This window comes from Colletes gigas, unplaced genomic scaffold (genome assembly GCF_013123115.1).
Source record: "Colletes gigas isolate AHSC1104 unplaced genomic scaffold, ASM1312311v1 Colletes_gigas_Sc00019, whole genome shotgun sequence".
NCBI lineage: Eukaryota > Metazoa > Arthropoda > Insecta > Hymenoptera > Colletidae > Colletes > Colletes gigas.
The window spans coordinates 2,502,457-2,574,545 of NW_025106648.1; the positions used below are offsets into that span (position 1 = coordinate 2,502,457).

Here is a 72,089-nt window from a genome sequence, read left to right on the forward strand (position 1 = left end):
AAAAAATTATTATTTCTCGTTAGTAACAGTTGGAAGGGATATACGTTTTCCTTGGTTTTTATTAATATTTTGTATTGGGTTAATTTACGTAAATAAAAAGCAAGAATACTAAGCAGAACAGAAATAATTTATGGTAACTTTAGACAGAACGACACAAATCTACTGGATATGTCTGTCTGTTATTCTGTCTGACTGTTACGTTCAGTCAATGTTGAGATAACGTATGGGTAGTTAGGCGCGAAGCAATAGAAACTAGGGGAGCAAATGAAATTCCTTCTTGTTTAAATAACTTTTTACGTCACATTCCAAATGAAGCGGACCGTATTACTTTTACTCAGATTCCCGTAATGAACAAAATAAAAATAATATTATACCGACGGTATTTTCCTACGTTGAAGAGCCATTTGCAAAAAAACGAATTTTTATCGTACAACTATAAAATGAGTTGAAAAGGAATGCGAGGTTAAAATCGACTTGTCTAGAGATTTGTATTAATTTGTTAGAAACTCTAAAATTCGAAATCCATTTGATGTAATATTTATGAGGCAGTAAAACAAAAGCTTTTTAAAGGACCATTAATTATGTTCGTCTGAGTTAGGTGTGATAAAATGTATACTTTATAAGATATATGAGCATTAGAGATGAAACCTTCCATTAAAATAAACTTCAAGAGGAAAGAATACCTACATGGAAATTTTAATGTGAAATTAAGAATACTTTATGAAGATATTTTATATCTTGATGAAGCGCCATTTTATATTAGCTTGTCGACAGCAAGAAATGTCGGATACGCTGATTCTGATGTAGATATGATAGTAATTTAAAACGAAATTAAAAAGAAAAGTTATATTATTTATGTTTTATGCATTATATATATCATTTATTATATTATTCAATTAAATATTGTACTTATGTTAAATTGCATTTTTATTCTAAACAGGAAATTCGTTTTATCTTACAATCACATATGTAACAGAATAAACAACACACGATTTTCTTTTAAACAAAAAATTTCACCGATACTTCGTATCACTTCGGATTTACGCTTCAATCGATAAAATAATCCGTCCAATAAATAAATAAAACCTGCTAACAACTAATAAACAGATATTCCGTTTAATTAATTTGAGAGAACCGAATGAATTAATTACTAACCAGCAACGTACAGATACTGAAGAAACATCGTATGATTCTGCTGGAAGTTTTTAAAAGAGATATGTAATAGTTCTAACTAAATTTTAAACATGTTTTTCTCGAAAACTTGTTTTCGCTTCATTTTGCAGTGATTGCAAAAAAACAGAGGTTCAGACTGACATGAAATTCTTTTTACATACGTAAAAAATGTTTCTTTGTGCACTGAACCTCAGTATGAACTTGTAAAAAATTCTAATTTCCAGAAAACAAAAATATAAGACAAGTTTTTTATCATAAAATCTACATTTTCTGTATTTAAAGCGTTATTTTGATAATTTTCGTTTTTGTTAAAAACTTTTTATAAATTTAGTTGGTCGTCGAATTTTATTTTTCCATAATTTTTATTAGTTTGTAAATACATGCGTACATTTACAGTCGCATTTGTTTAGTAAGATATAAAGTTAAAGTATTTCTATGTTCTTTTCAATAATCTCATTTTCGAATGTAGGCATGAAGAATAAATTAAAAGGGAAAAATGTTTTAATTATAAATAAAATACATCCAAATAGAAAATAAAATAATTTTAATTTTTAACTTTGCATCGATTCTACTAACTGTGTCAATATTCGATCATTTAATTTCCTCTAAAAAATTCATCTCTATATCTAAACATTCACTGATGTTCTCTAAAGTGACATTTTCACTATTTATTTTCTAATACTCTTCTGCCATATCGATTTGAAAAATATAGTAATATACAGCAACAAAAGGGAAAGGAGTTAGCCAACTGGTTGTTTAATCGTCCAAAGGAATATTTAAATATTTAAATAGCTTCAGTTCAAATCACGGGTTATTTCGGATATTTTGCTGTTTGGTACATTCGATTCACCTGGAGAACAGAAATCACTGCAAAATAAAAATAATTTGTATTTGTTTAAGTGCTCGCTACACAGTTGTTTGACAAGATTTTGCATTTGTATACATTTTAAGCTACCAAAGCATCGTGTAAAAGGGAGGTTATTTATACCTAAGCGTTTATTTTTTAATAAGGCCCAATGTGACTGCCTGGTCCCCTCAATATCAATCACCCTCTTGCGGGAATCCCTTGTTCGCAAGGTCTTCGCTTGCGCGTGCATCGAGATCCAAAACTCATCCCGATGCAGGGATTTCCCACCTTGTCGCGCGAACAGAGAGTAAAATAATAGAAAAGAATGGCCTGATATCCGCGTGCCAATATACCGATCATACTTAGGAGGCAAATACACGACGGAGCTCGCTGGGAATCACAATACAAGTCCGGCGGCCGTTGTACGTGGTATCGCGCGAGCACACACTCACAGGCTCGCAAAGAAGTGGACAGCCTGGCCCTGACACTCAGAAGCACCATCAGTTATACAGAGACCCCCGACTGGACCGGCACACCATCAGCTACGGTGACACCAACACCACCAGCGACGCACCATCGTCAACTATCATCGCGAACCGTAACACATGGCGACGCGACCGTACGAGGGGCCACCGATGGATGGGGATGGTTTTTTAAATCTAGCCATCAAGGATCCATCCTGGCCTGGCTGAATGCCCGCACGGCACACATCGAAAGCGATCTAACGCGGTCGCGCGCGTATTTGTCGGCCGCCCATTATCCTCGTCCAAATTCAATTACCGGTGCGGGCGTTGATTCTATTTTTGCGATCACCTGTACTCTCTGTCCTCCCGCCTTAAGCTGCCTTCGATTGTTCCACGGCTCTGCCTTAGTTTGCATTACTTTTTCATTCCGCGACCACTATTAAAACATCCCTCGATATTTTCGGGTCTTGTTACCGGTCTTCGTTCAAAGAAATATTACTGGGCCACATTTACAAAAATTTAAATGACATCGTTTACTACGCTCTCGGACACGAACTCGATTTCCAAAATCAATTCTTTTTTTCTTTTTAAAGAAAATTATAAGGAAATAGTAGAATGCAATGGAACCAAGTAATCAGGGAGTTTTAAAAATATAATATTTATCCTGTGGTAAAATATTTTCAATCAATTTTTGTCACAGATAAAAATACATTAGTTAGTATTTAGGTACATATTTTGGAAATTATAAGAAAGTAGTAGAATGTAATAGAACCAAAATCAAGGAGTTTTAAAAATATACTATTTCTTCTATGGTAAAATATTTTCAATAAATTCTTGTCCCGGATAAAAATATATTAGTTAGTATTTAGGTACGTATTTTTGAAATTATAAGGAAATAGTAAAATATAATGGAACCAAGCAATCAAAGAGTTTTAAAAATACACTATTTATCCTATGGTAAAACATTTTCAATAAATTTTTGTCCCGGATAAAAATACATTAGTTAGTATTTAGGTACATATTTTGGAAATTATAAAAAAGTAGTAGAATGTAATAGAACCAAAATCAAGGAGTTTTAAAAATATACTATTTATCCTATAGTAAAATATTTTCAATAAATTCTTGTCGCGGATAAAGATACTTTAATTGTTATTCAGATACTTTTTTTACAATATTGGTAAAAGTAACCTTACTTGCAGGAATTCGTCAGTTCAAAATGGTTCCTCTATATTACATTACATATATATTCTTTTACTATCCTATTATTTATTATTTTCCAGCTACAGTGCAATAAAGACGTGAAAAACTTTCGTGGAATGAAAATTAATATGATTTTTGGTTCAAACATTTCCTTGCATGAAACTGAGTAATTCACTTTCGTTCCGAAAATTAATTTCTCTAGCGAGTTCTGCCGTAAAAACTGGACGTTCCATTTACGAAAAATAAAGCTGAATACAGTCAACGTTTCCACGTATAAGGACACTACCACCAGTGTATATGGTTCTCGAAAGCATTCGACGCTTTACATAAACGAGAAGTATATCGAAGTGATTATTATTGAACGTAATCTGTTTCCAAAGCGGTAGCGTTAATGTCTTTAATTGCGAAACATATTTTATAATTCAATTTTAATTGAACAAATTTGAGAGTTAGTATATTGTGATACGAGGACGCGTGTACGGGCGCGCTTCGAACGCGTTTCGGGCGGTGTTAATAGATAGGGGTTGTTTCTGAAATGACACCGTTTCGAGTACGTTTTGGGGCGACCTTAATCGATTCTCTTTCTGCGAACGGAAAGTACTTTCTGGTTGAATGGACTCCCATTGTGCGAGTCCTGGCTTTCCTCTCTTTAAACTTTCTTTCTCTTTGTTCCTGATAATTGCATTCTAATTGCGATTTCACAATTCTCTTGACAAGCAAAGGAAAATTAAACGTAACAAAGTAAATCCAGCGATACGCGCTATTAAAATCATTGACGTACCGTTTTCATTCGAATCATTATTACCTTAAAATTTATACGTGTGAGTTATAAGTACCTCCGGGTCATCTCTTTTTCATTAAAAAGCTATTAATTTCGCGTCGCGTCAAACGGCACTGATAGTTAAAATTGTAATACTTTTTGTCAATGAGAATTGGAACAGCTTTATTTCGCAATTCCTAAATTACGAACATTTTCACAGACAAAATGGAGGAACATAATTAAAAATATCATAACTGCATATTACCGAATATCAAAAATTAAAAACAAATAACTGTAGAAAATGTCGCTACGACGGAGACGATTATTTCGTGTCAAAAAATCAAAACAACAAACAATCATTCGAGCCCAATCGATCAGAATTGAATTATCGGTTGTTTTATTACCCGTCGAATATCATTTCCATCGTAATTTTATATTTCTACAATTTTAATAGACTGTGGATTACATCGAACAATAGAACTTCGCGTGCTCGATGGATAAATAAATAAATTGTTTGATCGAGTTCTTTTTCTCTTTATGTTGACTTTATTCCTGAGTCAACACATCGAATATATATTTCTGATTGTAAGCACGATTGAAGAGTAAAAGTGCCATCATCTGGCGGCGCTGCGCTGCGATTCTTTTTAATCAAATACAAAGTGTATGGAAAACTAACAACGAAGAGATATAATCACGGAACGGGAGCCATGTAACGCAATCCCGTAAATTTGTCGGCTTCCTGTTATTCTCGTTGAAATTCAATTACCGATACCGGCCGTGGTGGAAGAGGTGGGATGGCTGCGGCGTTACATTTTTGTTGCAGCCTGTACACGCGAACAAAATTGTTTTGGGTGGCGTTTATTTCGTGTTTATTCGCGAAACCACGCTCAACGTTCCTCAGGCTTCACCGGCCACCCAAGAAATTTCTTTCCACGCCATCACTGGATCACTTGCTACTTCAATTCAATTTAGACAACAAAACTACATTAGAAGTATTTTTGTATTAAACTACTGTTCTTGGTCATCATTTTTTTTCTTCAATTTTATTAAAAATTGAATTCGGACATTATTATGCATCGTGTATTTTCTTTTCTTTCTTATTTATAATATTAGACTAATGTATTTGTAATATCGAATAGTAATAATTCAAGTGGCATTTATTAGTAATGTGCAGTACGAAAATTCATTTAAATATAATGTATTGCAGATTATGAACTGCATTTTTGTCTAAGAAATAAATACGATTTGCCAACACTGGATCACTTGCTACTTCAATTCAATTTAGACAACAAAACTGCATTAGAAGTATTTTTATATTAAACTACTGTTCTTGGTCATCATTTTTTTTCTTCAATTTTATTAAAAATTGGATTCGGACATTATTATGCATCGTGTATTTTCTTTTCTTTCTTATTTATAATATTAGACTAATGTATTTGTAATATCGAATAGTAATAATTCAAGTGGCATTTATTAGTAATGTGCAGTACGAAAATTCATTTAAATATAATGTATTGCAGATTATGAACTGCATTTTTGTCTAAGAAATAAATACGATTTGCCAACACTGGATCACTTGCTACTTCAATTCAATTTAGACAACAAAACTGCATTAGAAGTATTTTTATATTAAACTACTGTTCTTGGTCATCATTTTTTTTCTTCAATTTTATTAAAAATTGAATTCGGACATTATTATGCATCGTGTATTTTCTTTTCTTTCTTATTTATAATATTAGACTAATGTATTTGTAATATCGAATAGTAATAATTCAAGTGGCATTTATTAGTAATGTGGAGTACGAAAATTCATTTAAATATAATGTATTGCAGATTATGAGCTGCATTTTTGAAAAAAATATTTTTAAAAGTCTAATTAAATGTTAGAACAGTTTATATGATGTTTTACACGGTATATTGTACTGTGCGAAAATGAGAAGTTAGCTGGTCTGATAGAGTGTAGCATAATCTCCTTCCTATAAGCCTAGAAAAGTGGGTCTATAATAATGAGATTATACTATAAAGAATCAGACACATTAACTAATTTCTCATCTCTGTACGGTACACATTATTTGCAAATATGTTGTCTATTTACGTGCATAAATATCCACAGTGTATAAATTAACTGCCACATTGCAGCGCTTCATTTTATTTTATTTTTGCATACACGTATATTTTCTTTGATAGAATATTAATATAAAGAACAAATACATTTGCAACGAACACCATCGTCCCGCCATTAGGTAAATCTAACTCCATCGACTGAACAAGTATTAACGTAAATATGTTTGGTATCAACGTCGACCTGTTTAATCCTTCCTATGACTCGTTTAGACTCTTCGTCATTAGTATCATTAACTCTAATTGCTCCATGTTGCTACATTGAAACTATCGATTAACTGCTCAATCTATTTCTTGTCTTTCACTCTTCGGTTCACTGTACATATTTTTCCTACATTTCTCATGCATTCGTTCGATACATAATACATCTTTTAATCTACATTGATAAAAATAGTAATAAATAGAAATGTTCAACAGTTTTAACTGAACTCGAGCGGTCGAGGCGACTGTAAACGACTAATTCGAACGACAAAGATGGCGACGTAAATGCACACGGTAGAACCTTCCAGGAGCATTCCGACAAGTCTATAAACATGCTCCGGACATATTCTCGTTTTTCGTGGGCATATTTTCGTTCGCAACGTTTTCATTGGCCGATTTCCTTCGATATCCCGGCGTCAGGGATCGCCGACGTGTTTGCGAAAACAAAATTTTTTTTTCAGGTTAATCGAGAGCCGATCAACCGCACGGTGAATCCTCGAAAGCCCGTATTGTTTATCTCCCGATTGGTAGACGCGATTGAAATCTTTCTCTCGCGCCCCTTTTGTTCCCGGTTCTCTTTTCATTCGGAATGTTCATCCACAAGCTGTAACCGTCTCTTTAAAGCGCGAATTCATTTCGCATTGAAATCTGAGACGACGTGACTTTGATGCAATTAAGCTCGCTTCTGAAGCTGCTCAAAGCAGACCGAACCCTGCGTCCCGACGATCAAGATAGACCCTGTTTCCTTTTTGTTATTTTCTTTTCGCCGGGGGAGGGATGCTAGCTTTCGTCAACGTAATCGCGAGCTCGTTAATTGAACCGATATTTCGCGATTATTTAAAATGCACCGTAATTTCCCAGGCCTTTCGCGAAAAGTAACCTGAAATATATTTACCCGAATACTTAATATTGTATAAATGTTTCGTTCGAGAGACGATTTTAAACTTTATTTTGCAGCACTTCGAGCTAAGCATAAGAATTTTATTCAACTGAAAATTGTGGATTACTTTATTTGAAGGAGTTACTGGGATTCAAAAATAAAAAAAAATCGTTTTGAGTGAAAAATTATATAGTCACTTTTATAATGTTGTTACGTTAGGTAATGAAATTACTATGCAATGAATATTATTGCCAGAATATACCGAATTTTCAACGAGATTGTTCATACAATATACCTTATTCGATACTCATAAAAATAATAAATAATATTGATGAATACCAATAATTCATCTAATAATTTTCAAATCGATCAAATTAAATAGTGCAACAAAAACATCTGTAATTATGATAAATTCAGAACAATGCTTTAAATGACTTCCTGATTAAAATCACGTTTTTTATTGATTGATTTAATAATGTTAACAATATTTTGAATGCCCTCCTGATTGATCAGGTTTCTTATTGATTGATTTAATCTGATCGTCTGAAGATTTACACCACTTTACTGAAGAGATTGAAATATTATCTAATTCGTTTATTTTCCTTTAACATTACTTACAGACGACAGTATATGTGCTATATCCAGGGCAAGTTATTTTAATCAATCTACTTAAATATAAATGAAATATTCACGTGTTATCAATGATTTTAAAAAATGTTCCAGATAAAGAAGTAAAATATTTACGTAATATTCGTGTGACCTACTTTACAGCTGGACAAATTGAAAGTCGTGGTATCTTTCTTTTTTATAAAGTTATTAAATACGAAACGGTTTATTTAAATCGGTACGATCAGTTTCCAAGAAGATCTAAAACATGCTTTAATATTATTAACAAAATAACACCATGCTTTTTTCCTCGTCAATCACTGAATACGATTAAAATAATCTGTTTCATCGATACGCCATCGTTTTCTTATCGTTTTTGCGTCTAATAACGCAACTGCCAAGTTGATAAAAATCAAATATGTATCGCAAAATACACACAATCGTTAAGATTGAGAAATGTCGTCTTTCATCAATTGGATACAGCGTACAAATAAAGCAGAAACAATTAAAAATGTCTAAGAAACTCGCGCAAGTCTAAGCTAAATTGGAAATTTTTTATAAGTTTCATTAAATGCAAATTTTCAAAACTACTCACTCTAGAATGAGATATTTTAAAATATTTATTTATCGATTGTTTGTATATTGATGTTTGCCATAATATTGCTTTAAGACAGTAATTTGATAATTTAATTTACTTAATAAATTTAATTTACTTAATAAATTAAATTATCATACAATGATCAGAATGATTAGAATACAATTATCAACTTTTATAAATCTTGATTAGAAGGAAATGAAGTAAACAATTGATTAAAATATATGAATGTGATTATCATAATTGTCACAAGAAAAAATAGAAAGTACAGTTTATCGAAAAGATAGTACTTTAGTGACAGGTGTCGATGTTACCTCAATTTTGTTTCTATTTAATGGAACTCAAAAAATAGATCATTTAAAGATATCAACTTTAGTTTGGAAATTCCCCAGATATGTCCATAGATTCCCAGAAACATGAATTAGAGAAAAACCCATTGAAACCTACTCGAACAATTTGACCCGCTCTGGAAATTATTCAATCTGTACTATACTTCTTCGAATTCCGAAGTAACACTTAAGAAATACACTTTTACGTTTTCTAGAAACGTTCTTTTTCATTTTGAACCTCCGTCGTGCCCGTTATGGTTTTAAGAACGCGATTAAATATATTATTCTGTAATTTTATGTGTTGTTAACGTTTCAGATAAATAAACACACAAAAAGTAGATGTATTATCTCGATTAAAAATAATTATATTTGAACGATTGGAGAAAGTATTAAAATTTTTGTATACACCTAATGTATTGTAAAAATATTCTATTGTATAATAAATGATAAAATCTATACAATAAGATAATACTAGCCCTCAACGGTCCAGAAGCTGAGTCCAAGCTATTTTTTGGACGAGGAGAAATGAGAAATTATGTACTGAATATTTTTTATATCAAGTATAGAATAAAAGATATTTATTTTTTTAGTGAAAATTGATATATTTTCCTAATAAGTGAAAGTACCACGTCGCGTATATGAAAGAATTGGACCGTTAACGGTTAATATTCGTCTACAAAATGTCAAAGTTCCGAGTGGATTAGAAGCAAGATTTGCTGTTTACGAGGGGTAAACGTTAAAAAAGTGGTCATATCGCAGTGCAAGAAGAAATAAGATGCAGATAAGCGTATAATTTGAGTTTGTAATGTATATTTTACCGGCGTTTGGTAGGTGACCGTCCCGCCGTGCGACGTTTTGGATGACCAAAACGGTTGGTTAAACGACGTTCGGACGATCGAGTTTCCGTCGTGTCCGCGCGTCGCGAAATAACCCCTGGGTTCCCTTCATTTATTTCCCTGTCTCCTCGGCGTTCAGATCCACCTTCTTTTTGCGTACGCAACGCTTTCTCTTCCCTCGACCGTCCCGGCGAAGGGTTGCGTGTTGAAAAAGAAGGGGCTCCGGGCAGAGAAGGCCGACTGAAAAACGACACACCGAGGCACGATGACTTTCGGAATCATTTTTCAAAATGTCTGCCACCGCCTCGACGGGGGGAGGCGGAGGACCGACACCGACGAACGAGGGTGGGGTGGGTGGGTGGTTAACCCCCGTAGCGAAGGGTGGCAAGATGGCGGCTCACGGTAAATCGATGGAGGCTAGTCACTGCAGGCGCCCTCGCTTTCACAATCCCCAAACTCATCCCCCTGTGCCGCCGCCACCGACCCCCTCATTTTCGTGCTTCACGCAAGCGCCCGCACCCTGAACGCCGTCTCCTCGCCCGTCTAAGAATCATTCCGCACCGATGACCCACTCGCAGCGAAAACTTTCCACTTTTTCCACCCCTTTTTTTCCTTCGAGGGCGAAAAAAAATCTGACTTTTTTTCGCGTTGCTCGGGAAAACGTCGCTGACGATTTCCGTCTTAATCGTCATACGATTTAACCTGACGATTTCTGGGGATTTAAATTGCTCGCTGTATTCGATTCGATCGTCGATCACTCGTGTTTTGTAGATCCGACAAAATATTCGTAAAGAAACGGAAGAAATTTTTAAGTTTCAAAATTATATTAAGGGTAATATAAATGGCAAATCAAATACTTTTTCAAGTTTGTCTGACACTTGAGTATGATAGCGATCGACACAATCAAAACACAGAGATATTGCGTATTGCTTGTACGTGATGTTCTGTTATCTGTTAATTTTTTTCAAATAGTAGATGGTTATCAAAGACATTTATTCTTTGTGAAGATGTTGAAAGGCCTCTATAATTGCGTTTTCTTTTCTGGTATACTCTTTTTCTTCTTTTTTCTATTATCAGTCTCACATTTAGTACCTTTTATCTCGTACGAGTAATGAGAGTATAAGTCGTAGCATTTAACGTTATTTTAAAGTCAAAAAATCCCGAGAGGGTTACATTGAAAATTTCATGGGATGTATCATCCCATTAAGGGTAAAGGGGTTAAAGGGTTAGTCTGATCTACGTAGTACAAATTTAGGCTTTGCTTTCATATCAATTAAACAAAAAATTAGTAGACCTGTCGATTTCAAATTCTGTTCACACATTTTGAAGATTCTTTGTATGTATTTTCCAAAAATTACCGATTATTTATTTTCGAGTTGCATACTTGTATCAAAGGAAATAAACGAACAGTTATTTAAAGCTGTGTTGTTATGGTTTTCTGAATCAGAAGTGCCCTAGCAAATTTGTGAACTAAAAAGTTAAAAAAGTAATCGAAATTGTGTATTTGTGTCCTTTCCAAAAAAGTTTGATTTTAGATAGAAATTTAAATATTTATTATGCAATAACTCTAAAAGTTGTCAACATATAAATGTTGTATGTGTACAATGTTTTACGTCGATCTTAGAATATCGTGCCCACCAATTTGAAAAATTTGTTTTTAAAAAATTAGCTTTAACTCTTCAGAGTTGACTTTGAAATTCTATCTTTGCCAATTTTTATACATAACACTTCAAAAAATGCAAAAGATTTTATTTCTTTGTTCATGTCGATAATTAACAACTTTGAAGAAAATATGTATAATATTGGAGTACAATAGCGTGCACAATGTGTTTTTGAAAAATTGCACAGAAATGAAGAAGAAGCAGAGTAAATAGTAAGGTAATTTAGGAAACGAGATCCATATTTACATTTGTAAATTGTAGAAAAATTAGATCACTCCAAATATGTCTAGATGGCACGTAAAAGTTAATAAAAGTGAACGTTTTATGTGTCCATTAATAATTTCAAAAAGGATTGAGTCTATTACCATTCTGTGAACCACTAATGTGTACATGTTAAGTATATATAAAATTGGACTGTTATATAATTTGGACGATGTAAATATTAGAAATTTATGTTAGACTATCTCTAATATTACTTCGTGCTTAGAATATACTGGAAACCAAATAATAGTAGCATATTCTAAACGAGATCCACCTAACGTTACATTTAATAGCATAACAGTCTGAATATCCTTAACCCTTCTGAACCTGAAATTTATACACGGTTTTCGGTCAAATTTCGTTAACTAATAATTGTTTCGTGAGTTATTTTGGACAAATTGCAAATGTACGATGCAAAATACATTGAAAAAGATCACTATACTTTCACAAGAGTACACTTGCATATAAAATACACCTTCGAATTGTACCAAACATCACGAACTTATTTGCTTCGAAATATCATACGCAAAGTTCAAAAGATTTTCTTTCCTTTAATTAAATATCAAAGAACGCGCGTGGGAGGGGTCGACAAATAAAAGTAGCTGATCCCAACTTTGCAATATGTTTGGACTTCTTTTTTGCCTATTATAAATGTTTTATGGCAGCAGGGGAAGCGTATCGGAAAAAACCGGACGAAGTAAGAAAATCCGAGGCGAAAAATAAGAAAACCTTCTGGGTAGCCGAGTGCAACCGGTTTTTTATCCCCTCATATACGATGCAAACCTGTTTGATTCTGTCTGAGAAACGAACGCCCGCCGAGGGTGAGAACTTGCGACGGCGCGGAAAAAAAAGGATACGCGAGTACGGAAGGTTAGCTGGCACAACAGGTTTCCGTCTCTTAAACCTCTAACTCCGAGATTTTTCCTTTCGGTCGTTTATTTCACACCCCGAGGGGGATTACACGTACCTGCCGCGTAACGGAGTTAAAATAATTGAATTAAAGTCTGCTTATCATATAAAAACGCGTTAAATAAACTACCATTTATCCAGCAATACGGTGGGAAGAAGTTTCTTTCAAGCTGTCTTGATTCGAGATTGGATATTGATGCTCCGAGCATCAGTATCCATCTCACAGGAGAAATATATGTGCTTGGCAATTTCAGTTTTCTCGAGTATAAACGCGATTGATTTATGGGGAAGAACTGTCCAATTTTATCCAATTTTTCTCCTCAAAATTATTATTAACAGATTGATTTCATCACAGCATGAAAAATAAAAATATTCAAATATATCTATCATTCGATAGTATTCCTAACGATAATAACGTTGTTTACAAGTTCATAAACACCAGAATTTATCCATAGTACGCGATTTTATTATTTTTGTTAAATAATGACTTGCAAATGAAAAAAGTTGATAGTTTGTTTACTCGATGATCCCAGAGAAATTTGTTGAATGCCGAAATAAATGTAGCTCATTGAAAGAAAAGGAAACATCTGCTCGGAAGTTAAGATCGCACATACCGTGGGACGTCACAACAACAATGTATCGCCAACAGCTAATTGGTGATCTTACAATATGTGCGTTCTGTTATCGATTTGCGTCATTAGAAGCACTTGTAACGAGCCATAAACAATAAATATAACAATCTGATTCATTACAGTATAGATTGATATAACTAATTCGAGTATACAATTTTTACTGATATACTTTAGAGATTAACATTAATGGTTTCAATGATATAGGTCTGATAAAGTAATAAATTATTTCTCTGTTCACTGATTACTACGTCAAAATAACACAATAAACAATTTGTATTTCTAATCTGGCATTATATACATAATTTTTGATAGAATCGTTGAGTATTATATGAATAAAAATCTATCAAATTTTCAATTTTATGTTTCACGTGATCTCTAGTAACTGTTAGCATATTAGAAGGTATGAATGATAAGAAAATGTAAATTGTCAAAAAGAATAAAAATAAACAGTGACAATTAAAATAATAAAATTAAATTACCAATCTTATATTTATAAACTATATCTGCAAGTTTTATTAATATAAAACAGTTGATCTTGTTTTAATAAAAAATTATTATGATGTGAATCTGGACAAACAAGTTACTCGTGGATAAAAATAAAAATTTTTAATCTAATTTTCTCAGCAGAATGTTGATTTTAAATAATTGTACGTCAGTACTAATTATCATCCAATTTATTTTATGCATTTTTGTTTTATTATCTACGAGTTCATTTTCGTCAAATGAAATCCAAGTTAATTTCTTCTCAAATAAATATTCATTACTCGAAAGTTTTAATAAAAGACAAAATAGATCAGAAGCTTGCTACTGCTCCTGATACGCAGGAACAAATTCGTGCGGAGACTAACTGTCAAGAGTAACTCTATCGAAATTAATCTGTAAGGCCCGTTGCCCTTAATTACACAAGAATACGAGGATAAGAGTGTCTTCGAATTGTAAGCTTGTTCGAGTCAATCGAGCTAAGAATCCCTAATTCTACCCTTAATCTAAGCTCGATTGCATCTACCAAAGTGATGAGGATGAACATCGATCACCAGAGGGAGGATCGGTCAAGCCAATCTTCAAAGTCGTCACCTTGGCGTTTCTTGTTTTTTGCAACATTCCCACTCTGGTGTCTAGAGTCCAGGTAGACCATGCAAGGGTGAACGAGAGATTGCCTTTTTAATAACAATTGCACCCCGGTGCACCGCAGTTGTGAGCCAACGTGAGTTTACGATAGGTCAAACGCTATTGAGTCGAGGAAGAGCTCCAAGGATTCCAAATTCTGTGTGGAATTTGGAGATTCCTTAAACTACCCTAACGTAATTTGCCAAAGAAATGTCTCTAAATTCCGAACCTCAAAAATAACTATAAGTCACGTCCGTATCGTAAACCCATGTTTGTCCTCTGCATCTTTATTGTTGATGTTCGTCCACAAATGCCGATCATTATCATCAAATTAAGTAACTATGTATATCTTTCGTTGACGCAGTATCTATTTGCGATGCAGAAGTGCTCCGACAATTATTCGTAACCGCCCAATTAAACGATTCTGGCATGAGTCGAACAGCTTTTGCTTATCGTGCACCATCTGTTTATAAATTGCAAATGGAAGAAATGTATTATCTTATCATTCGAACTGAAGTATCAATACATTCTGTCGGCTTTATAAACGAACCACCTACGAATATCACCAGCAGAATGAACTCAAGCATGATGACACGCATTCTAAGTAGTTTCTTCCTTATTTGCAGTATCAGCGGTAAACACAACAACTTTTCTGACTTCGTTTTCCTTTCATTTCTCATGAACTGCCCGGCTGCACTGTTCTCTATAATATTAACTACACATATATCACGCACTCGCGTACAATGTTGTAGCTTATTGTTAGTTTTAGTTTGTTATCGTCAAGAATGATAAAGTATAATGTAGAAACGTTTTCAAGTCGAAGTTCATCGTCACCGTAAATTTGCAGAATCGTTTTTGTATCGTTAATTTGATATAAAAATAATGTTTACAGGTGTCTGGTCGGTTCAGGAAGAGATCGTTGATGCTTTGGAAAATGGAGCTCTTTCGCCTGAAGAAGCCTTCTCGGATCTGGTAGTGTTCGACGACGATGGTAAACCTGTTAAAATAGATTTCGATCTAAATGATCCGGAAAGCGAAGAAGAAACTAGACAGCAGTTGAAGAATCGTGTCATCTTCCACTTGCATACAAGATCGAATCCGAAACAACCTAAGACTTTACGCGTGGGTGACGTGGCTGCTTTGAACAAGAGTGACTTCAATCCGAAGAAACATACAAAATTCATTACACACGGATGGATGCAATCTTCCAAGAACGATGCTTGCACCAAAGTTCGTGATGGTACGTGTTTCTGGATTATTAAAGAACTCGATATTTAATCAGAATGTTTGGGTACATTCTGAATAGAAATATTGTGGTAACCAGTATATTATTTAATTTCATAATATTTAAATTAATCTTAAAGCTATGTGCAGAAAATTTGCTTCCATGAATTTGTCGCGTTCGAAAAGTGTATCAAAGAGTTATATATTTCTTTATTGTATAAATTGTCTAAGGTTCCATGTCAAAGTTTGTGGCATCAAAAAGCAATTAGACGTTCTAGTCGGTCTTGGCACAAGCAAATTTGAGAAACTAAATTTGAAAGTTTAATTTAATTCAAAATTTTTCGACTCTAGTTCGAAATAAGAAAATACATACAAAATTTGTATAACATAAGAGATTAATGATAGATTGAGAACTAAATTTCTTTTACTCTATAAATATTACTAATAAAAATAGGCGTCGTGAATGACTGTCAAGTTATCAAGAAATTGTTTTTCTATAAAATTTCAAACATAGCTTCAAATTTCAGAAACACGAATTTGTTCGTGTCTTATTAGAAGCCTATAATATTGCAAAAATTGTGATACCATCACGTGTCACGCAAGTGAAAATTTTTTGTTTCTTTTTCTCAATATTATCAAGAAGTCGGTGTAGATTTATTTTTTGTTCAAATTTGAAATAAATTGGATATTTGCCTGAGAGTTAAATAAACCTAAAGAAGTTACTATAACAAAGGACTAGAGTCAACACCTTTTCTGAACTGAATAAAATACCTAAATCGCGTAAGCTTTATCTTTTAAAAGAGTTCTCATCGATTCATTCATTATTCCTTATCTTTTGCAGGTTTCCTTAATAATGGCGATTACAACATCATTGTAGTGGATTGGCAAAAAATATCGAAGAGGCCATATCTTTGGGTCAGTAGACGAATACCGATGATCAGTAAATACGTCTCCTCCATGATTAATTTTCTTGAGGAACAAGGGATGGATATATCTAAGGTGACAGTGGTCGGCCACTCTCTAGGCGCTCATATCGCCGGATTGTCGTCTCATTACGCAAAAAAGAGGGTGGATTTTGTTGTCGGTAAGTCCATTTAGCCATATTGATATTTACAATCCAGTTCTAAATGTAGAGTTCAATACGTACGAATTTCAATAGAAAATTAAATGGAGTTCAGAAATCTCTAATTTTTCAATACGATATGAACCTTCGAACAATTTTATTGTAACACGATTGTCGATAGTAAAAGTAGTAGTCAATTTCTGAATATGTACATTTATTTATCGACGTTTCTGCCTGTGCTGAAGGTCTTCTAAATATTGCAGTAAAAACATACGAAACTAAAATGAATACAATATAAATGGAAATCAAATGCATTATATTTAGAATAGATTCTAATGGAAAATGAACGCCTCTTCATAATCTTATTTCGACAAAAACGTATATTATTTCCTTCGTTTTATTCAAGGTGCTACCACAGTATTATTACCCTATATATTTCTCCCCTATTTTCTCTTTTCTTAGTTTTTAATTTGATTTCTCTCCACATACATCAAACTCCACTCAAACATTCTATCAAACGCGTTGGTTCGATCGTTCCTGTTCTAACAACGGGTTTTTAATATATCCATTTCAAATATGGATTCATATAAATATTTTATTCTCACAACTTACAAAATAGATCCAATATGTTCGTCAAATTAAGTCTTGTACAGTAATTTGTATCAAATATCTCAATACAATATAGACTCTTATTTTATATTTATTTTAATTTTTTAAGTTTTTTATATAATGACCCGAAGAAGACCTTCAACAGATTGGTAGGAAAAAATCTACAATTTCAGAAGTTGCTTCTACTACCAAAAAAGAGTCGCCAAACATTTTTCACACTGCATAGTTGCACGAATAATTATTGAACAGTTCTGCGATTCACGATACGTTGATAACTAGACTTAATGAAATGGAAGCTTTGTAGAGGGTTGTCCCAACCCCAAAATATAATAATTCGTATCATACTTGAAGTATTTCTTATATTTTTGCATATCAAGTGCATTCTGTAGTTTTGTCGGACTCAAAATTTCCCATTAATTCATAAACATCCTCAATCTATCGATAACGGTACAATCTCATCAACTAGCACATTCTAGTAGCTAATCTTGCGGTATCTCTTGATCTAATCCGTGTGGCACGATTGCCTCAGGCATCGATTGTCTCCGAATCTTGGTCGATTAGCTGGACAAAATAACTAGTTTGCTTAATTAGGAGTATCATTGCATGACAGGCTATCTCAGGAATGCTAAAACCGTTCTCTTTTTACAGGTCTGGATCCTGCATATCCAAATTTCGAGATTGCAGGCGTGGGCAGCAGGATCGCCAGCGGCGACGCGAATTACGTTCAGATCATTCACACGAACGGTGGTCTTCTCGGTTTCAAGTCGGCGATCGGCGACAGCGATTTCTACCCGAACGGTGGCACTGCGCAAGTGGGATGCACAGTTGACGTCGCGGGGGCGTGTTCACACCTACGCTCGGTTTACTATTTCGCGGAATCTCTCAACAGCAAGTCAGGTTTTTGGGCGTCCAAGTGTCAAAACGTCGCGGATGTCGATAAGCACAACTGCAAAACGAAGCCCGAAGCTGTTATGGGAGGCGCTGTACCTGATTTGAAAGTCAAAGGCGTGTACTACTTGAAGACGTCCAAGTCATCTCCGTATGCTCTTGGAAATTAATGTATTCCCCACCAGCGACATTACGATTTTATATTCGAAAATTCGAAGCGTTACATTCTATCCGAGAGGACTTTGAAGTTAAAACGTGAGTCCTACGACAGTGTATCAAAATTTTTGTACTCAATCCTCGATCGGTATTTCGTTATTTAGCATTCCAGTATTACGTTTTTTATTCAATTTTTACATTACGAATATCAACGAATAATTTGTTTGGGCTAAAGTGAATCCGGAATCTGACGTGCAAGGATTAAATCTCGAACTCTTAGCGACGTGTATTGACATTTCGAAGGTACAACTAGTTTCCACGCTCTGTAATTGTGCATCTTGTAAGGTGATAATGAAAACAGAGGTAAAAATGAATCTACAGTTGTTGCAAGTATTTTTCTGTTGCAATACTTAAAATTGGGTAATTGCGCTTTGATGTACAAAGTAGTATAGTCAGACGAAAGATCTTATGATGGTAAGCTGATAGTATTGTGGGATCGGGAAGATAATGACTCCGCTCTGTTCCGTTCCGCACAATTGTATTGTTGCTGTCGTACAACGACGTGACTCGTGGTGCGGGTTACGCTCGACTCTCTGGTACGATCATCGCCACCGTACCAAGAGGCCTTCAAAAACAAAAGACGGTCAGAGACGACGACAACGGCTTTTCGGCTCACGCGGCTCTGGTCGTCTCGTGTGCAACCATCGTCTCGTGTGCAACCATACATTGTAGCGGCTTCGAACGGCTAAGGCGTATGTGGTGCCTTGGCCGCCACACTACCCCCCTGCCAGTAATTGGCACAATTACGAAAAATTGACCGACTACATTACCACTACCATTTACTCTATTATATAAAATACGTTATCCTAACTAAGATTTACATTACAGTATTTGAACACAGTTGAAAAAAAAAAGGAATTTACATGGAGTTTAATATATAATACGTAATACCCAAAAATACATGAAAGTACATAAAAGTGATGGATAAAAATAAATGGTATATGATACTTATTATAATAATGCGCAAGCCTTAAGTACTACCGCGTAATTTGAAATCGCTCGGGAAAACGTACGCGTCTACCTGAACGCGTAACACGTTGCTGTATAACCGGCGCATTGTCAGGTACGTTTGTTTGTGTGACCGGCTGATTTTCTATGCTCACGGGATCCGGTCTGTTTTCTGCTAGCATATAAGCAGGCTTTAGCCTTTCAATTGATATATTTATTTCCTTACCTCTAATGTTTATTGTAAATGTTTTTTCGCCTCGGCGCACTACGGCGTATGGACCTTCATAAGCGGGTTGTAAAATAGTTTTGGCTGAATCTGTTCGGATGAAAACATGTGTTGAACTGCTAAGATCTTTGAAAACGAATGTACGATTAACGGAATGGCGTGATGCATTAGAGGGACTCAATTTAGAAAAATGGTTGCGTAGTCTATTAGTAAAATCGGAAGCATTTTCTGTGCCTTCCGCTGAATGCGAAGACAAGAACTCTCCCGGTAATCTTAATGGCTCGCCATAAACTAATTCCGCTGAGGTAGCGCCGAGGTCTTCTTTCCAGGCGGAACGAATACCGAGTAGAACCGTCGGAAGTATTTCTGTCCACCTGTCGGATCCGTGGCACCTTATAGCCGACTTGAGCTGTCGGTGAAAACGCTCTACCATCCCATTGGCCGCTGGGTGATACGCCGTTGTGCGAAGGCGTGTGGATCCAATTAAATTGTTCAGCGCAAAAAATAATTTGGATTCGAACTGCCTACCCTGATCGGTGGTAATCCGTACGGGAGCACCAAACCGCGCTACCCAACCGTCATAAAAGGTTCGAGCTACGGTTTGGGCCTCCTGATCGACCATGGGGAAGGCTTCCGGCCACCGCGTATATCTGTCTACACAGGTCAGACAATACCTGAAACCTTCGGACACCGGTAAAATTACTATGTCTAAATGAATGTGTTCGAATCGCGCAGAAGGTTTAACAAATGTAGCCAATGGTGCAGTCACATGACGGGAAATTTTTGATCTTTGGCACGGTATACAGCAACGTGTCCACGTGCGAACATCTCTTTTAATCGACGGCCAAACATAACGTTGCGTTATGAGCTTGATCGTCGCGTTAATACCTGGATGTGATAATACATGTAACATATTAAAAACTGCACGTCGGAAAGGAGGGGTGACATAAGGTCTTACATTCTTAGTCGAAATATCGCAAAAAATTTCGGAACACGTGCCAGGCAACAAGACTTTGCGTAATTGCAGGCTAGATTCGCTATTCAACAACCGCTGCAACTCCTCATCCTGGGCTTGCGATTTTGCCAATTCTTCGAAATTAATCGAGTGGTTAACCGTTTCCACTCTGGACAGTGCATCGGCAACGACGTTGTCTTTACCGGAAATATGTTGAATATCTGTAGAGAATTGCGCAATGTAATCTAGGTATCGGAATTGTCGAGGAGAGCATTTATCTAATTTCTGTTTGAAAGCGAAAGTTATGGGTTTATGGTCTGTAAAAATCGTGAAATGTCTGCCTTCGAGCATATGTTTGAAATGTTTTATTGCTAAATAGATAGAAAGTAGTTCCCGGTCGTAAGCTGAATACTTCTTTTCGGCAGATCCTAATTTCTTAGAAAAGAATGCTAATGGTTGTCGTTCGTTGCCGACGCACTGATGTAAAACAGCTCCTACGGTGTAATCAGAAGCATCGCAGGTAACCGACAATGGAGCGTTGACCGCAGGATGAGAAAGCAGGGTTGCGTTTGCTAAACTATTTTTGGTATTTTCGAAAGCCTGACGCGCTTCCGAAGTCCAGGCTATCGAGGTCTTGCCCTTTAAATTGCCGGCTAGAAGGTCGTTCAAGGGTGCTTGAAAGCGAGCGGCATCTGGGATAAAACGGCGGTAAAAATTAAGCATTCCCAAGTACTGCCTCAAATCCTTCGCGTTTTTCGGAAGGGGAAATGACTTTATGGCTTGTACCTTGCCGGGCAAAGGTTGAGTGCCGCTTTCATTTACCCGATAGCCTAGAAATTTAACTTCTTCCTGTCCGAACGTGCATTTATTCGGATTAACAACAATGCCATAATCTTTTAATCGTTTAAATAATAATTCTAAATGGCGCAGGTGATCGGCTTGGGATTCTGAGGCGACCAAAATGTCGTCTATATACGCGTAACAAAAATCGAAACCGCGTAAAATTTCGTCGATAAAGCGCTGAAATGTTTGCGCGGCATTTCGTAACCCGAACGACATGTACGGGAATTCAAAAAGCCCGAACGGCGTTGTAATGGCCGTTTTTCCGACGTCTTCCGACGCAACCGGAATCTGATTATAAGCTCGGACGAGATCTATTGTGGAAAATACCTTTTTGCCACTCAGTTGTTGCGCAAAATCCTCAATGTGACGCACGGGGTATCGGTCGGGAATTGTCCGTGCGTTTAACGCTCTATAGTCACCGCAAGGCCTCCAAGCTTCTTCGCCCTTCTTCGGAACCATATGAAGGGGTGCTGACCACGCGCTCTTCGAAGGACAAGCGATGCCCATCTTCACCATCGCGTCGAACTCCTTCTGGGCAGCCCTGAGCCGGTCCGGTGCAAGCCGCCGCGGCTTGCTGGAAACGGGTGGTCCAGGGGTTGTCTCGATGTAATGCACCGTTTGGTGCGTAGTCCTCATCGGGGTGCCGCTAGGCCGTGTAAGTTCCGGCATCTGCATCAGGAGCTGGTGGTAAACGGTAGTCCCTGCTACTGTCTTCACCGACGGCGTTTCATCCTCGGCTCGTGTTCCGCGGACCGTTAACGACGTGGTCCGATCGACGAGGCGACGATTGCGGATGTCCACCATAAGATCGAAGTGATCGAGAAAGTCTACCCCGATTATGGGTTTTGTAACATCCGCAACCACGAATCGCCACACGAAATCCCGTCGTAGGCCGAGGTGCAGGTTTAACGACACTGTCCCGTAGGTGTTAATTACACTCCCATTCGCCGCCGCCAGCTGGTACTCCGATCTTTCTCGCAATCCGCCTAGCAGGCGGCGCGGAAAAACGCACAAATCGGCCCCGGTATCCACTAAAAATTCCGTCTTCGAGCTGTTGTCTAAGATGAAGAGGCGGCGTGATGCTGGATTTGTGTCGCTGGCCGCCATCAACGACTCCCCAGGTCGTTTCCCTGATCCGTGGCGTTCCAATTGCACGGTGCAACGCACCTCTGCGCGGCCGGACCGAACCGCCAATGGTACCAGCATTTCCCTTGATGGTCCATTTGTCCTCCCGCGGGCCGCTCTCGCGATCGCGATAGAGATCGTCTGCGGTAGCGCGAGTTTGGATGATTTCGGTGGGTCCACCTGCGACGGGAAGATTGCCCCTGGTCCACCAAGGATTCACGGATGGCAGAAATTTCCTGCCTCAAGGAAAGAGCCAATTGCGACATCTTAATGTTTAACATGGCCTCGATGTTCGGGCCCGGCGGGGGTATTTGGCAGGATGCAGATACGCCCGTAATCGCGGCCTCCGTGACGTGTACCCGCGGTGTCATCGTATCCGCAACAGCGTCTGCCAACTCTGCCACCTTATCCAGCGGGGTGTCCCGCTGCGTGGCTAAAATCACCTGCATATTAGCAGGTAGTCGGCCCATCCAAAGCGTCCGCAATACACCGTCCGAAAAAGCCGTACCGGCCAATCCGCGCAGGTGACGAAGAAATTGGGACGGTTTTCTGTCCCCGATTTCCTCGTGTTCCAATAACCGCCGCGTTTTCTGTTCCTGCGACGCACTAAGCCGGCGAATGAACTCATTTTTTAGCGTCGTGTACGGATCCGCGGCCGGGGGATTCATGATAATGTCTCTTACTTCCGCGGCGTGTCGCGCACTTAACGCGCCGAGAATGTACCCGAATTTCGTGGTCTCCGACGTTACATTGGATACCTCAAAACTTCTCTCTACCATTGAAAACCACATCTCCGGGTCTCCCGGACAAAACTCGGGTATCCGTACAGCGACGCGATCAACTGCCAACGGCACACCCGCGGATGTCCCTGCGTTAACGTTAGGGTCAGTCATTTTACCAGTCTTGGTCACAAAAAAAAATAGTTTCACCGCACACACACACCGCGCTTACTATTTGTCAGACCGTGTCCTTTTCTTATGTCCTTAACACTATACACTTATTTCTCTACCCTAACTAATATTGTCCGTATACGAAAAATGTCCAAATTTTCTTTAAAAAACTTTACTTGCGCGGCGAGATCACGTCGGGGTCACCAATGTGGGATCGGGAAGATAATGACTCCGCTCTGTTCCGTTCCGCACAATTGTATTGTTGCTGTCGTACAACGACGTGACTCGTGGTGCGGGTTACGCTCGACTCTCTGGTACGATCATCGCCACCGTACCAAGAGGCCTTCAAAAACAAAAGACGGTCAGAGACGACGACAACGGCTTTTCGGCTCACGCGGCTCTGGTCGTCTCGTGTGCAACCATCGTCTCGTGTGCAACCATACATTGTAGCGGCTTCGAACGGCTAAGGCGTATGTGGTGCCTTGGCCGCCACAGTATCATTATGTGGCATTTATATTACACTGGTTTTCATCACAACTACGAGTCTGTTACAAATTTTTACAAAATGTTCGAATCAATGTGATTTCTGTCAAAAAATATCAGTAGGATAAGAACTCATATTGTGAAAATTCAAGCAAATTACGCCGAATGCAAATTAACTAAACTAATTTGATAAATTGTTTTATATACGACATCCTAACAACTGTGTAGAGCAATGAATGTATATAGAACCCGAATCGATAAATCAGGAAAATACAACTATCGTTTTTTTAACAAATTCTTATGTACTTTATTATTTATCCCGCAATCCCTTCAAACTCTTGTGAAATATTTTGTGTTTCATTTAGGCAAAAATACACAATATTTAAGGAACTAGAAACCTTTTAATTTGATAAAAAATATTCGTTTTTCTTCGATATTTTTATCGATGAAGTTTGCATGTTAATTACTTATCATAACGTATGATATTGTACCTTGATGTCTTTTGAATCAGTTCCTGTAATATTTACTGTAAAGAACGATATTAAACAATATGTTATGAAGTCTAATATTGTAATGTTTGAAATAGAAATCGAATTAAAGTATACAAAAAAAAATATGGACAAAATATATAAAAGTATATTTTAATATAATATACAAATGCACATTAAAAAAAACAGTTATAGAATTTAATGTAAAATAAATAATATAGTATTGGGTGATTGTAATCAACGACCATCTGAATCTACCCTCGGGCTCTACAGGTAAATATTATTCTTTTCAATTAACCGCTTCAGACACATCTCAATTCAATGTAATAATTGTATAAACAGAACAATATCTTCATAAATACATTAATTGCAACGTTTTTCATTTACGTATACAAAGAATGAGATTTCATTTAACTTTTCCTTTATCAGAGAGGGTGAAAATATTCCTTTAACTTTTAATTTCCCCTATGATTTATTAAAAACGTTGTTAGAATTTTTACAAATAAAGAATACGTAAAACAAAAAAACGTAAAAGCTCAAGTTTTCATTATTTGCATTTAATGAATGCGTTTAATTAATAATGTGCACGGTAAAACGTGTTTTATTACTAATAACAGCAAAGGACAACTCACGTGACCTGGGCAACCCAACGTGGTAGTCTACGTCAGTAAAATAAGCAGGATTAGGGTTAATTGAAGTAAATTTGTAGCTCGTATTCGATACTCGACATGTTGACGAGATATAAATATTGTTGGTGCAGTTATATCCTTGACTCGAAGGCGCTCGCTCGGCGTTGGCGCTCGGTACAGTATCGATTCTAATTCGATCTTGATATCGCGACAGTAACAATCGCGATTTTTAATAAAATAGTTACTTAGAAAGTCCGGAAAACTATCACAGAAAATATATTTTCGCAGTTTGAGTCCACCTGCGCCGAAATTACACGTGAATTCGTGGATTTAACGAGAGTGACTTTCTAGTTAGTAAATTGGTGTTATAAACTAACTCGTATTAGTTGCAACGATTAGCGGTAGAAAATTGCAATTAATGAATTTGTTATTGACTGCACGTTCGAGATAACGTAAATATTTAATTAATCAGTAAGTGCATGAAGAAGTGTTTAATTGCTCAGAAAACTCGTGCCGGAGTTGGGCAAATTGTATTCATGAATAATAAATAATGATTCGCAAGATTGGTAATTTCCATTTAAGTTTTAATCGTAAATTCAATTCAAAGCTTTCGTTGAAAGAAACTATTCGTTATTCGCGAATAAAATTTATTCAACCTTGATTGGCCAACGATATAAATAGATGACACAAGCCTGAAAGTCGCGATTCAATTAAAAAGATAATATTTTTATAATTGTTTGGTTAATCCAACGTATGGAAGATTTCGTGCACGCGCTTAATTAATTAATAACGTGTGTGGTATTATGAGAATCCGAACGTGTATTAATACAGAATAGTCAGGAAAGCAGTAGAAAGCATTGTAGTCGCATTGGTTGAATGTTCCTCCAACACAGGCGGATTTTCATCCTTAGCCGGGAATAGAGGACTCTGCAGTCACAAAATTAGAATAATGACTGCAGAGGATTGTTACTCTGTTTGACTGAAATTTTCGATGGTTGTCAAAAGTTTTTTCAATAGTATCTTTTTTAGTAAATATTAACTATAGAACATGAATACTTTAACACTTTTTTACGACAACTTCGAAATGGTGAAATAAAAAATTGAAACTTCCGTTTAAAAGAATTAAATGTGGTCTCGACGTATTTCTAAATGATTATTTATTGTCATTCACAATTATCCAAGCAAACCTAGACACACGTGGAACATCTTCCATTTCTATATCATGCAACGTCTATGCACAATTCCAAAACAATAGTTACACTTTATCTTTTTATTGCAACTAATGTAACGATCAATTTAGTTCGATCTAGGGACATCAAGAAACTCAAAATGGGTAACTCCAGCATAGACGAATCAAGAATGAGGTTGTTCTTCCTGAGTTGTTTCCTGCTCATTTGCAGCGTTAACGGTAAACATAATATTTGTTTTACATAAACTGTCACAAAATAATCCAAAAATCAGCACATTGAGTATTTCTTATTTTTAGAAATATGAACAAATTTTATGTACAAAAGTTATATAGAACTGAGCACGTCATAAGATGACTATAATAATTTTTTGGTGGGTAAAGAGTTTTTGGAAATTTCAAAATCATCTCTATTTTTAGAACAGCACTATTTTGTTTTCGTCTTTAATACATCAGCGAATATTTAGACAATTTCAACTATATCGATATAGAATAATACAATCAATGCTTCCCATGTCATTAGGGATGCATAAAGTGGCATATATGAAGCGAAGAACCATTGCAACATACCATACAATCAAATCAGAAAAGATAATAATTATGTTTTATTTGTTTATTTCACATGGAATTATTTTATATTATAAAACGTTGAACTCGTCTATACATCTGTTATTGTACTGAAAATATCCAAATATAACGTATCGTTTAAAAAGAAGAGGTGATTTTAAGATCTCCATATACTTATTTCATGTGACTTTTGTACAGAATGTCTGTTCATATTTATAAAAATAACGAAGATATTCAAAGTGGTCAAAGTTATCATATTTTCGAACATCCTTTTACGAAGCATTACAACTTAGTTTTCACTATAATATCTGTTAGAAAAGGAATGCTGCAACAAAAATTGTCAAACCAAACCTCGATATCAGCTATTATTCAATGTTTTACTTGCACAACAATTCACTACGTCCAAATTCTCTAAAAACTCTAAAATTAGTTCAGTGACATAAAAATACGATTTGCAGGCTTTACGTTGCCAGATATGATAGAAAACATCACATCTGCTGCCGAGAATATCCAAAATGTCACAGATGCTGTCCAGGACGCAACATCGAATATGGACTTCGATGTAACCCTATCAGTGTTTGACGACGACGGAAATATTGTCAAGTTAAACTTCAGTACAGATTATACAGAGATCGAAAACCGATTTAACAGGGGCTTGGAGGACAGTGTACTATTTTACTTGTACACAAGATTAACGCGGAATAATCCTGAGCGTTTGTACGTCAACAACGTCAATGCATTGAGAGGAAGTCATTTCGCGGCGTGGAAACCAACAAAAATTGTCACGCATGGGTGGATGAACTCCTACCTGGCCAAATCTGTCACCTTGGTTCGAGATGGTATGTACTGTGCGTCTGTGAGAAGTTGACTAGCGGAAGGGCACAGGGGACAGGGGAATACTTCACCAATCAAATCCACATTCCTTTCGCTAGCCAACTTCTCGCGAACACAGTACTTCTCTGCTATTTAAGTTCTTCTTTTACTATTATCACTTTAGCTACCGGTAAATGTTAACCCTAGGCTAGAATATATGCTTCTTCTTACACCTATAGAAACGTTAAATCATTTGTGAAAATGCTCACGGTATTGTTTTGTTATAGGGTAATTAAATCTAGTAAAATTTTTTATTCTCATAACCACTGATTAACGCATTGACTACCACGTCACCCATATATGGGTGACATGATTCTTCACTAAGAAAATAAATCCGGATAGAAGTCTTGAATTTTAACGGATCTGTGAAAATAAATGCAATAACGAATGACGAGTAAGCTAGTTTCCAGTTGTTTAACAACAAAGTTTCGTTTCCCTGGGCAATTTGAGGGGTTTGGTCTGGCAGTCAACGTGTTAATAGGCTACCGGTCGATGAAGTGTTAAATAATTTTATACTTTGAATGACCATTTTCTTGTTCACAAGTTCCGTGAGGATTCTCGTTTGTTTAATCAGCGTTCCTTATCTTTCCAGCTTTCCTGCAACACGGTGACTACAATGTCATCGCGGTGGACTGGGGCACAATAGCAAAGACGCCATATATTTGGGCCAGTAATCGAGTCTTGGCGGTTGCCAAGTATATCTCTTCCATGATCGATTTCCTCGAGACGCAAGGAATGGATGCATCCCAGTTGACAACAGTCGGCCACTCTTTGGGCGGTCATATCGCCGGATTGTCGGCCCTGAATGCAAAAAGCCAACCGAAATACGTAGTCGGTAAGTTCACTCCGCCATACTGATCTTGGTATGCTTGTCGTTTACGTTCGTATCCAATTCTGAGTGTTTAATACCAATTTCACTCGAGTGTTCTCCGTTCGAGAATCGTAGATGCACAATTTCGTCCTGCGTTTACGAACGTGGGTAAAATCGGGATACATTTACGTACAGAGCTTCATAGTTAAATACATTTATCATCAAGCTATCAGAAATTCAGAGCTGACAGGCTCGGGACTTCCGTTATATTCATCTCGAACACTTTTTAATGCGTATACCTCTTCAAATCTCTTTCTTCCAACGTTTCAACTTCACAATCAATTCTTCTGGTTCCACAGAAGTAAATCCATTCGTCCATATATGGGTGACTTGGCAGTCAAAGTGTTGAGAGTTTCGAGTAGTTATGGATAATTGCATCAAGACTTTTATAGGTTTGGATCCAGCTCTTCCAAACTTCTGGACTGCCGATTCGGGCAGAAGGATTTCCCGCGGCGACGGAAAATACGTGCTGATTATCCACACGAACGCTGGTCTTCTCGGGTACAAGGCTCCGATCGGTGACATCGACTTTTATCCAAACGGCGGAAACACGCAGACCGGATGCGACCTCGATGTCGTGGGCGCGTGTTCGCACTCTCGCGCCATCTATTACTTCGCAGAGTCCATCAACAGCGTCTCAGGTTTTTGGGGAGTGCGTTGCAACGACCATAAGATATTCAAAGCAGACAACTGCTTGTTGGGGTCCAGAGTTCTCATGGGTGGAATTGAACCGAACATACACGCTACCGGCGTCTACTATTTGGAAACGGCTAGAACGCCCCCATTTGCTATAAGACTTGCAGATCATTCATGATCGAGAGCATAGTGCTTTCTTTTTTCAAACTTAAAGTTAGGAATTTCTGTCTTGGTAGAAACATAGACATTGTCGCGTCTCAATACGTGATTTACCGAGAAAAAGAAACTCGTTATTAATTGCAAGTTAAGTTTAACGCACGGCTTTCTTCCATTTTGCTGGTCAAAAATGATGTATTTTATGTAATTATTGCGTGGTCTAAATGTAACATATGTAGGCTATTTCAATTTAATTTAAAGACTAAGTGTTATATAAAATTCTCAGAGAAATCTCGAAAATAAAATTACTTTCTTCTTGGCACTTACTTCACGCTTTTGTGAAATCCATGTGAAACTTTACTCACTGTTATTTAGTGAAATGATGGTGAATGTAAATTACATAAAAGCTTTGTAGTCTGATTACCAAAACGTGTATATCTCTAGTGTCTTTTACTATCATCATGTTATATTTAGGATCCATATGCCTTAGATAAAGTACATCAAGTGTAATGCTATACCATTAATTCAATTCAACTTTTGCTTTCGAAGTCTCAAAAATTTATGTTTCAGTCTGTTCTTGAATCCCATAAACGTGACACGTGGTGATGAGGCTTGTGGCGATCGTAAGATATTCAAGCCTTTGAAAAGCTTGCACGTGGAGTTCTGCCAAAGTTCAATTGGCAAACCAGAGTTGTTTAAAGAGTGTCTTTACTTATGTTGTATTGCATGTAACGTACTGACGATGATACTGATGATGCGTCAATGCATTTCACGTAGTTGCTGTCAAACTTCCAAACAGTATGTGTCTTTAAATTGCAAATTCTGGTGGCTGAAATGCTACTTGGAGAAGCCAGAAAATTTCCCTTTCTTCATTGGTGCACTGTTACTTCACCATTTCGCACTCAACACTGTGGTCTTCACATCTCAGGTGTGTGGAAAACCCTGATCCAACGGTGGTGTCACTCATTTCATCGACGAGATCCTGAAGCCATTAGCAAATTGTCTTTAAAGCGCCATTGCCTTAAGGACACTAGCTAAATGGTTTTACAAGATGGCAAGTCGGTATTATTAGCGATACACGTGGAATAAATTAGTTGATTGAGTAATTGTCAACGAAACTATACACTGTCATAACTTTTTCAATTGTTAATTCAATTTTCTTATGCCAAGCACGTATTCAGTTCGCTAATATAGATTTTAAAGACAACAATAGAGGTTGTGGCGCTGCTTCGCTGCGGGTAGAGGATCTCGTGAGAATTCCGTAGGAGGGCAGAAAAGGAAAGGAGGGAGCGCGTTTCGTTCGGGCCTGCCAGTGGACTCATCAGTAAGGCTTTCTAGCAGACCCTGCCTTAGACGACTGGGATATTGGGAAGTCGTTCGAGGAGTGTATACATATATAGCAACGGAGGGGTCGGTCAAGCGCTTGTGAGAGCGCGACCCCTCTGGTGGCGAGCATGGGAGGCGACGCCACATTACCCCTCTGCCAGTGCTAACGATACCGGATTAAGTCTACTATTTACAGGACTTATCGAATACTATGTACATTATCTACAGTTGTTCCGTTCCTCTGGGACTTGTCGTCGTCGTCGTGTCTTCGTATAGCGCCTCTATCTCGATTGACGATCACTGGAGATTTTTTCTCTGATCCTGGCTAGAACTTCGATTCTATTGCCGTAGGATATTGCGTGATTTCTGGCTGCTGCGTGGTCGTTCTCTTGATCGTCTGGTGCGGCGAGTCGTCCTCGTGCCTTGCGCTGCTGAAGTCATCGAGCGTATATGCTGCTGTCCTACCTGTGGTCCCACTATGCGGTGCTATTGCTGTTGTTGCTCCGAATCCTGCCAATCTGTGTCCTCCTGGAGACGACGGCCTTGTCAGGTAGATTTGGTCAGGACCGAGCGATCGAGTGAACGAAAGGCCACCATAGGAGAGGGATTACGAAAGAGCTATTGCTGCTATACGAGGTTAGACACGTTGTTTGGCGCTGCCTCCTTCGTCCTACGCTGCGTGCGGGTCTGCGTTTCCTGGAAATTCTCGAGCTGCTTCCTAGTTGTCCCAAATCACGTCGGGGTCACCAATTGTGGCGCTGCTTCGCTGCGGGTAGAGAATCTCGTGAGAATTCCGTAGGAGGGCAGAAAAGGAAAGGAGGGGGCGCGTTTCGTCCGGGCTTGCCAGTGGACTCATCAGTAAGGCTTTCTAGCAGGCCCTGTCTTAGACGACTGGGATATTGGGAAGTCATTCGAGGAGTGTATATACAGGGTGTTCGGCCACCTCTAGCAAAAATTTTAATGAGCGATAGTAGAGGCCAAAATAAGACGAAAATCAAGAATACTAATTTGTTGATGGAGGCTTCGTTGCAAAGTTATTAACATTTAAAGTTCCGCCTGTAGAATGACAATCCGCTAAACAGCTGGTTCGCGCGGACGGTTGCGGCAGGCGAGTGCTAGTGGTTCTCACGCAGCATGAAAAATTCTGCTTACCGACATTATCGACAGCCTTAGATTTTTGTCCACTTATGGGAATGCGAACACCTTACGTTGAATAAGATTCAACCTGTCTTATGAAAATCCAGAAGGGCATATCAAAACTCGTCCGACGAGATTTTCACAGAGAAAGGGTGAATGCCAGTTCCAATACACAATGTTGTGAACAAAAATCACCCACATGCGATTATACACGCCCCACGATTGTCCACAGTGTCCACAAGTATCCACAAATAATCCTTTCAGGCACTAACCACTATGCAATTAAATAAACACGTACCGCGATTATGTTATTCGTGAATGTCTACGTGTACGTGTATCACGATTCTTCCGAGTTACTTACGAATAAAACTGTTATTAATTTTTCAAATACACTTCAATTTAAAAATGTAAACAGGAATTTAATAAGTATTCGCTGATTGTTTATATCACTGTATTTCTTACATGCTACTTAATACATAACTGAAATGTGTCGCGTGAACTAGCTTGACTGATACTGTTTTACGACTGACTAGCTGGCCGAACACGTGCCGATGCTGCCCTTTGTCTCCGCTGTGTGTGAGAGAGATAAGCGAGGCGAGTGACGTAGAATCGGGGCCTGTTCGGCATATGTTTCTCTGAACCTCGTCGATCGATGGCACAGTCAGCTGCTAGTATTGTTACATTCTTCGCCGTGAACGTAAATCGATGCGAAAATTTCATTTATCCTGCGATTCCTTTTTACATTTTTAAATTGAAGTGTATTTGAAAAATTAATAACAGTTTTATTCGTAAGTAACTCGGAAGAATCGTGATACACGTACACGTAGACATTCACGAATAACATAATCGCGGTACGTGTTTATTTAATTGCATAGTGGTTAGTGCCTGAAAGGATTATTTGTGGATACTTGTGGACACTGTGGACAATCGTGGGGCGTGTATAATCGCATGTGGGTGATTTTTGTTCACAACATTGTGTATTGGAACTGGCATTCACCCTTTCTCTGTGAAAATCTCGTCGGACGAGTTTTGATATGCCCTTCTGGATTTTCATAAGACAGGTTGAATCTTATTCAACGTAAGGTGTTCGCATTCCCATAAGTGGACAAAAATCTAAGGCTGTCGATAATGTCGGTAAGCAGAATTTTTCATGCTGCGTGAGAACCACTAGCACTCGCCTGCCGCAACCGTCCGCGCGAACCAGCTGTTTAGCGGATTGTCATTCTACAGGCGGAACTTTAAATGTTAATAACTTTGCAACGAAGCCTCCATCAACAAATTAGTATTCTTGATTTTCGTCTTATTTTGGCCTCTACTATCGCTCATTAAAATTTTTGCTAGAGGTGGCCGAACACCCTGTATAGCAACGGAGGCGAGCATGGGAGGCGACGCCACAAGGTCTTTATGCTTTGTTTTACGATATTGCCTTGTATCAAATTCATTCAACACATTCTCATAGATCATCTACGAATGGAATACAAACACATCGAAGAAAAACAATGAAGCACAAAACGACTATTAAACCTTGTATCTAAGCAGTATCTGTTCGCTATTAAAGAAATTTCCAGAGGATAATCAATAACTATTTCATGACGATTCTGATCCAATTAGAACGTCTCCTTATTAAAGGTTATTTAACACGTGTTTCCAACTCAAAAGCAAAATTCAATTGGTCTAAAGTTGTATAAAAGAAGATCAGATAGGTACCACCAGCATAATAAACTCAAGAAACATGAAGGCACAATTATTGGCTAGTTTGCTGATCATTTGTAGTATCAGTGGTAACCATAATATTTATTTTCACTACTTTCTTCTTTCATTTTTCAGAAATTATTATACTGCATTAATTTTTATACAGAGCAACATGCACTCGTCGTATATTTCTTTGAGGACATTGCATCTTACTTTTCATTTTTAATCATGTACAGTTAGAAAGGAATGCTATAAGAAATTTTAAGATAAAATTCAAATTATCTGCCCATTCTTTTGTACAGTTCAATTTTCGAGGTTTTCAATGCAGAAGTACATCGTTATTAAAAAATTACTTCAGTGGCAAATGTCACTTAACATCTGATGATATTTTACAGGCTCGTACGGAGAACCAGCAGTCTATGATGACGACGGCAATCTTGTTCCACTAAATGATACCGGAGACACAACTGAAATAAATACAACTGAAATAAATACAACTGCAGTACGTAGCGATAACTTGAACCAAACTGTCTTCTTTTACCTATATACAAAAAAAACAAGGAAAATCCTGAGCTCTTGTATCTCCATGATGTCGATGCATTAAAAAAAAGTAATTTTTCAACATCGAAACAAACGAAAATGATCACACATGGATGGATGAACTCTTACAAAACCTCGCAAATTGTCACACTAAGGGATGGTACGTATTTTTATACTTTTGGTTCGGTCCATAAGTACATACTGAGATTTACGGTACAGTTTGGACATTTTGAAGAATTTTCCTTCGTTATTCGATGTGAATGAATCAATTTATAGTGTATTACCAATATTCGTGGTATTTTAACTTGGTCATTTATTCTTAATTTACTTGGATCTATTTTATACTCTTCAGTTTTGTTACGTGATATTCTTGCAGATCAAAAATCTTCTCTTGAACTCACCGTTGATACATCACTCAATAGCTTTTGTTTTCTATTTTTGAGTTTTGATGAAATTGTATCGATGATAAAAATAGTTCTGGTTTGAAGCATATCGAACATATTTTATTGTATGATGCTGATACAATAGAACAGAAATGGATTTCACGATTCCAAAAAAACAATTTTGCGTAAATAATGAGACGAAATTTTGTCAACTATCTCAGTTGTATAAAGAACGCTTGAATGTTTAGTTGTGTAAAAAATCATAACGATCAACTGGTGTAGTAGTCAAAGAGGTGGATTGTTCTCAATGAAATCAATGTACAAACTTAAGAACATGAATGAAATATATCAACATAATACTCAAGACCTTTGATATTCTGCATCTCACGGTTAATTATTCAATTTAGTTTTACAGCGACAAAAGGATAATTTAAAAGATTGCACAGAATCAGTGGCTCGAATTTTGTTACTTTGTTATATTTTTTTATATTCACATTCTTGTACATGACAAATTCCGTAAGCAACAAGCATTTAGGATGTTCCACTTGTTTAATTAGTGTGCACAATTGTTTCTAGCTTTCCTTCAAAAGGGAGACTACAACGTCATCGTGATAGACTGGAGTAAACTATCGAAGACGATATACCCTTATGCTGTTAAACAAGTAATAACAGTCGGCAAATATGTCTCTTCTATGATCGATTTCCTCCAGAAACAAGGAATGGATGTATCTCGGTTGACAATAGCCGGTCATTCTCTGGGTGCTCACATTGCCGGATTGGCGGGCCATTACGCGAAAAGCAAAGTGAAATACATTGTCGGTAAGTCCACTCAAGCATATTCATCATAATTTGCACGACGTTTACGTCCGTATACAATTCTGAACAGAGTATTTACATACGAGATTCAAAAAGAAATTGTGGTAAAAATTGTCATAAACTGCATGAGAGTTCCTCGTACAAAAGTTAATTGAAAACTCAAAAATTCGAGTTTAGTCAGTAGGGGCTGTCATTTATGCCGTATTTGTGAATATAGTACTCTATATATAAATGCATTCACTAGAGAACTACAGAAAATTTCATACTTTTTCCTCTTTCTACATGTACAAAGTTTTCATTATATTTAGACTTGACTTTATATTTTAACACTGATTCTATAAGTTTAATTGAAATGTATCTCAAAAGAAATTCTCAGTTATATGAGGATATTATTGACTGTATCTTCAACTACGATCGAATACCTGATGTAAACTTAGTAAGAAATGGCGACACTTCCCGCACTTGCCAACAGAGGGCTACGCGCAACTTAACTCTCTCACAAGTACTCGACAGGCTACGTATTCCTAGATATACATTCCTCTTACTTCTCCCCGCGCAACCAGCCGCCACTATGTTAATTATACCACGAATAGCGACGATAATAATTTTATAATAGAGTTTTACTTGTATAGAAGAAAATTTCGTTACCGTTGGGCATTAAAGAAGATTAAATATCATTTATAAATATATAATTATGCCAATAAATCCTGCCAATGCGAATACTCTATTCAATAATATGGTGTAGTTCTAAAATATTACGTGAGAAAAGCAAAATTTCTTTGCAGGCTTGGATCCAGCGCTACCAAGGCTTGACAATACTGAGCCAGGTGAAAGGATTGCCCGTGGCGATGCAGAGTATGTAATGATTATCCATACAAATGCAGGTCTTCTTGGTTACGTAAAACCAATCGGTGATATCGACTTTTATCCTAACGGTGGCTCCAATCAAAAGGGTTGTATGCTTGATTTGGCTGGAGCGTGTTCCCATTATCGTGCGGTTCTTTACTACGCAGAGTCAATTAATAGTCAAACAGGCTTTTGGGGAAGGCTTTGCGATAGCTACGAAAATTACAAAGAAGGTGACTGCAATTCGGAGCCCCAAACTCCTATGGGCGGCATTGTGCCAAACCTCAGAGCCTTTGGCTCGTACTACTTGGAGACGTCTGGACGGTCTCCATATGCTTTAGGACATTGAAAGATTCATAATCTATATCGTAGTGTTTACCTTCTCTTAATCTGAAGGTAGTAGTTCAGTTGTACTAAAGATATAAACGTTGCAACGGAGAAACTGATGGAAACAGAATTTCAATTCTTTTTATTTTCAATATCATGTCTTGAAGATCGAAGACTCGGTTGTTTTTTTAAATAACATAAACAAGCGATTGTAGTGACGTCCTCTGATACTATGACCTAACGTGATTTACTTACGACGGTCTGATGTATGCTCACAAGAATAAAAAAACAGAAAATACCGAGTTTAAATTATGCATTTGATATATTTTGTGTAGAACATTGTATATTCTGGATGTATTGTCAACGAGACTTGTTATTTTAATTACTGTCTCAAGATTTGTGTGAAATTTTCAACGAGGCCCGAAAATGAATCTAGTTAATCCTTAACAAATTTTCTTCGCGCTTGTTCCTTGTAATTCAGAAAAAGTATCTTCAAAAAGGAAATATTTCTCACGATGATTATGAATTGTATGATATCGAAGAAAATAAAAGTTGTTGATCCTGAAGTACAAATATTTGTGCTTTTTTAACCTTTTTTACTTTATTTTAATGAATGTGTAATAAGAGAGGCGATAAAAGAGATTTTCTTATAGTTCTTCAGAAAAACGATTGAATGGAATTACAATAAGGAAATTTTTATGGTCTCAAGCCGAATTGCATCTGATGTCGTCCAAAAATAAATATTGTTTCTGTTTTAAAATCTATGTTTCACGATTTTGATTAAATTGTAATATGTGTAATTAAATTTTTTAATTTTAATGAACTGCAGAAAAATTGATTCTATTATATTACAGATATCGTTTTCATATCGTTCAAATCTATATGATTTCGACCTAATTATATTTCTTGTAGGTGAATGCATTGAAGTAATAGGGAGGTTTGTTTCCGTAAGTAGATGTTTCCATTGTATATTTTTTAACATAACTCAATCTAACTCAATGTCATGTACAAAAAAGTAGTAAGGCAAGTAATGCTGAAAAATCATGCGTCTAGAAGGTATTTGCATTCCGATATTGCGAAACGATGTTTACTTTCTTAACACGTTTCTGTTTGCGAATAATGGCAGCAGCTGGCACCCAATGACACGAGCAAAGCACAAAAAAGTATCGAAGGTCGATTTCAAATGACACATGCACTCCAATATGTAGAACATAGTCAGAGAAATTAAATATTTTATTCGAGTAATAATAGAATTCGACTACCCCTAAGAAAAATTTTAATGAGGCATTCTAGAAGCCAAAATAAGACGAAAATCAAGGATACCAATTTGTTGATTGAGGCTTCGTTAAAAAGTTATAGAAACATTTCCGACCACACAGTATATTTTCGATGAAGAATTTTTTTCTCGAAAATGAGTAGGAATTCGGGGGTATGTCTACTGGCCAAAAATGATTATAATTGACCCCTGAAACCAAATATAATTTTTCCAGAACGATTTGAAATTTTTTAATTTTGTCGAAGAATTTGTCTACCTACTCGAATTTTTTTCTCGAATGTGTGTAGTATTTCGAGGGTATGTGTATTCACCAAAAATTATTATAATTGACCCCCTCAACCGAAAATAATTTTTCCAGAACGATTTGAAATTTTTCTTTTCACCGAAAAATTTGGACACCTGTCGATGTTTCTTAAAAATTCGTTTTTCATTTTTAATAATTTTGTTTGTCGCCCTACAGAAGTTTTGTCTAATACTTTTTTGTAGGTGCCCATGAGCTCTACTTCAGAAAAAAGTTTCATTGAAATATATTGACTATCGCAGGAGTTATGGCAGTTTGAAAATTGGACCATTTTTATGGGGGTTTTCTCACTTTCCGGGGTTAAGGAACAATTTTTCAGAAATTCTTGGAATCTCTACATATTCTATACCAAAATACGCGTCGTTTGCAGTTTTTTAAACATTAAAATCGTCCAATCCGTTCAGGAGTTATGATGTTTTAAAGATTTGCATGGGCAAAGATTTCTGGCCAGAAATTATATGTTCGGAGAGGAATTTTTTCCCCGAAAGTGTGTAGGAATTCGGGGGTATATCTAATGACCAAAAATTATTTTAATTGCCCCCTACAACTGAAAATAATTTTTTTAGAACGATTTGAAATTTCATTTTTCGCCGAAAAATTGCACAGCTACTCGATGATTTGAAATTTTTTGATAACTTTTTAACGAAGCCTGAATTAACAATTGATATTCTTAATTTTCGTCTTATTTTGGCCTCTAGAATCTCCCATTAAAATTTTTCCCAGGGGTGGCCGAACACCCTGTATTTATCTATTATTCTGAAATATTTTCTCTTCAATTAAAATTTTGATTTTTATTGTACAAGTAACTAATAAAACATTGATTAAACCGAGAGACATCGTCACGGGCATTATCGGGTGATCAACAAGGCCTCAAACTTAAATACACAATCCAGATTTGAAGCGGATTAGCTGGGCAGCCTCCATCATCCGGAGCACCACGTCCCCTTTCTGGATCCTAGTGTTATCAGTGACGTCACTGCTGACTCGAACTAGGAAAAACCAATAGCAGCGATTGCTATCATTTGCAAATTGAGCTAGTTCATCCTCAACATTTCCCTAGAAACATTCTAGAAAGGACAATGTTAAGTCATAGAGGGGTTTACTGACCCAAGAGCGTACAGCCTATGCTATACACCGTTGGAAAGGTCTCGCCAAGGCGAATCGACTGATACCGTTTTTAACTTCGATATCAGATGGGATCATGTCGAAAAATGGCCTTAAAGTTCGAGATTTTGCGGTTTTGAACAAAAGAATCCGGTCGTAAAAGCCCATCCGGCCCGAGGGACCTCGGGTAGGCACCTGAGGGAAAACCGAGCGGTGTAAGCGATACTCTAGCAGATTGGGACGGCAAATGTGCCCCACCACCTTCATTTCAGTGCCGTGTTGGGCCTGCGTTTGCCGCATGGGCCCCGTTCGAAATGCCCAGGGCGAAATCGCCAATGGATCAGTTGTTTTTCATGAACATAATATATTCATGATAGACGATTCGCAGGTATAAGTTGGGAATGTGCAGGTTAGTATTCAGACTAATGCGTCACTTACAATAGTGAATGGAGTGACATTTTATTGATTGAACGAAACATAATGATGTGAATACTGAATACTAACCTGCACATTCCCAACTCATACCTGCGAATCGTCTATCATGAATATATTATGTTCATGAAAAACAACTGATCCATTGGCGATTTCGCCCTGGGCATTTCGAACGGGGCCCATGCGGCAAACGCAGGCCCAACACGGCACTGAAATGAAGGTGGTGGGGCACATTTGCCGTCCCAATCTGCTAGAGTATCGCTTACACCGCTCGGTTTTCCCTCAGGTGCCTACCCGAGGTCCCTCGGGCCGGATGGGCTTTTACGACCGGATTCTTTTGTTCAAAACCGCAAAATCTCGAATTTTGAGGCCATTTTTCGACATGATCCCATCTGATATCGAAGTTAAAAACGGTATCAGTCGATTCGCCTTGGCGAGACCTTTCCAACGGTGTATAGCATAGGCTGTACGCTCTTGGGTCAGTAAACCCCTCTATGACTTAACATTGTCCTTTCTTTAACATCGATCCACGATTTTCGACAATATTATATGTAAGCTCTATGTTGCACTTAGCTTCTTGTGAACATCCTATATTTTGTTTGTTTTGTTTTATTTTCACCCTTATTATTTAATATCTAAACCTATGTATTCACCAGTGTACTGTTCATGTCATTGTCTTAGTAAACATTTCTTAAATATTCCCAAATGGAATTGATTGAAAATTTAGTGGTTTAATAATGAAAAAAAATGCGATTCTGCGATAGAAATCTTTGTTCACTATTCCTATCGTCTTATCGAAATTGCTTCAAGAATTTATTTCAATGACTATCGAGTTGAACATTTTTCTTAATCAACGTACTGCTATCAAGGAAGAATTATTTACCACAGGAAATATTCCACATCATATCAATGACATTTCGATTTCAATTTTAGCAAAGAGCCTTGCTACGTGTTCTAGCTTCAGATACCATTTTAAAAAAGCAATATACCGCGAAATATTCGCAAATAAAATACACCTGTTATTTTAAAGCTGCTGAACCGATAAGCTGCATTAACGGAAAGCCTTCAAATCAACTTTTACTTAACGATCCAGTTAACAACATTGATAAAACTGCTATCGCGATCATTAAAACTTCTTACATAACCAAGAATAAGACAAACCGAAACGATAACGCTAAATTTAGAAACTTCTGTTCGTAAATAGTTAAATGGAATTAGGTCAACTATTCTCATCTTTCGAAAGAATTTTTCAGAGTCAAATAAGACACACGTTTATATGAACTGTTATTATTATTTGCTTGTATAGAACTCATATCTGAAGTGGATCTCACATGCTACGAGACACTCTGTATAACGATTTTCATTTTCTTCGTTACTAATTAACAAAAGAAACAGTTCACCAAATTTAATACATTTACTAATTCTAGGATTGCAACTTCTCCATTGTACCATTTAACTAATCACCGATTTAGAGAAACATCTTTCAACTAATATATCTTATAATATACACATTAAGTTCTATGCTATCATCGACATCTATATTATTTCGTTTCCTTTTAATAATTTAATAGTGGATATTGAATCTAACGGAACACGATTTAAAATCGTTTGCATCAATTTGATGGGTGACAGTTGTATGACCGTTCAATCACGAACTAGTGACACATTGAAGGGATTCGATGTACTACTCCGGTTTCTCTTGATTTCAAGAGTTCATATACTTCCTGACCAGTTTAAGTAAAACACAATTAATGTACAAAATGTAAACAAATTAAAAAAGATAGTCCTATCAAGTGTAATTAATTACGAAGAGGAAAGGTTACTACTTCTTTAGTTTTTCTAGTTAGAAGAAAAAGGAAAAGCGGAAAAACACGTGTCGATTACTTACTACGATAGATCACAAGCTAGGTATGTTTGAATACTCACAATAGCTGCACCGATGATAGACGAATGTAAAGAAATCTGGAACAAATTAAAATAAATATAAGATTATTAAACATAGTATACGTTGCAGCGTAACAGTAAATTCATAAAGCCAGCGGATATAGAGTCACATTTTTCATGAACAATCAAGGTTTTTGCTTACAACCTAGTGTCCCTAAGGCGGCTATTTAGTTAGTAAATTCGCTTAAAATCTGCATGACCCTCCAAAACCAGGCGTTCTATGACTTTACTACCTGCAATAGGATCGACGATCGGTGCCAGATATTTTATGACCGGACTCAGGTACCGCGCGAAACATTTGGGCACAAAGCGCTGACCTGGGCCCGTAGCCTCCTCACGGAAATACCCGGGCCCCCAAAAATGATTAAAAACCACCGTTATATGCCACCGACCAACTTTGTCGCCAAAATGATTGGTCGACGTATCAGCAATGTAAACCCAATCAGCAACCGATATTTTCTCCCATGGCCTTGGGTACGTCCATGGCGAGGTTACCTTTTTGGGCGACCTTGGCCCAGAGATCAGATTGAGTCTAAAAATCAAACGAACAACACTGAGAAGAGCACAGAACACGAACAAACAGAAGACTTCATTTGGTGGATACATCATCTTGGGGCCCCCAAGCGTATCAGCATATCACCACAAAACAGTATACAAGAATTTGAGATTATAGACTTTAGAAGCACAAGAGCACATAAGAGGTAAATTTAGAAATTTGAAACCACATATAAAAGTATGTCAACCCAGACCTACATTTGCATATATCGAAAATCTGCAAAGTAACATCACTCGACATCTGTTCGCTAATTTTATCATTTTATTCAAACAAATACACTGATACAACTAATTAGACTACGGCTTTATATAAGAACATCAAACAGGCATCAATCGTTCAATTCAATCAGGAATCATGAAGGCATACATCTTAACTAGTTTGTTGCTCGTCTGCACTGTCAGCTGTAAGTACAATACTTATTTTAATTTCCTTTACCCATTTTCCATAAATTTTTGTAATAATTAGTATACTAACGTTGCTCATCAATTTGAAAGTATTATATCTGGATTTTCATTTTTGATCGTGAAAAGATACGAAAAAATGCTACAAGGATTTTTTTCCGTTCTTCTATACAGTTTAATTTCCCGACATTTTCTACGCAGAAATGGAATGTCGAATAGTGTACTATAATTGAAAGATGACTTTAGTGACAAATTCTATTTATCATGTAACGATGTATACAGGTCATCCACGTTCCTTCGGACCTCTGGCAGTGTTTGATGACAACGGCAATCTTGTTCCATTAAATCCTAATTCAACCGTTGTCAATCCAGATAGACCTAACGATAACTTGAACCAAAGTGTCTTCTTTTACCTATATACAAGAAAGACCAAGGAAAATCCTGAGCTCTTGTATCTCGATGATGTCGATGCATTAAAAAAAAGCAATTTCTCAATGGTGAAACCAACGAAAATGATCACACATGGATGGATAAACTCTTACCAAAACTCGCACATTGTCACAATAAGGGATGGTACGTATATCTTTATACTTTTGGTTCGGTCCATATGTTCGTGCGATACTCAGTTCATACCGAATGCAACGTTTGATTATTAGCTATGTATAATACAAGATACGATAGCTTTTGTTTTCTATTTTTGGATTATTATCAAATTATTCGTGGTATGCAAATAATGAAGATAATTGCGAACGAAAACATGCCCGACATATTTTACTGTACGCTTTTAATTATGATGCGAGAAGCTTATCGTGCATGCAGAAAACGAAAAAAATGGTTTCCAATATTCGAAACATTTTTTGCTGTAAATGATACGTCGCGATGCCATTGACTATCTCAGTTCTCTAACAAAAATTTGAAAGCTCTGCTATGTGGAAAATCATTTCGTTCATCTGGTGAAGCAGTCAAGATGGTAGATGGTGCTCCACTGTTTGAAAATAATGGAATTACAGAACAAACTTAAGAACATGAATGAAATATAACACGAACAAGTGGACCAATTTAATATTTAAGATCTTTGACACTTGGTATCTTAAGGTCAATTTTCCAATTGCTTTTTATTTAGAAATTACATAGAATCAGTTGCTCCAATTTCGTATTGCAGTTAAATTTTTTATGACTACATTAGTATACATGACAAATTCCATGGACAACAATGATTCAAGGCATTCCACTCGTCTAATCAGTGTTTCCAATCGTTTCTAGCTTTCCTCGAAAACGGAGACTACAACGTCATCTTGATAGACTGGAGTAGAATATCGAAAACGCCATACTCGTATGCCTCTCATCAAGTAATAACAGTCGGCAAATATGTCTCTTCTATGATCGATTTCCTCCAGGAACAAGGAATGGATGTATCTCAGTTGACAATAGCCGGTCATTCTTTGGGTGGTCACGTTGCCGGATTGGCGGGTCATTATGCAAACAGCACAGTGAATTACATTGTCGGTAAGTACATATCGATCATGATTCACGATATTTAGGCTCAAAAAGAAATTATGTAAAAATTATCATGAACTGCCCGGAGTGTTCTTCATAGAGAAGTTAGTTAAAAACATTTGGGATTCATCAATAGAGGCTACCGATGCCCATTTATGCCGTATTTATGAACATAGAATCAGAATATGTTTATGCATAGTACTGTATATGTAAATGCACTCACTAGCAAAGCATGGGAAATTTCACACGATTTCCTCTTTCAGTTGTAGAAGGCTTTCAATATATTTAGGCTTGAGTATTGCCGCCATATGACTTTGCATATAAATATTGATTCTATAGATTAATTCGAACTACAATACGGATGTTCGTGCATTACATTAATCATGAAACCAGGTCATTTGGAAAATAAATTCTCGGTTATTTTGCGACATTTTTAATTTAGTATAAGGCTAGCAACCTCAATGGGAAAAATTGTAGTATTCTTGGGCATTACAAACACTTAACTGCCATTTAAATATATAATTACTAGACTGCGGATGTTTATTCATTTATGTGAAATTTAAATTCTGAAAAAACTACACAATGCATTTAATATGCAAAAATAAACTGCGAATTGAAATATTTAAGGGTTGAGACAACCCTCTACAAAGCTCTCGTTTCATTAATTCTATTAATAAAAATATGAATTTGCATGAAGATCCGTAATGTAATAATTACCTGCAAATCTTACCAATGTGAATACCGATTTGGAAGTATTGAGTAGTTCTTGAAAATTGTGCTAGGGTTAGGATTTCACGCGACGATTTAATCCAAGACTGTTTTAAAACAAGAATTTCTTGCAGGTTTGGATCCGGCTCTTCCAAATTTCCAGTTTGCTAAGCCAGGCAGTAGAATTTCCGCCAGCGATGCCCAGTATGTAACGATAATCCATACAAATGCAGGTTTTCTGGGTTTCGAAACTGAAATCGGTGACAGCGATTTTTACCCCAACGGCGGCAGTGCGCAAATTGGCTGTGCGCCTGATATACTTGGCGCTTGTTCCCATTATCGCTCGTGTCTTTATTTCGCGGAGGCCATTAATAGTGAAAAAGGCTTCTGGGGAACGCTTTGCAACAACTTTACTAATTACATTCAGGGCTTGTGCACTTCGGATCCTGAAGGACCTATGGGCACCGTCGATCCACTCTTCAACGTCATTGGCATGTACTATTTAGAGACGGCTACAAAATATCCGTATGCTTTAGGACACAGAACATTCTATTTCTAACCTAATGTTCCTTTTCTCATAGCCTAAAGTTAGTAATTCAGTTGCAGTATATAAGCATTGCTACGAACGAACTGATGAAAACTCGATTTTGATTCTTTTTGTTTTTAAAAACATGCCTCCCAGATCGAGCACTCTTTGATGTTTATTAAGGGACGTGAAGTAATAATAGTATTGATGCCCTCTAATGAACAACTTGCAAAGGAGCAACATATTTTTTATGACTAACAACAATGAACTCGATATTTTGTAATCGTGCACTGCTTGTAACTAGCAATCAGATGAAGTACTATATTATTCAAAAGAAGTGTTGACAGTATTAGTTGATTTTATTTTAATTCTGACGTGAATTAGTCTGACAACGCATTGATAAAGGTCGTTGTATTTTTTGTAAACTATTGTATAATTTGCATGTGTTGTAAAATTGTGAAAAAATTTCGAAAATAAAACTATCTCCTTCTTGACAAATTTCTTCGTACTTCGTTATTTATCTTACACTTTCGCGAAACCTATGTGAAATTTTATTTCCTCTCGTTTATTGATAAGGCTTTTAAATTGCATAATGATAAATAAAATAACAGCTTTTGAGTCTGATTAAAGCAACGTGTATTTCTCCAGTGTTTTTTACTATCATATTATATTCAGGATCCATATGGTTTCGATACGATATAGTATATTACCTATAATGCAATTAATTTTTTGCCTTCCATCTCTGAAAAATACACGTGGTAGTCTATTGAACACTGCGAACGCCAGACGTGGAATAAATCAGCTCGTTGAATAATCGTTGTCAACGAGTCTTTGATATGTCGTGGTCGAGGCTGTTTCTTGCGTCATAATCATTGCAACTGTTCCATTTTTATCAAATAATAATGTAGTCAGCCTGTGATGAGTCATCGAAATCGATGTCTTGAAGTAACTTCATACCTCTTGATTATGTATGAAAATATTTCGATTATACTATTTTGGACCTGGAAGGGGAAGGTAATTAAATCTTTGTTGGTCAATGTGTAGACAACACATGGAAATCATGACGTATAGAGGTGAAGATACGAACGCTCATGTTTCCAAGCTTAAACACTGCAAACCCAAATTGAGTCTCATGCTTCCGTTTCGTTCGACCAAAGTATTTTTTGATTTCGTACATTTCGGTAAATATCTAACACTATTTCGTTAAAGTATTTGACAGACAATCGTTTGACCCTTCGATATAATTAGTAACGAGTTTTAAAGTTACAATTGAATTCCAAAAACAAAGAGTTCTACTATTATATTCGCTTCATCGAACATGAGGATGGTTTCCAACATGCACCTAATTAATTAATAATGTTTGTAGTATTATGAGAATTTGTAACGTGCATTGTTACAAAATAATTAGAAGCCGTAAAAGCATACATTGTACATGACATAGTTGAATTTCCTTCCATCGCTGGGGGATTTTCATCCTTTATTGTCCGGTATAGAGCATTTTGCAGTTGCAAAAGTAAAACAATAATTGCAGGTAATCATTGCTCCAATCGAGTGAAATCTATGATAATCATTTTCCTTTGTGGGATTATACATGGAAAACTATTTAACACTACACATCAAATGGTTCTTAATTCCATTGCTGCATAGAACATTTTCATACAAAATTTGAATTGTATCAAAGGGGCATATGTTGTCTTTTCTTAAATGAAATAATTAGCATTTTAGTAACTAAATTTATCTATAATCGCTTGTATTCGATATAAATTTATTATCGTTCAAAACTTCCTGTTTCGAACTTTTCCACGTTGTGAATAAACTGCTCATAGTACACATTTATCACGATTAGGATGGTTCATATTAAGTGTAAGAACAACGTTCTGTTGTAAATCTACTAAACGTATCTTCGTTGTAGATTCATTAACGATGAACGTTATACATGGCTATTGAATAAAAATATTATACCTAACACCAACGTCAAACTTTCCATCGAAACAGAGTAAATTTCCAATTAATAAATTTCTCCGAAATATATGTATAATTACCCGATGACACGATTCTTACATAATGAACGTTTTTCATTTTATTGTCATGCGACATTTGTTTCTAATTTATGACTGACCGCAATATTTTTATTATTTTAACAAAACTGATGTATTAGTAGACTCAATTGGTCAATGGCTTTATAAAGAAAAGTGAAACAGGTACCAGCTGCATACTTGAATCAAGAAGGCACGAACATGAAGGCATATTTCGTGAGTAGTTTGGTACTCGTTTGCAGTATCGGCGGTAAGCACATATTCGTAAAGATATTACTAAATATTAGAAAAAAATTTACTTTTAATTAAATATTATTTCGGTTTCATTCTTTTTTAATTTTCACCAACCTCCATTTTTGATCGTGAAAAGTTACAAAGAAATGCAAGAAATGATAAATTTTCTTCCCGTTTTCTCTTGTACAGTTCAATTTGCGACATTTCCTATGCAGAAATGGAATATTGAACAATCCACTATAATCGAAAAAAGATTCCAGAGGTAGGTTCCATTTAACATGAATCATTGATTTACAGGTTGGTCGCTGTTTAACAATGTCGTAGACGGTGCAAGTTGTACGGGAAACAAGGGATATCTTGCAAGTACTGCAAATCTCAACTCAGAGGTAGGAATGTACGATGACGAAGGTAATGTTGTTCCAATAAAGAATAAGGATTTGGACATCGCGGAACCAAAGGCAGTACCTTTGGAACAAGTAGCCAAAGGTGTAATATTCTACCTGTATACGAGATCGACTGTTAATAATCCTGACGTTTTGGTTGTAAATGACGTCGAGAGACTGAAAAAGAGCCAGTTCTCAATATCGAGACCAACGAAATTCATCATACACGGATGGTTAGGTTCCAGACAATCCAGACCTCTCATTGGGCTTCGTGATGGTGCGTACTTTTGTGTTATTGGTTCCTACGATTTTCATTTTACAGTGATGTCTTGGAAATTGGCCGATTGCTATCCCCACTGGCCAAGTATATTTATGTTTTTATACAAAGATTTCCTGAAAAATCTTCTTTCTACTGTGGTCAGTTTCGATCCGGAACGTCGACCTATATTCAAGGCATTGCTGTGTATTTGAGTCTAACTCGCAACATTTGACTGTCGGTTATAGATTACACATCATTTGATTTTGTTTTCCATTCTTGGCTGATTGTAAAATATTACGTGCCAGATTAATTTTACATAGGGTTACAGTCAGAAACGTATTGACGTACTTTACGGTTTAAATTTAATCGTGATTCCAGTATATGTAATCTTATCCACTGCCTCAGTGGGATTAAGTTGCTTTGCGGTACTTAGGATTACGAATTTCACATCATCCGATTAATGACTGGATTACACTACGTATATGGATCCATCCAGCAATTGAGATTTTTGACATTTAGAATCTTTGTATTTATTTTTCAATTGCTCTCATTCCGTTGTGCAGTTATCTTTTCCTATGATCACATTCTGGTACACAATAAATGCCATCAGCAGCAGGGATTCGAGACGTCCCCACTTGTTTAATCAATGTTTCCAACCGTTTCTAGCTTTACTTCAAAACGGAGACTTCAACGTCATCTTGGTGGACTGGGGTCTAATGGCGAGATCACCATACCGTATTGCCTCTACCTGCGTAGTAGGAGTTGCCAAGCAGGTCACTTCAATGATTGATTTCCTTGAGACTCAAGGAATGGATGTGTCTCCGTTGATGTTAATCGGTCATTCTCTGGGCGCTCACGTTGTCGGACTGGCGGCCCGTCACGCGAAAACCAAACCGAAATTCGTTATCGGTAAGTCCACTTAGACATATCATGATTCACGATTAAACTCCGGATGTTTATGTATTTATGGGAATTTTCAAAAAACTAGTATATTTAGGGATTCAGACAATCCACTGCAAAGCTCTGATTTCGTTAATAAAAATATGAATTTTCATAAAGATCCGCGGTCTTTTCATGGTATTTAGGTTCGTATACAGCAACCTGTTTGATAAAGTACTGTGCATCCGCGAGAAGTTGGCTAGTGAAAGGAATGCTAGTCCGATTGGTGCTTAGATCCCCACTCTAGAGTTTGGCGAGCCCCCTGTGTCGTCCTGCTAGTCAACTTCCCACGACGATATTAGTTCCGATATACAGTGTGTTCGGTCACCCTTGGGAAAAATTTGAGAGATTCTAGATGTAAAAATAAGACAAAAATTAAGAATAGCAATTTGTCGGCTGAGGCTTCGTTCAAAAGTTATTAACGTTTAAAGTTCCGCCTGGTTCTCACTCAGCATGAGAAACTCTACTTAGTGACTTATCGATAGCCTTACAGTCTCGTGAGTGAGAACCACTATCACGCGTACGCAGGCTGTTCTGCAGGCGGAACTTTAAACGTTAATAACTTTTTAACGAAGCCTCAATCAACAAATTGCTATTCTTGATTTTCGTCTTATTTTGGTCTCTAGAATCCCCCATTAAAATTTTCCCAGGGTTGGCCGAACACCCTGCATAGAATTCGAATAAATGGAACTCCGCTGTACATCTATACGAGAAACGTTGTTATCGAAACAAATCGAATTATTGAAGAATATCGAATGTTTTTGAACAGTCGCGACAAAATTAGAGTTCCACGCGACTGTCTATACCAAGATTGCTGAAAACAGGATTTTTTTACAGGTTTGGACCCGGCTCTGCCATACTTCTCGATCGCCAACACGGAGAACAGAATTGCCCGTGGTGATGGACACTACGTACTAATTCTCCACACGAACAGTGGTGTTCTTGGTTTCGACTTGCCGCTCGGTGACGCCGACTTTTACTTCAACGGTGGCACCGTGCAAAGAGGCTGTGAGGTCGATCCCACGAGCGCCTGTTCCCACTTCCGCGCTACTCTCTTCTACGCAGAGGCTCTTAACAGCGCGAACGGCTTCTGGGGTACCAAATGCGACAACTACAATAATTACAGAGCAGGTAGATGCACAGAGCCCAAAGTTCTTATGGGCGGTATCGAACCGGACACCAGCATCACCGGCGTGTACTACTTGGACACGACTGCAGTCTCTCCATATGCTTTAGGACGTTAGACCGCTCACGATAGGTAAACGTAGTGTTCTTCTTCTCGTAAACCGAAGACAATAGTTCGCGTTGTAGTAATGATATTAGGCTTTGCAAAGAAGGAACTCGATAAGAACGAGATTCACAGACAGACAACGATAAATTATTGCGTAGCTTTTTATCCCCCACCACTATTCCACCTCGATGTTTTTTAATTGTGTCCTACAAATTACCAGCAATCGAATGAAAAGAAATAAAGAAATAAAAAATCTGTGTTATCGCAGTTAATCCTTCGAATGGAATTTTTCCTCTCTTCACCTGTTACAATTTTTAGGGGCCATTGCATATTCTCGATATATTGTAAATGGGACTTATTTTAATTATTGTCCAAAGTTTTATGTAAAATTTTTAACGAGTCTCGAAAATAAAACGGGTTTCTCCTGGATAAATTTCTTACTTTTCTACCTATTTCGAACCTTCGTCTCTCGTAATTTATGCGGAACTTTGTTCTCTTTGATTCGGGGAAAATATCTTCCAAACGAAAACATTTTTCACGGCAAGTATAAATTGCACGATATTAAACGAAGTAAAAGTTTTCGATTGTACTTCTCCAACCCCTGTTGCTTTAATTTTAACAAAATGAAGACGAGAGAAAACAGTTGTGTGAGATTACAATAAACGCTCCTGAGACAGTGCAATTAATTTCGCGTAAAATGCTCTTTTGTGGGCTGTCTCGAGCAAAATTGTCAAACAAAATTAATAAATAGTTTTACTCAACTGCAAGAAAGCTGATTGTGTTAATTTACAGGTTCATATTTCTTCGCATTAAGATCTTCGTTTCCTTACTGTCTTAATCAAAATTAAACTTTGTTCTAGAAGTTTAAATCTTCTTTTGTTTAACAGTGTTAAGAAACCGATAAAATAAGTAAAACTTGCAGTGTAAGGTACAGTATTCTTGAATTGCAGAGTGTTCGAGATATACATAGATCATGATGGTTACTATCGACTATAATTCCATCATGAAAAATGAATTACGTTATGAACGAAGTTTCTTTAAAAAAGATAGCGTTAAAACCCATAAGAAGATGCAAAGAATATTTAACCAACAATCATCCTTCATAAACCTACTTCTATCAAGAATTTGTACTATAGAGAACTATACGTGTATTATAGGCGCCGAATATTAATGGCGAAGATGTTTAGTAATACAAGTTTACTTTCTCAACACGTTCCTGTTATGCGAATAATGGTGGTAACTGGCACATACTGGCGCATGCAAAGCATAACAAAATATCCAAGGTTAATGTCAAATGACACGTGCGCCACAGTGTGTAAGATACAGTCAGAGAAGCGAAATATTTTACTTGAATAATGATCGAAAACGAATAAAATCAGCGTACAACGAATTATTCATGACGTTTAATCTGTAGAAATTTATTTATGCATTGTGAAATATTTCGTTGGTCAAAATTTTTATCGAAATAAGAACTTTTTTCAATTGTACTAATCGGTTAGTATAGTTTTAAATATTGTGAAATTGACGAATTTGAATCAAGTGATTCAATGGTTAAACTAATTTGGCACGACTGCGAATCAATAAATTAAGCATAAATTTAATCGGTGACGGTTGTGTCACCGTCCGATTTCCATTTAACGACATAATTAATTGATTTACTATACTTGTTTAACTTTGGTTCGACGCTGAATAAGTTCGTACTCTTGATTTTAGGGGTTTCTAGACATTCTAATTCTTATCACATCGGTATGGAATATCAATCATCCTTTCAGAATTGGAACTTCACTGGAGCTCTAATGATTTAAATTTATTATTCTTATTTTCCTCAATGCGATTTAGAAACATTAAATTTATGTAGCGAATGTTAGATACTTACATAAGAATAGTTTATAAGGTCAATTTCTGATACTAGTAAACAAACCATATGAAAATTATAATTTTTTATTAAGTATATAACATTGCTATGATCTTCGATTGCGTTTCTTTCGATTTGGTATCACTTTTATTAAAACCCAATCCACAACTCGTAAGTGATACTCATTTAATTGATAATTAGTATTTATTATTTGACCAAGTCTGTTCCAAGCGGATATTGGAATCTTCTGGACGAGTCAACGTTTGGGTAATACTGGAAACCACTGGATAAAATGGAGGATCGTCAATGGACTGACGTATGGCTAACACTAGAAGCCACTAGGATAGGTTGTCGTGGATGAACCGATGTATAGTTAATACCGGGAGTTACTTGTATCGTTGTCATGGACAAACCAATGTGTGGTTAACTCTGGGATTCGCTAGGGTGGAACAGTTAAGTCTCATAATAAACGCGATATACTTAGAGCGGCAGAAGTATATCAATGTAGACTTTTGCAAACAGTTAAAGGAAAAATTTCTCAAATTATTTGAACTCGTATTAAAAGTACTTGACTGGAACTAGAAATCTAATCTTGCATAATTTTAGTCTTTCTTTACATGCTTATTTTATACTAAAAGAATCTGTGAATGAAGAAACACTGCGTTTGTAATAAAACACGTTAAATAATATTAACCGATTCTATTATTTTCCTATCTCTATCTGTACAATTCCTCTACAAATATTTCACATTTTCATCGACAAACCTGAAACCTAGAACACAAAAATATAAAAATGTTATATTTTTATCTAGAAATGTTACTCGATAAAATACATAGAATATTGTTACTATATAAATTTGTTTATATAGTTACTCAAACTTTATGCTCGATCTAAAGTCACAGTCCGGTAGGATTAAAATTAAAATAATGACCGAATTAATCACTGGAAGCGTTAAATTATTTATGTCGTTGGGTAAAAACCAGGATTATCTGATATATGGTAGAGAAATTAAAAAATTACAATCAAACAACTAAAAGGAATAGGTCCCACCGCTGTCACCAATTTGTTACGAACAGGGGCTGAGCAGATGCAAAGCCGAGGATTTTTATTATTAGAGTTTTGTGGACGAACCGGCGCTTGGTCAACACCGAGAGCCACGGAACAAAATGGAGGGTGGTCGACGATCCAATGTATGGTTAACATCGGGAGCCAGTAGGATGAAATAGGTAAGCCTCGTAACTTTATAACACGATATACTTCCAACGAAAAAAGTATATTTTTGCCGTAAAAATCTCTATTTTAAATTCGGGCGATCGTCGTTTTCTAAAACGTCACTATTTTCAAAACCGGATTTGGGAATGATAAGTTTCACTCTGACGCTTTAATGCACTTCTTCTGTTTTTTATTTAAATTTAACATTGTTGAAAATACATCAGCTGCCACAATTTTCTAATAAATTGACAACCTAACTATAATATTATTAGAAAATGTATTTATAAATAACAAAAATTAAAAACTATTGGGCCTGTTTTTTTACCCACCCAGGTTTATGTACCACTCTAAATTTTTATTTTTGATTCTTTCAATTGTTAGTTATTCTTTATAATTACATCTGTTTCATAGGTGAAAGGTATCTTTCACATCCTGTTAATACCTTTCACGTTTGCGTAAAGCTGACATTGAATAATTAAACAATATTATGCACAATGAAAGCAACTGTTTATATAGAAGCAAATAAAATACAGGTAACCCTCCTATAACACGGTAGATAGGTTCCTAGAAAATGCCGTGTTATATGAGACCCAAAACCAGTACAAAAAGGGGCGTTACGTTCCGAAAATTTATTAAAAACTCTTTGGTTTTAATTCATATCGAATCTTAACTGTAAGGACAATTTCATAAATGATGAAAAACGTACAAGAAGAAAAGAAATATTTGTTTTGTATCTTTATTCTGCATGGAAAGATTGTAGAAGGTTATTCGATATTATATAAGTAAATGATTCTATTGTAATTGAATCGACATCAAATACATTGTTACGCGACACCTGTTTGACATCTATAAGCAATAGTTACATGTCACCTTTTGATTGAAACTTATCGATCGATTCAATTATTCTACAGCTATATAAAGGAACCCTCGAATACGAGTAGTTGCCAATGTCACAGTTAAGGCAAGAATCATGAAGATTCTTTTCCTAAGTGTTTTGCTGCTCTTCTGCAGCGGGGAAGGTATGCATAATATTTATTTCGATTCCCTTCTTCCATCACTTTTTGTAAACTTTTATGGTGCATAATATGTCAATTAGTTTTCATTTCTAATCGCGACAAATTATAAAGCATAGCACAACAGTTGAATATTCGCAAATTTTTCTATTTTCCCAAACAGTTGTCATCTTCGATTCACAGCATTCTCTAAATTGTGAACTAAGTTCTGTGATCGATTCCAATCCACACGAAAATACCTACTGTTTACAGGTTCCATAGAGTGCAAAGAGCAAGGATCAATGTTGTCGGATGGCACCATTAACCCTGACGCATTAAATCTGCACTTAGCCTTCCCAGAAACTTTGGCGGAAACTAAAAAGCAATTACCCAAGTATGTGACCTTCTACTTGTACACGAGATCGAACCCAACTAATCCTCAGACGTTGCACGTCGACGACGTTAACACTTTGAGGAGCAGCTTCTTCGATTCGCGCAGACCAACCGTAATCGTCACACACGGATGGGTTAGCTCTTACACGAGCTTAGCATGCACCACGGTTCGCGATGGTACGTGTTTCCACATTGTTTAATAACTCAACGCATAATCGGAATCTTCGTGTTTATCATAAACTTCACGATATATAAATTCTACTTAAAGCTTCTATTTTTGAAGTTGTCTCAACTTACTGTTTTCCAGCTAAACAGTTGGACACGATAAATTCTATTAGCTTCGATGTTCCTTGCTTTTTGCAGCTTACCTCCAACATGGCGACTACAACGTCATATCGGTGGACTGGAGTCCAATAGCGAAAAACGAATATATTTGGGCCACAAGGCGAGTCACAATGATCGGCCAGTATATCAGCAGCATGATCAATTTCCTGGAGACACAAGGAATGAATGTATCTACGTTAACCGTGGTTGGACACTCTCTTGGCGCTCATATTGCCGGACTAGCAGCCCGTAACGCAAACGGCACAGTGTTATACGTTGTCGGTAAGTCCTCCGAGTCGCGCTGATCTTGATTCGTTCGCTGTTTGCGCTCGTATTCAATTATGGACCGAGCATTTGATACTAATTTAGACGAACACGCGGGTTCTAAGAATCGTATAGTTCGTTAGAAAAAAAAACACGTGACACAAAATAATTTGTACTGCGCAATTATTCTTCGGTCAAAAATTAGTCGAAAATACCGATTTTTATACTATTGTTGCATGAAAAAATAACATTAATGACGTGAATGCCTCAGACTACAGAACTACTCGATCAAACAGTTCAGAGGCCTCGAAGAAAAGAGTAACTATTTTGATGTTTACGAAAATGAAAGATATTAAAGACAGCCTTATTAATCGTTGTGAAATTGAAATGTGTAATTTTGAGCAGAATTTGGACTTCTACACGAGAATAGTTTTAACGACATACGAGCTTGTAGCTCATCCTTTGTATATTTGAATATAACTCTAGTGCTTATATTTAGTAAACAGCCAAGCAAATTAACGAAAATCGTGAAAAATTTAAGTCGCGTTTGACTATGTTAGAAAGTTTACCTAACTTTAGTCGTAACCGATGAATACTCGAGAATAAAATAAGAAAAGCACGACAGATTATCGCAGAAAGGTAAAAGAAAAATCTTTTTGTAGGATTGGATCCTGCTCGTCCGAATTTCAGTAGTGCTGGCCTAGACACCAGGATTGGCCGCGGAGATGGACGATATGTACTGATTATTCACACGTGTAGTGGTATACTTGGTTTCGAAGCTGCGATCGGTGACAGTGATTTCTATCCGAACGGTGGTACCGTGCAACCGTCTTGCGGTGCAAATCTCTCGTGTTCCCATGAACGATCGTACCGTTTCTTCGCGGAATCCATCAACAGTAGGACAGGATTCTGGGCAAAACGCTGCAACAACTACGTTAACTTCATAGAAGGCAACTGCAACTCTGAACCCCCTGTACTTATGGGCGGCGCCACACCGAATTTCAACGCCAAAGGAGTATACTATTTGAAGACTGCTAGCAAGTCTCCGTATGCTCTGGGAGCTTAACATAGCTACGATCTATGACTTAACGACTTGGTCATAAGATCCTATATTGTAATAGCACGTCTTCCGGTACACATCTTGCCTAAGGATACAACAATCGAGACCATGGTTTGGGTATTTGAAACGAAAAATAATGCACTCAATACACTGTATTAGCAAATAGAAACAATTGGCAGTATATGCGCTCTGTGATATACGATTTATAGATGTAATATACGTGTTTTGTAACTAGAATTTTTATCCCTATAATTATTTTCTTCTTGAGATTTCTTTGTGTCTTGGTATTTATTTTACGTATTCCCCAAACACGTGTAATAATCTCCCTTTCGTTAAGTGAATATATTTAAAAAAAGAAACATTTTTCTAGGCGAGTTAAAGAACTCCAGATTGAATTATCCAGGTAAGATTGTACATGAATTATGTATAGAATTTTTGCACCATTTCGATCATATACATATAAGCAAAATATATTTGCCACAGAATAAGTGAAAGTAATCTACCTTTACGATCGTCCAATTACATATTTTAAAATAAACAGCTTAAACGGTATGACGATATGAATGTACATTCCAAGTTTTACTTTTAAAATGTCTGTTAAGGATTCTAAAGGAACCTTAACATCGCGGAGTTTCTGATACGGATTACGCTATTTATGAGGATTAGGACTCCGAGACATTGATACTTGACAAATTAGGATACGGTCATTAAGGAACCTCCAAACTCCACACGGAACTTGGAATCCTTGGAACTCTTCGTTGCCTTATAGCGATTGACGTATCGTAAACCCGCGTTGGCGCACAACTGCGGACCACCAGGGTCTCGCGATCGTTGGGCATTTCCCAAATAAGTTAATAACAACGCAACGTTCTCGCTAACTCCTGTATGGTCTACCTGGACACTGGACAGCAAGGTAGACAGGAATGTTGCAAATTGTTAGGAACCACCTTGCCAAGGTGACGACGATGAGGATCCCCCGTCCGGTAGGCAATGTTCGTCGTTGTCACCTTGGCAGGGAAAACCAAGGTTTCCCTATGGGAAAAATCAGGACGGAGAGTTAGATTAATTTGACAGAGTTACGTCTTCACATTTAGTCTCCGCAAGAATTCATTCCTACGTATCAGAAGCATCGTCTTCTGCGGGTAAAGGTCAGGGGTACACGGTTAACACTTTGACTGCCACGTCACCCATATATGGGTGACAGAACTTTTAACAGTGGAACTAAAACAATTTATTCTCAAGTTGAAATGTTAAAGAAAATAAATTTTAATGAAGTTACGAACGTAACTACTAGGACAACTTTTAAGTTGTGTAGTTTACAATTGACTAAATTCAAAGTTTTGGTCTTGTAAACAATTTTAGGATTTTAGACTGGCAGTCAACGTGTTAAGGAGCACAGAGTGGCTGTGCCACAAGCAACGACCACGAGCAACAGTTGTAAAAACATTTCGAATATTTGTTCGTGGCCAAAACACTGTCTATGATATTATTTAAATTTCATTATGCAAAATTAATTTTTGTTCGTTCGGCTGAGGTTTGAAATAATGTAAAAACTAGTTAACACTTGAGTCTGAATAGTACTATAACACCTGTGATCAAAGAGGGTCCCAAACTGGTATATCTTCACCTGAGGCAACTCCACATTGAATGTCCCAAACAGGAATACACTTGTCTTCCCTACATCGGGACTCTAATTTACAACTTCTGAACTTTGACATGAAAGCAAACACTCACCTGAAGGTATCTACTACACTTTCGACGGAAGTTAAAATTATACAAATGGAAGAGAATTCTGTGCGATGAACGGAATTGGAGAATTAAAGTGTTCCAACGTTCAATGCATCTCGTTCAAACGTTTGTATGTAATATTTTCTATAATAGAAAATCAGTCTCGATTGGTATTTTAGCTTCTAAACTTTTATAAATAAAATTACTACTTGGACAAAGTGAACGATCGTGAATTTGAACAGTTATTACTATATCGTAAGAAACTTTGGCCATTGGTTGGAAATCTTGTAAATAAAATCCTTGAACAATTAATTATCAAATTCTTTGTAAAATTCGAACACTTATTACCTGTTATATTATATATTTTATGTATTATTGTGGTGTATGTTCTTTTCAATAGTCCTTCCTTGGATATAAAAAATAAAAATTATAGAATTCTCTCATACGTAAGACATATAACATAATTTTGCTATAACTTTATAATGAACACGAAATAGTTGATCAAAAATAATGCATTGAGTAAATCTTTGGTAAGATTATTCATTGATATTAAAGTTATCGCAAACATATGTAATATATTACGTTGTTATCTTTGAAAACAATTCTTGCTATAAATTCCATTCAGCGTAATTAAACGTAGGATAAGAAAAAATCTCGACTCAAGATAAAAATAAAAATTCTATCCAAATAGCTATATATTACACACCGTCTGCAGTTTTCGTATAATGATCACCTACCAACATAAATGTTTCTAAATATTTCGAAGTTTGCTTTAGTTTTAACACGAGCAAAAACACATTATTTATGAAATTAATCACAATTCGATATTTTGACTCTAGTTCTGCACTTTTCAAAAAATCAATTGTTTAATTTAATCTTTATCTCTATTTTTCCTTTTTCATGTACCATTACTAAATTATTTTAATTTCATAACCACTATTAATTAAATTTAGTTTTATAAAAAATTTGTTTTCGTTTATGTCTGACAAAAATGTAGTCAAATATTTAAATATAATTTCATGAAATTGTTACCTAGTTCATCGTATTCTGCCAGAAGTAACGACAGTAAATGTGATTACTCTTAAAATAAAGCGTGATCGTTAATACCTGGCCAATAATATTTTTCGAAAAAGCAAAGACACAATGCTAAATACGAAGTAATGCATCCCGATTGAATAAAATTGCTTATCGATCAGCCACCTGTTCAATTTCCGACTGGTCGTTTTACCAGGAAACAATTAATACTGTTTTCTGTCCTAAACTGTCTATCACCGGCAACTGGTTTTTCAATTGATCGACTCGCGGCTAACTGGACCATTGGTAATCTAAACCCTTTACTGTGACTATTAATGCCCGCACTTGATTAGTTTTAGTAAGTAATTTGGCAACTGACCGTTTAACGTTTTCAAATTACATACATAGCACGGAAATGATATTGATATTACTCGATTTTTCAGGCGATGAAGAACTACAGTCTTACGATTTATCTTTCAACGTTTGTCAATTTCTCTGAATCAACTCCAAACATAAAAAATGAATGACACAAAATGTCTTCTAAATCAAATAGTTAATATTTTTGTTTACTAACGTGTATTCAAAATTATACGATTCTATTAAAGAAAACGAATTTCAATTTTTGTCTCAACTATTTTTTACACGTCAGATAATTTACAGATTGAAATCGTACGCATTGTATACAATATATGTATCAATTATAAGTATCAGGATTATTGCTTTGGCCAGGTGTTTAGAATTGTCGATCACGACGAAACGTAAAACTCCACATTGCCGGTTAAAATTTTAATTTTAGCCTAAGGAAAAACAGATATCCCGTATATTTCAACTAAATTAACCTGCCGGAATATCAAGTTCACTGCGTTCGTATTATACCCAGCAGACACGTTCGTCCAACGGTTAGTAGAACGAACGATCCTCTCCGAACCCTCTTTAACGCTGGTCATCGGAAAACGCATCCACCGCGGCAGACATTTTACAGAATTTCACCATATTTGCGTTGCACTCGTGCGTATTGCCAAGTGAAAATTGCCAGTCGAGAAATTGTCGCCAGAGAAGAAACGTAGAAATCGCGGCCTAAAGAACTCGCCGCATCGGTGTCAGTAATTCTTGTCAACCGTTCGCCGCGCGGATCCATTTTGCCCGGCGAGATTAAAATCCGAAATTGTCGACCAGGAAAAAATTAAACTTCTATAGTTTCTGGTATCTATCAACGCGACTCGGCTCCATATATCAGCCAATACAACCCCCCTCTTCCTCCACGCTTGTTCCAGGAACTATTGTCCGCTCTTTCTTCCTTCGTTCCCGTCTGCGACTGGGACAATTGTTATACCGGATACCCGGCTTCCGATAGGCCATTTATTTTTCTCGGTGGAAGGAGAACGAACGAAAATCCTCTCGCGCTTCCGGTACGTTCGCGTAGGTTCGGAAAAATTCTTGCAAGTGGCAGATTAAGAGATCTACTTTAGAAATGATAAAATTGTTTTCTCGATTTCCGGAAGTTTCGAATCTTTAAATAACGCTCTTTATTGGAGCTTAGATGAAAATTGGAGTTGGAATGTTTACTATGAATAGTATTGTCTTCCTTGTCAACAGTTTGACCGCCACGTCACTCATATATGGGTGAGAGAACTTTTAACAGTGGAATTGATACAATTAATTCTGAAGTTTAAATGTTAAAGAAAATCAATTTTAATAGGCTTCAGAAATTTTACTGGAATTACGAAAGTAAGTATTACGACAAGTTTCAAGTTATGTAGTTTTCGATTGTTCAAAATCAAAGTTTTAGTCTTGTAAACAATTTTAGGTAGTTACTAAAAATTTCTGTGGGTAGATTGTGAAATGAAAAATAGACACAAAATATATGTGTTGTTAGAAAAGTATTATTTTTTAAATATTTTTCGGCTAAAATTTCATTCCAGTATCACTGATCGGTTAAAAGTTATACAATAATGTCACTAAAATTTGAATGCAACAATTGTATTGTTATTTTCTGTGTATTGTAAATTATTGAAATAAAGTTTATCCATAATTTTCTACGTAATTATTCGTTTCTTTAATGAATTAAAAATTGGGATTACACACTGCGATTGATGCTTCATATTATCATGTTACAAGTAGTACACTATTTAAATAATCCTTATACAAAATGTAGAGATAGTGTGAGAATATTAATGTGAGAAACTGTAATTAAGTTCATGATTGAGACAAGTATTGTTTTTTTAATATTTCTCGACTTAAATTTCATTTCCATTGTATCACTGGTGGATCAAAACTTATACAATAGTGTCACTAAAATTTGAATGCAACAATTGTATCGTTATTTTCTGAGTACTGTAAATTATTGAAATAAAATTCTTCATAATTTTCTACGTAATTATTCCTTTAATGAATTAAAAATTGGGGAAACTGAGGTTAATTACAAGCAGCACAATGTTTAAATAATCCTTATTTATACGAAATTGAGAAACAATTCAGTGTGAGAATATTAAAGCGTGTAACTGTAATTAAATTAATGATTAAGACAAGTGTTGTAAAGTGTACGGTAACCGACGCTGTTAAAAGGACCGACCGACAACAGAATCGTGTGGAAACAGAGTAACACGGACCGATTAACGAAGAGGTAACGGACACGTTTCCTCTGGTCACCCTTCGAGGTATATTTAATAACCACTCCTCGTTTTTATACCCTTGTGGAAACTCGTTCCGTGACCACTTCTGACCGTGAGAAACCGGGTCGACAAAGGGATGAAAAACCAACATACATCTCGAGGGATGCTCGCGTACCGCATCATCTCCGAACGGTTCAGTCCTTCCCGATGTGTGCATAAGCGCGATCATCTTCCCCGTATAATGCGAACGACCCGATCGTTCTGTTTATTAATCGTTTTCGACGGTTTTGTTCCTTTCGTTGACCTCCAATTAGTCATGAAATTACCTAAATTACTAAAGGCCACCAATCGTTTCAAAATTTGCCACTTCGTTGGCCGCACAAGCGTGTGTGTACTTGTTCCACGATACATTTCACTGAATTCGCGCGTAAATCGTATAAAATAATTGCTAAATGAATCGCGTCCCTGTTTTTCCCCGGCGTGCTTATTAAGCAAACGTTTCGATTAACACGGTGATTAATTACCAAGGTCACCGATTGATGACGATACGCGTCATATTTACAGTGCGGGGTCGCGTTGATCCCGGAAAATACGCAAACCTTTAAACGATCATCGAAAACAATTTCGGGTCCGCGTCGAGCGTAATACCTCCAATAAAATTATGCTGCCGCCGGAAGTAGTACGTAACCAATTTATTGACGGTCGAATGAATGGAAATTGAAATGCGCTGGCAATAATGGAATCATTCAACTCGAGAAGCCGACAACCGTTCGAGTATTTTTATTAACGTTTCCCTACGCTTCGTTATAATTAATGTCGAGAAGTAAACAGGTGTAATTCAAGGAAAAATCATTCACGCAACCGTACGCTGCCAATTAACGCAATGGCGGCAGATAAATTTCTGTCAAAATTCGTACGTGGGAACGTCGATTTTAACTGTATTATATTAATAACCGAGTTTAAATATCGCAAAATCTTCGTTCTTTGGACGATTCTGTGTTAATTCATCTTTTTAAAATACAAATTCATGGTGAAGTTTTTAAGTACAAGGACTTCAAATATATTTATAGGTCCAATATTCGCGGTAGCAGAGAACTCATACAGCGAAAGTTGTAATTAGATTTATTATGATCACAATGGACATTTTACAAATGCAAGGTTTTTTTACAATAACTGAGGTTCTGCTTCATAAGAAATTAAGTCATATCTATCACAAAAACATATTATATTAATAAGTTTTATATACATGTATTATACCTATTCTATTTGTGTTCCAAGTTGATTGCGTTAAAATGATTTGTATACAGTAAAATATCCAACATAAGAGATTGCAATTTTAGCCACGAGTGCCTATCACTTAGAGATCACCACAATGCAATTACAAGCAATTACTAATAGAATTAAAAGTCCACTGAATTCAGGTTTCACGAATGTGTAAGAAACAGGTGTCCCGATGAAATTTTGTCATTAAGGAGAGGATCTAAAGAAATCATGTGGCACGTAATGGGAAATCGAGCAACAAGAAGGCATAATTTCAGATCGTAAACACGTAATACGATCCAGCCTAGTCACCCACTTACGTTTAATTGGTTCTTACAGCGGCTATCTTAATTGACCGTCTGACTATTATCGGATAGAGTTACCGTGTATTTGAACGATGCCTTATGGTCTCAGGCGCCCGAGTCAATTTCCAACGAAGGAATAAAGGCGGTTTTGTTCGACCGACACGGATTTATCTGCTTTGCAAATAAGGTAATACGTCAAAGTCACCGTGCTACAGCAGAAGCGATAAGTCTAATTGATTAATTACATTACCATACAATTAAGTAACCCATCTTATCCGTTTCTATCGCGCGCAAATCTGATCGATGAAACAAAACAATTTTCAATGCTAACCGATTCAAACTAATTAGTCGGTTTCCATTTTAGAATATCTGTGAAGGAAAAAACAACCGTGTTTTCGATACGGTAATATTTTTATCGAGTATTGTTAAAAAAAGAATATATCTGAATATTCCTTTTTTCTTTGTTTTGTTTTTAAGGTTGCATCAACCACAAATTAATAATACAGATCAACGCAATTTGACTTGACAACATGAATTTAACATTGTTACATTGCCTAGAATTAAGTTAGTTAAAGTATTAAAAATACATAAATTTACATATTTCACTCAAAGAAATAAGTTGTTCGTATTTCTTCTCTTCGTACCATTTCTGAAATTAAATTTTGATTATATTTCTAATAGCCTCGTAAAAAGTAGACTCCTCGAGTAACTCATTATGCGCGATTAAAAAAAATTTAATATTTGTTTTCAATTACAACGGGCGCGTGAAAGTTTCGAACATTAAAAATAACTGCAACTGTTTAGAATTTAACGCTGCTCGAAATTTGGATATACAACTTCTCAACTGCGCAAAATCCGATGGATTACGAGAGACCATTATCGCTAATTTTGAGTAACTCGTTTAATTTTGAAGCGCCAGAAACTTTCTGATACGAGATGTAATTTGTGGCAACTCTGTATAATAAAATTATCAACTGCTTGATCCATTCCAGTCATATTTCAAACATTCTCTCTATACATATTCATCTTTTCATGTTTCGTTAAACTAAGAAGGTGCTTTCCAAGAATACTACTATTAGAAGCTTTTTCGATAAATCTGTTCACCAAATTGTCTCTCATTTTACGCGAGTGAATCAACTCGAACAAAATATTATTTGAAAATAATTTATTCGTATCCGGTGCGAAATTTCATTTGAAAAAAAGAGGTAAAATCAAGAAGAAGTCTCGATTAAAATTCGTTATCGGTCGAACAATTTCTCGACTACCGTTTCGCGCGTGCATCGATATCAAATTTTCGAAAAGTGATCCGGTATAGCTTGCAGGCGGACAGATCGTCAATAAACCTCGAAGGAGGGCCATTAATCATCGGCTATCTCGGAGTCGAGGTTGCTCGTGTAAATACCGTGGAGATATTTGGTTAAACACGCGTAAGTTCCTCGCGGCCAGTTTGTCGAGACGGCAGCGCGCACGCAAAGAACTCGAGGGGTATGAAGAATGAAAATAAAAAGCGACGAGGGTAGGACGATGTCCTTAATTCAAATATTGACCGTCCATTTATCAAGCGGCCGATGCCTCGATCCGCGCTAATTAGCTTTTCCTCCTCGTTCCCGGATTCCGTTTCCGCGCTGTTGGCCTGACCGATGCCTCGAGTTTGACGCTCCTTTATTTATCGGTCGTTTGATCTTGCCGCATTTACGTGGCAATAAGCAGAAGGCTTTGTCTCGCGAGTATATTTGATATCGCTGGGAGAGGCTGCGTCGCCTCGGAAGGGGTAGACGCGCGAAAATATATTTCACGCCGTTGACACCGCCCATTTAACACCGACTATTAATTAGCGTTTGTCGATACGTTTTAATTAGCACGCGACAGTGTTCGTCGTGCAGGTGCTTGCAACGAATCTTACTGGAACCTTCCAAGTTTCGTTTCCGGAGAACATATTCGAGCTCGTTGAGTTACGAGTTCTAATAAACACAGTCATTCGGTTCGATGATTCTATAAATATAGTGTTGCAGAAAGTTCTGCGTGGGACACGAGAAATATTAAAAAAATTATATGATTCCATTTTGTATGAGTAAATATAGAATATCGAATATATCTAATGTCCAATTTTAATTTATGTGTGATATGAAAGGGTAGAAATAATTTCTATTAGTATCATTTAAAAGACTAAGTGAATCTATCGATGCGACGTGCTTCTTTGATAAGATTGTTGTCAACGAGCGTAATCTCCGACGAAATATTTAAAATTCATTTCGAAGTGTATCAATATCCTCCAAGATACAACCATGACTGTATTATCATTAATCATACATCATCTGAATGATATGGAATGCGATAAAAAATATTTTAAGCCATTTGTTTTCTTGAAAACGTGGTCCGTAGCCTTCGAAAATATAATTTATGACATGATTGTAGGACGAAGGCTATTTTAGAGATTAAGAATTTTCATTTACGTTTAGCATATAATTCTAAACTTCTACAACGAACGCCCAAACTGGAGGAGATGTGCTTACACTGATTGGTAATCGCCAATATTTAGTAATGACCAATCAGTAAGGGTTAGACAAATGTAAAAAGGGGTTGGTGATCAGTAGACTATGAATCTTTATGCGAATTTATATTTTTATTAATAGTATTAATGAAATGGGAGCTTCGTATAGGGTTGTCTCAACCTCTAAATATAGTAATTCGTATCTTCCTTTAAGTATTTCCTATATTTTTGTATATTAAGTGCATTCTTTTGTTTTTTGAAAATTAAAATTTCTCATAAATGCATAAACATCCGCAGTCAAGTGATCAGTGGCAATCAGTCAAGGCAGTCAAGACAGAAACAAATCATTTTAAGTCCATGCCTTACAAATTCAGTACAACATTCAACAACTTACATATGAGACCTTCACAATAGATTTTAAATCTCATCGAAAAATTCTTTGGTCAAATATAAATAATTAGTATCGTGTAATATCATGTGATAACAATTTTGAAATAATTTCTGCAGGTTATTCTCATGAAAATATATTCTGAGAGTAAAGAAGAGATTTTCAAAATAATCCGAAAATCATTTACAAGATATACAAGAAGAGAATAGAAATATTAAAAGAAAAGATAAAAGTGGGCTTCGGATAGGGGAAATAACATTAAAAGATAGAAGGATATAACAAAATAAATCTTCCTTTAAGGCCCAAATGGTAAATGAAATAATCATATCACTTCTCTTAGTTGGCTTTGGAACATAATAGGGCGTGGTATATCTTCATTATGAGTTCATTTTATCAAAGTTAATTAATAACAAAAAGTAATAAAAATATAGATTTGAGCTGCAATGGTGAGCTGATAAAAAAATTAAATTGCTGTCACCTTAATACCCCTTTGAAAGACTTTAGCGCAGAGCGACACTACTATAGTATTGGGAAACGCTGATCTAAACCATATGACGATAAACGCTATAAATCAATCACTTGTTAACCCTACAGAACATGTATTGCAATTGGGCATTACATTGTCCCTGATAAAATGATACATTGGTAATAAACGTAGTTACTGAGCAAATGATACGGTCTCAAATTGTAGAAATTAATTATCAGGATGAAATACTTCAAAACGTTACTGGTGGTAAAAAGTAATATAAAATAAATTGAAACGTTTTATTATTGCTATAAATTTAAATTATCGGTTGGTTTCAAGTATCTTGGATATACCAGCAGTTTGTATATTTTTGTTTGCAAAGTAAATTTCTTATGGAAAGCGACTTTTCCTAGAAAAGTAGGGGTTTCAAATAGATTATAGTCGTTTGCACCCGATTGCTTCCGATCTAAGGGTACGATTATAGTCGAACGACGAGGAAGTGCAGCTAAGGAAGAGAAACGTTCCCTTGCTACCTTCGCGACCCTCCTCTTGACTCGCCTCTCTGTCCTCGTCTCTCCACTATAATCGTGTACTAACAAGGAAGTCAAGCCGCTCGGGGTAACCGTGAAACAATTCGACGAACGTCGATCGGCGTTACAGTAAACCAATAAACGTCACCTATCCGCTTACAATTCAAATCAACCGCAAGATCGATTATCCGTCTCGCAGACGCGCTTAACAAATATGGCCGACTACGAACCTACTGGCTCGACGTGCGTCCGGTGGTGCCTCGCGTACCGGCCCAGGTCGCTGCGTATTCACGCACACACACGCACACACACGCGTGGTACAACCCCCGTACATCGTCGGGCGTTAGACGCGGAGCTGCACTCGCCGGAGACGACGACCAAACGCGGAACACGTCGTGATATTCGCGAACGAAACGCGATCGACGTTATAGGAGTTGATGCGGCTACGACTGGCTGGTGATGCAACATAAATTAAACTGCGTAGCTAGCCTGCACACCCCAATCAGCTCCGTGTCCCATGGTCATCGTGCAGTATTATCGGACAGTTGTGTTTGCGTGCGTGTGCGTGGGTGGGATCCAGTATGGCACGCGGACCGCTCCGGCGGACTCGTGCGTGTGCAAAAATTGGCATTGCGCGAGGGTTACCGTCCGCAGCCCGTCCCGATACCGCCGGGGCTTGCCCCACGGTTCGCCAAAAATACCACCCACTCTCCAGTTTCCCGATTACCCGTCATCCCTCTGTTCGCCCTCGGCTACCTTCGCCGCTGCTATCGCGGCCCACCGCCGTTCACCTGATAACGCGACGCTACGTGCACTTTTTTCTCCGCTTTTTTCCTCTCCTAGCCGTTACGCCGATCGCGATTTTTAAATTATGCACTTTTTATCTACGGCTCAGCGACGCCATTGGCCGGGGAACACGCCGGGAAGAGGGAAGACCCGCTACTCTTCCGTCCGCGTCCCCGGACTATGGCCCGCGGGCCAAATCTGCATCTCGCTGCTTACCATCGTACGACTCGCGGAGTAAGAATGAATTTAAAATGAATTCCAAGATCGAATCACGCAACTGCTGATCTATTAAGTTACCCGTAGTTGAATTTTTCCCTTCTGATATAGGTATCTCGAATTTATTGGATGATAGGAACAAACTATAGAGGAACGTGTGATATCGTCTATTTTTGTAAAATTTTAGTTTTCTTGTAGCGGGGATTGCAGTTGCGAGATAACTTTTACGATTGTAATTAGGTTACGATAGAAACGGAAGATCAACTTTGAGAATCTATTCAAAATTTTCTATTACTTCCAATGCAAATGGAATATTTGAAACAGTTCGACAATCACTAATTCGACGAATGGAAGTCTGAATTTTCAAACATTTCTTATAACTGCCACAATAAATCATAAATATCTTTAAAAGCTTGCACCTTTTCAATAAACCATTTTTGGACAAAAGTTTCTATGAACTTTTTTTTATCTATTTGAACTCATAATACTTAATATAAGTTTAGTCCCAACCTCTATAGACACCCTACATATACAAATCGGTGGTCGATCGAGTACTTGTGAGAGAGGTACAGGTTAAACGTATCCCTCTTTTGACGAGCGCGGGAGGTGTTACATTCTTACGAAGACATACATTCAATAAAATTGTATATATTTTTTTAGCTCGCGTCAATTTTTCGGATTTTCGTGAAAACATATCAGGGTACTATGTTTGAAAAATCACATTGTTATTAGTCGTTTGCTTTATAAAAGATGTTCGAGTGTTGTTCATCGATCAAGTTTCTGCGATCAAAAAGTCGAGTATCGTTGACCTCTGACATGCCTATTTTTTCATACAAAAAATATATATGGAATCTGTTTAACAGTTTTGAAAACTTTTTGATATCACAACCATGCTCTTCCAGTATGTCAAAAACTATTCAATTTCTGTTATCACATTTTTTTTACAATTATTTTGGGGGTCGAACTTAAGAGGGTGGTTTCATCCCTCCAACGTTGAATCTGTTTTCTCTCGTTTCTAATAATTACACTGCGGATATTTATGAATTTATGGGAAATTTTAATTCTCAAAAAACTATAAAATGCACTTAATATGCAAAAATATAAGAAATACTTCATGCAAGATACGCATTATTATATTTAGGGATTGAGATCATTCTCTACGAAGCTCTCATTTCATTAATTCTATTACTAAAAATATGAATTTGTATAAAGATCCACAGTCTACTAAGAAAATTATTTGTTCGACAACCTTCTATGTGAAGAGATAAAAATTTTGTGATCAGTACTTACTAAAACTCTTTTAAAATAATAGTTAAATACAGTAAAGCTTAATATATCCAATGTAGGTTTGTAGCAAAAAAATTCTTTCTTGACCACGTGTACTTATTTCGGACGATCTAAATATTTACGTACTCCCTGAAGATAGTAACGCTTCAATATGGATGGTTGTAAACACACTGTCAAGTGCGAGACATCTCTATAATGCGGATAGCTTTAACCTTTTGTGATTGGTGTCGAGTGAGACTGGATGCTACGGTAACTCGACGTCGAGTGTCACTCGACAATTGTTTCTTTTTATACCATTGACTACATTGTACGCACCCAGCCATTGTCGTGTATCCGCGATGAAGATACGTAAGGTATTAACCCTGTTCAGACGAGACCATTTTTCGCACGGGACTCTATCTGAACGAGATGTTTGCTCAGCAATTACAAATTTTATCGTAAACCAGCAAATTTTTTTCTTCGTTCGAACGAAAGACGTTCTCGTCTAGATTCTAGAATTTCTTTAAACATTCATGATACAACAGTGGATACTCTTTAAATTTTATATAAACAAAGTACTTTATAATACTATACATTTTTTACGAGTATATACGTATTTCTCAGAGAAGTTATTATTAACGTGTAGACAAATTATACGAAATAATAAATGCATTTCATCCCTTGTATAATTTCTATACCGAAGAATATCAAATGTAAACGACTATACGATCATTGTAAGTAAATGATCGTCAGAAATATGACAAACCGAATATCTAATTTCATTATCAGTCGCGATCGGTTTCGTTTCAAGAATTTGATAATTACACGTTTTGGTCGCGTTTTGGGGATTTTGTCCCACTGTGCGATTGCGTGAAACGAAACCAGGCCGCGGTGTGTTCACCTCCTCTCGCCCTCCCGTCGGGCCAATATTTCTTGAATATCGCGCGGATTCCCAGCAATCACGGTGGCAGATTGGAAACGCGCGGAGCGAATTTCGACGCGAGAGACCGCGGCGTCGTTGGAGAATTCGTAAACGGGGCGAAGTGGCGCGCGACTGGCAAAAGTGGCGCGGAGGAATTTCAATTTTCGAGGCCCGTTGCTCGTAGAAGCTGATGAAAAAGTCGCGGGGCCAGAGCTCCATCGCCGATAGAATATTACCGATCGCTGCGAGTCCTCGAGCCTGACAAATATTTCTCGATATCGACGCGACCGGGACCCGATCGAGGGGTCGCGAAACGAAGAACCCGCGAGATCGTTCGACGAAGAGTCTCCGAACGACGGCTGAAAATGCGGTAGATTGCATTTAATATTGTCGCTGGAACGAGGACGAACGGGTCGAGAGGCTCGAACGAGGGGGGAGGGGAATCAAAATCAGAGAGAAAGAACGCCACGGGGTTTAGAGCGAAAGGGACGCCAAAGGGTGCCGAAGGAACGAAAGTTTTCAGAGCCAGAGAAAGAAAGGATGACAACAAGGGAAGAATGAGGGAGGAGCAGGAGAGAGACGGAGAACCGACAGTTCCCGTTTAATTGAAAACTCAAGTGCCCTCGCGATCTTAATTAAGGGTTGGAAATTTTCAGCTCGATCGATTGGATAAACGAGAAAGACTGGACCAATGGTCACTCGCACAGCATGCACTTTACACCGCTATTTTTTCCACCCATCTTCCTTCCGCGCGTTTCTCCGTTTCCGTCGGTTCTCCATTACTTCTTCGCGGATGTTGCGATGATATCTCAAGCTTTACGAGACGACGTGCAGGGGGCTGGAATTCGGGGGAAAAATGGCCGAAACTCGATGCTCGACGATCAAAAATGATATTTTACGCGTATACGAGTTGTACAGAACCGGAAAGGGCAGCTCTGGTCGCCATTTTATGAGAGCGCAAAATGAACGCCCAGTGAAGTAAACGAAATTAATTATTTGTCTCGTAGTCGATTTTTATTTTGTTCGTTGAACGTTTTAATGCACAAAAACAATCCTACTACAGTATTTTCTCTATATAAGCTCGGAACTCGTCCACGATATAGGCAAATATCATATCCCCTCTACTTATCCCCACTGCGTACCGTTAGAACTAAGCACTCGCTGTATCGGCGAGTATGCCTTCCTATGGGCGGTTCCCCAAGATAGCGGCGCGTTTGACAGTCGGTCGTCGAACATTGTCATACGATACGGGCTCAAATTACTAAGGCAACACTAGTGCAATAATACAAATTTTTTATTTTTCGTTTTCTTGTTTTGAAACTTTTAACATGTCTGTGACAGTTTTCTGATTTAACTAAGATCAAGTACAACATAATTTTTATTATTGTTTTTCATAAATTATAATATACATTTGACCTTTCTTTAAAGTGTATCCTCAACTGAAAAAAGGAATTGTAATTTAATTGACCTATCATTTATTTGCCGAAATCGTGAGACAACTCAGAGTAAAATAAGTTGGTTAAACAGTTTAAATTCGCAAGTTATGTATATCTTTTCGGGTTATATCACTATTGCAGTAAACGATCGATACATACATATATGTACTGAAGTTATGACACGATTTAACTAGTACATATACAATATTAAATCAAC

The 72,089-nt window shown here is 36.8% G+C and overlaps 4 protein-coding genes across 4 annotated transcripts; all 4 read left to right on the forward strand.

Annotated features, from left to right (window-relative positions):
* Positions 1-15,075: 15,075 nt before the first annotated feature.
* Positions 15,076-18,896, forward strand: LOC122400688 (phospholipase A1 VesT1.02-like). Its single transcript, XM_043402269.1, has 4 exons — positions 15,076-15,216; positions 15,475-15,822; positions 16,648-16,890; positions 18,127-18,896. The coding sequence occupies exons 1-4, from the start codon at positions 15,156-15,158 to the stop codon at positions 18,534-18,536; spliced, it is 1,062 nt and encodes a 353-aa protein (XP_043258204.1). The 5' UTR covers positions 15,076-15,155; the 3' UTR covers positions 18,537-18,896.
* A 6,739-nt stretch (positions 18,897-25,635) lies between these two features.
* On the forward strand, positions 25,636-45,303 carry LOC122400559. Its single transcript, XM_043402082.1, has 14 exons — positions 25,636-25,735; positions 26,470-26,577; positions 27,381-27,761; positions 28,388-28,630; positions 29,059-29,477; positions 30,236-30,386; positions 31,136-31,334; positions 33,602-33,702; positions 34,009-34,115; positions 34,175-34,313; positions 35,113-35,355; positions 36,138-36,545; positions 43,803-44,045; positions 44,879-45,303. The coding sequence occupies exons 1-14, from the start codon at positions 25,720-25,722 to the stop codon at positions 45,301-45,303; spliced, it is 3,183 nt and encodes a 1,060-aa protein (XP_043258017.1). The 5' UTR covers positions 25,636-25,719.
* Positions 45,304-47,446: 2,143 nt separating this feature from the next.
* Positions 47,447-50,607, forward strand: LOC122400597 (pancreatic triacylglycerol lipase-like). The gene is made up of 4 exons (XM_043402121.1): positions 47,447-47,556; positions 47,838-48,200; positions 48,849-49,091; positions 49,959-50,607. Exons 1-4 carry the CDS (start codon positions 47,508-47,510, stop codon positions 50,363-50,365), a joined length of 1,062 nt encoding a protein of 353 aa, XP_043258056.1. The 5' UTR covers positions 47,447-47,507; the 3' UTR covers positions 50,366-50,607.
* A 3,712-nt stretch (positions 50,608-54,319) lies between these two features.
* LOC122400556 (pancreatic triacylglycerol lipase-like) lies at positions 54,320-56,725 on the forward strand. Its single transcript, XM_043402078.1, has 4 exons — positions 54,320-54,438; positions 54,685-54,981; positions 55,168-55,410; positions 56,055-56,725. Exons 1-4 carry the CDS (start codon positions 54,390-54,392, stop codon positions 56,456-56,458), a joined length of 993 nt encoding a protein of 330 aa, XP_043258013.1. The 5' UTR covers positions 54,320-54,389; the 3' UTR covers positions 56,459-56,725.
* The last annotated feature ends 15,364 nt before the right edge of the window (positions 56,726-72,089 follow it).

Bases quoted from the DNA above. Each gene is read 5' to 3' on its own strand.
- LOC122400688 (XM_043402269.1), top strand. From the start codon at position 15,156: ATGAACTCAAGCATGATGACACGCATTCTAAGTAGTTTCTTCCTTATT. The intron at 15,217-15,474 runs GTAAACACAACA...TAATGTTTACAG, and splicing joins CCTTATTTGCAGTATCAGCG to GTGTCTGGTCGGTTCAGGAA. The intron at 15,823-16,647 runs GTACGTGTTTCT...TATCTTTTGCAG, and splicing joins TTGCACCAAAGTTCGTGATG to GTTTCCTTAATAATGGCGAT.
- LOC122400559 (XM_043402082.1), top strand. The intron at 26,578-27,380 runs GTAAACATAATA...TACGATTTGCAG, and splicing joins GCTCATTTGCAGCGTTAACG to GCTTTACGTTGCCAGATATG. The intron at 33,703-34,008 runs GTAACCATAATA...GATATTTTACAG, and splicing joins GATCATTTGTAGTATCAGTG to GCTCGTACGGAGAACCAGCA.
- LOC122400597 (XM_043402121.1), top strand. From the start codon at position 47,508: ATGAAGGCATATTTCGTGAGTAGTTTGGTACTCGTTTGCAGTATCGGC. The intron at 47,557-47,837 runs GTAAGCACATAT...ATTGATTTACAG, and splicing joins ACTCGTTTGCAGTATCGGCG to GTTGGTCGCTGTTTAACAAT. The intron at 49,092-49,958 runs GTAAGTCCACTT...ATTTTTTTACAG, and splicing joins CAAACCGAAATTCGTTATCG to GTTTGGACCCGGCTCTGCCA.
- LOC122400556 (XM_043402078.1), top strand. From the start codon at position 54,390: ATGAAGATTCTTTTCCTAAGTGTTTTGCTGCTCTTCTGCAGCGGGGAA. The intron at 54,439-54,684 runs GTATGCATAATA...TACTGTTTACAG, and splicing joins GCTCTTCTGCAGCGGGGAAG to GTTCCATAGAGTGCAAAGAG. The intron at 55,411-56,054 runs GTAAGTCCTCCG...ATCTTTTTGTAG, and splicing joins CACAGTGTTATACGTTGTCG to GATTGGATCCTGCTCGTCCG.